We start from the raw sequence: 65,628 nt of genomic DNA, 5'->3' as shown, positions 1-65,628 counted from the left end.
TTCTTATATATATATATATATATATGCTTAATACATTACAATGGGTCATAAACAATTTATTATGTGTTTATATAATTCTTATAAATGATAATTAAAAGTAAATCGATTGTACAAAATAAATTGTTATGTTACATTCTTGATTACAAAAATGTATTAAACATTGCTAAGTTTTTAGCAGGAGGTCATGTGTATAAATGTCTGAATGGCCAGGCGACACGCCATTTACAAGTGTTTAAGTGTACTATAGACCAGCGTAGGTTTAATACTCAGCGTACTTTCATCGAAATGGTGTCAGTTAAGTCATAAATATGGTTCTTTTGTGTCTAAATCCTTTCAATATTTACAAAAACTCCACCTGTTTATGAAGGCCAGGAGATATGAATGAACTCTCCGGATAAAATCTAAGAGGACCTTGAGTTAGAAATTTGAGCTGAACCTTTAAGATCAGTATGTCGTCATGAATTTTAAACACATTTATAAACCCACCTGTTAAAGATTTGTAAATGTGTGTAATCATAAATCAATAAATGTGGTTTCAGCTATACTATACTGTGAAATCAATCATTCACTTACTGTTAATATGCCCATTATGGATGCATAACAAGAGCAGTTATAAATGGTGATAAATACATTAATCAACATCTAAAAATGTACTTATATATGCTCACAACTATATTATAGTGTGTTATAAATTACGTATTACATACGTAATACGTGCTCATAATGCTGAATCGTGGAAGTAACACGTTATCTTCTTTCCAATCTGGAGTAAAATGTGTCACGTTTTTTTTATGAGAATAAAATGCTGAAATTATTTCTTACATAATAAAATCTGACATTGGTCTGAAAAGCATACGTGCTTTCAGTTTTTTTGGGTGGTTTTCTCATGTGACTTTTGACATCTGAATCTGTGGATATCCTGAATGCGATTGTTTAAAAAAATAAAAATAAATGAATTATCTGCTTGCGCAAAGTGGCCACCTCTTATATGTCACACAGCAAACAGTAGTTTTGTATTTGAAGAGAAAGTGCCAGTACATCGCTGCAGGTCAACGATCCGGAGTTCAGCTAGACCTCAAAAGCACTAAACCTCATGTAGGTGAACTTGTTAACCATACACTTAAATTATACTGGGTGCTCATAAAATTATTTTTCTTCCACCAGGCAAACACCATAACATTCCCAGTGGCTCCTGTGCATGATTCTGAGATGGTCTGTTCAATGATTAAATACTGACAAAACCCTTCTTACAGTAATCCAATCAGAAACGAAAATGATTAAACCTGCAGAAACTACTTTTAACACTGTCAGGTATGATGATAGATTTAGATCCATTGATCTTATAGTAAGTCAATGCTGTGAGGATCTTTAACAACCTGATTAACTCAATAGAAACTACTCCCATGATCAAAAAAGGATTAGCAGCAACTTTTTTTACACACTCCTGCAATGCCCACAGATGATTATTTTGCATCAAACGCAGCTCAATTGGAGCATGCTGTTTCACATGTGTGTACAGAGGTCATCCATTACAACATATTTCCACGTTCGATCGGCGCTGCTCTTCTGCAATGGCCATATTTGCTCAAGAAGTGTGCTGATTATTTCAAGGCAATAAGCGAGGTAGAGGGGTGGTGTGGAGGGGGTGGTGAAGATGAGACAATCAGAGAGGAGCTATGAATGAGTCACTCAGAGCAAATCTTATCTTCTCTGTCATTAAAGTGCTTTTTATCGTTGCTCCCATCTTAAATTTCTGTGAACTCCTCAAGGAACAGTCATATACAGGACTATAAAGTATAATCTGCACGGTAACAGCTTTCTTAATCATGAACTGACAAACTGTTCTGCTGTGCTAGATAGGGCAGCTTAGCCTTAAATTCTCCCATGACTTATGTGTATTTTGAGGCGGGGGCTTGTCTTAACGTACTGTACCTACATTCCCACAGTACACAGGCTGGATTGGCTATAAAACACAAAGCCCTATGAACAGATTTAAAGTTATTGCAGCAGGTCTTTATGGTGACAAATTCTAATGTAGTCCACATATTCATGAGTTCTGCTGAAGATGAAACTTTCAGCTTCTGCTGTCATCTGTAAAACAAATTGTAAAATTAACTATATATTTTTAAGTATATCTGAAAGGCATAGCTTGACATTTTGGGAAATACTTTATTCCCTTTCTTGCAGAACGTTATCCTCCTTAAAACCACAATGTGATGTTTTTACTTTGTTTTTGTTTTTGAAACATACAAGCAATAACATGTTAATTAGTGAGCTTTTGAGGTGCTGGTATTTAGTTACATTTGGATGTTTCTCCCTGTTTGCAGTCTTTATGCTAAGCTAAGCTAACTGGTTACTGATTGTAGCATCATACATAATCAGACATAATGTGCAAGTATCACTTTATGTCTGTGGTAATAGCAAAGGTATGTCTTTGTCATACTTAATAATCACAATTGTGGCCAAATCAGTGTTTGCATGATGCCCCCCGGTCACCTTGCACCTTCATGGTTGATTGTTTGTAATTTACATGTCATTTAGACACTGGATAGACCCTTTAGCCAACTAGAAACTTCACTATCAGCAAGTCTGAGGTAAAATTGCTTACATATGCTTACATTGCTAGCTAGCTGGCTGGCAAGTGCATATTTTACCTCTGACTTTCTGTTAATGAAGTTCCAGCAGTCTGAGGAATAAATTATAGGAAAATTAATAACATAAGACAATCCAAGTTTACTTTTACAATATAGGTCTATATTCCCCCTGCTTTTAACCAGCTACTTGTAGTTTATTTTATCTGTAATTTGCACTTATTAAAGTGATTTCCCACCATAGGGGGGCATCTTACCCAATGGAAAATGCCTTTTCCCTAAAAAATACATTTGCTTAAATACAAATTAATTTGTCAACTGTAGATATTTATTTTACTTTATAATATGTTACCCATAGCATAGCCTTCTCATCTCTTCTTCTAGACATTGAGCTTAGGGGGGCATCTTACCCCAGTAACTTTTCAGTGCCTTTCTCCTAAAACTTACATTTGATTAAATTAAAATTAATTTAACTCTATGACTTTATAACTTTATTTTACTTTAAATTATGTTACCCTATGCATGGCCATCTTCAAGATAAAAAAAATATAAAATATTATTTTATATGTCAGCAAATAGACATTGAGATTAGGGGGTCGTCTTACCCCAAGCAACCCTACATGCATAGGCAATAACAGAAGCCTGTTGTTGCCGATGGATTATGTATTTGGTAGGCCTATGTCTAATGTCCTTGTTTATATTTGGAATACAGACTGTAGCCTACAATTAACATGACTTACTACTGAGTTATATTTAAAATAAAGACATGATCTCTTTTGCAATTATCCTTATGACTCAGTTTTAATCACCCGCTGCCCAGAAGATCATTGGTACCCATCTCCCGAGCAACAGTGATATTGGTGAGGTGAGATGCCTACGCAGAACCCAAAGGATACTAAAGGACAGTCCCACCCAGCCACAGCCAGTTCACCCTGCTGCCTTCTGGGAAGAGATATAGAAGTTTCAGCTTCCACACCACCACACTGCAGATTTTTCCCCAAAGCTACCAGGCTCTTAAACTCAAACTCATCCTCAGCACTGCTCCACTGATCATTGAATCGTGTTTATTTCTGTTTACCATTTTTATAACTGCTTCTGTATTAACGTATATTGTCTGCTATGTAGCAGAAGGGAGTCACAATGCTCAATTTCATTATATAACCTGTTTTGTTGTGACAATAAATGTACCTACCTACCTACCAATCCAGTCCTTTTTACCTGCTGAAATACCTTTGAATGTCCAATACAACCAATAACATGCAGTATTTCACTTGCCAGAAAGTGATTACAGCCTCTACTTATTGACTAAAAGGTAGATTCTGCCTCAAAATGACTTGATTTATTTGAAAATACCTTTAAATGGCCAAAACAACACTTGAAATGCATTCTTTTACTTGCCAGACAGAAAGTGATTACAGAATGACTTGATTTCATTCAGAAGAGTTATATCTGACCGAAATTGTCCCCCTTTTTATTTCATATATAATAACATTATATTTTTTAATGACCACCAAACCAAAAATATCCCTGGTTTTCATTTCAGAAATCTGGTCACCTTAAGCTGATGATACACGGAGAAACTTTTAGAGCAACGGTGCTGGGCAATGTTGCCGTCAGTGGTAATGAGTTAAGATTACTACATTAATTCCCTTCTTCCACCCGCCCCGTCCCGCCGCTATCCGTTGAAAACATGGTCAGGCTTGGCACCAGCAAAGTTGCCCCGTGTATCATCAGCTTTAGACTATGTGCCAATATTGAACATGGGTCTATTCTATTGGTCCATTGGGTGCACCATTATATTACGTTCATTTAGCTAACATTTTTATCCAAAGCGACTCACAGTTGCTATATATGTCAGAGGTTGCACGCCGCTGGAGCGACTAGGGGTTAAGTGTCTTGCACAGGGACACAATAGTGGACATGTTACAGTGGGGAGTTGAACCCAGGTGTCTCGCACCAAAGGCATGTAAATGTAAATGTTCTGTATTTGTATAGCACCTTTCTAGTCTTTTCGACCACTCAAAGCGCTTTTACACTACATCTGCATTCACCATTCACTCACATTCATTCACTGAGCCTAAGTGCTCAAACAGAAACTAACATTCACACTTATTCATACACTGGCGGAACAGCCCTGACTATACTCTAGCACTAACATGAGTTTGACAATTGTTTTTTTGAGTGAAATATCTTGACAACTATTGGCTGGATTGACATGCAAATTGGTACAGCCATTCACGTTCCCCTCAGAATAAATTGCACTAACAATCAAGTGATTAACAATCATCAGGTCAAAATTTTTAATTTGTCCAATACTTTGGTTTATGACCAAATACCTCATCAGTCTCAGAGGTACTTTGTTTCGTGCTAATTAGCTAATTTTAGCATGATAGCACACTTAACTAAGATGGTGAACAGTAAACAACATACCTGCTAAACAGCAGCATGTTAACATTGTCAGTGCAATCACGTTAGCATACTGACGTTAGCAAAGTGCCACTTTGTACAGCCTCACTGAGCTGCTAGCATGATTGTTGACATTTCATGTAATAATTACCATGATCTTTCTGCAACAACAGGCCCATTTACAGAGTTTTCAAAATAAGATGACGTTATATTCTTTTATTATGATTAAAGAGCCTATTTGAGTATATTACATTTTAAATCATTAAAACAGTTAAACACTGCTAAAATTAGATTTTTTTTTTAAATTTAGAACAACGGGAAATGGAAATAGGAGAGATGGGTGAATGTAGCCTACTTTTAGGGATAATGTACCATATAATAAGTAATACCTGCAATAATTGAAAAGCAACTTTCTTAATTAATGTAGAAGAGGTAGTATTCTGCTGTTATGTAATTTGGGGTGGCCAAGATGGAAATAAATTCTATTAACTTGTTTTTATCTTGTGTCTTGCTTAAGTTTTAAAACATTGTGTTGTTTAGTTTTCTTCTCTTGTGTGTGTTTTTCATTGTTTTTTTTTGGTGAATATTTGTGTTTAATGTTTGTGTTGTTGATGGCAGAATAAAAATCATCAGTCAAATCATATTTTCATTATTTTTGTCCTATTGTTATGTTTGTGAGCACCAAATAAACTGGTGATGAGCAGTTATTTACGCTGAAACTACACTTTATTAACACTTATAATAATAATAATAATAATAATAATAATAATAATGACTCGGTACTGGCAGTAGCTGACCAAAACTATTTGACATTTAGATGTTAAAATAAATGCGAAGTACAGTGAGAGGCTGCCATGTTGAAATGTGATGGACCACAGGGTGCTGTCTTATAATCAGTCACCCAAACTCCTGCCCCGGGGCTAAAAGTCAAAGGATCGCTTAGACCTGATGTAACACTTGTGATTCTCCCCTTTGAAACTTCAAACTCCAGTTTGTGAACAAAGTCCTGTCTATCTTCTGAATAGGAATCTCCGACCACTGACCAAACTCCATTTGCAACCACTGCCTATTTGTACCTTCTCCTCAATGACTACATTTCATTTCCCCAAGTCCGATCTCAAAGGCAGTGCAGCAGGGAAGCAACACAGTAAAATCAAAATACAGGAACCAGCAGCTGGATGGGAAAGGTGATTATGGTGGCCTGGAAGAGTTAACAAGACGTGGAATATACTGTCTGGGGACTTATTTTGTTTCTTTCTAAGAGAGCTACATCACAGAGGACATGTTAATGTTTGTAAAGCACATCCCGGAGCGTGTTGATAAGAGTGAAACATAAGGAGACAATGTGCTGGCTACAGCAGATTTGAGGGCAGCAGAAAAAAGGCTGCTGCTCTGCTCTCCTGCAGTAGATGGAGGAGATAGGTGAGTAGAGTGTCATGGCAAAGACCTTGTCAACAGATAACTATCTGCAAATAACACAGATTATGCAAGCCCCTGTGGCTGACCGCGGGAATATCATATTGTCTGTGCCACTGGAATATTGTCAGATACTTTATTGTCGTCATGAAATGTGTTAAGATCGAATTTGTTTTTTTCCCAATTATTTCCTATTGTTATGTTAGTGTGGTCAGTCTGTGTGATACCTTTCTCCTGCTTTTATAGTTGAAAATGCTTTTATACAGCTCAGCTAAATAATTCACTGCAAAAACTAAAAGCTTAGTAAGATTAATTATCTTAATTGAAGGCAAAATATACTTGTTTTTTGTCTGACAAGGTATTTCTTCTTACCAGGCGGCTTTCATGTTAGAGAATTTCATTTGTCTCAAGTTTTTTTGGCCTTAAGTAGCAAGTGAAATATTCTTGTTCTGTTGGCAGATAATTTTGCTTATTTTAAGTAATTAAAATCATTTTTTGCCATTTTGTCCTCACTAATAGCACCTTATACTTCCAGTGAAGCTAATTTGTCCTCAGAGGCCTACAAATCCTTTTAACAAAAGCCAGTCCATCCCCTGAAGTGGTGTTAGGTGCATGGTTTATAGGGTTTTATGCTAAAATTACATGCATGTAATAGGTTGCCAAAAGGATCCATGTAGAAGCCTTTCATTTGTAATTAAAAAGTTAAAAAAAATGTACTGTAAAATGTTTTTCTTTTTTGTGTCGCTTTATCCAAATAACTTGACTTTAACAGAGAGGTTTAAGTGTGTTTTATGAAGATAACTCCAATAAATTGAATATGCCAAGAAATCAGATATTTTTCTGAAACAACAGAAGAGTTGTCACTCCGTCCTTACCCACGATAACTATTTAGTCTCAGGGTAATGATAAATCGCAAGTGGCTATTTAGTTGTTCAGTAGGCCTATCTCATAGTATGAAGGGTGTAAAAATCAGGGAGGTACGCAGTTAGAGGACCATATAATACTGTTTTTTTGTGTTTCTTTTGAAATTGTTTAGAGATTGTGCACTTTCTGTCTAAAATGCTCTTAGGTTAAAAATGACTTACAGTTAATTTTTTTACAGGAACCTTTTAACCCAAAAATTTGTAGTTCTCATGCAGATAATCTTTAATCTACAACAACAAGTTTCATCTTGTTACACATCCAGTCAGACTGAAAAACTCAAGTAGCCTCTGTGCACCAAATAAGTAAACAATTGCATCAATAAACACGAAGACCCATGGAAGACGTAAATCAATCACAGTGCGTGATAAGGCTCTGTAATCATTAACTCTGTTTTGCTGAGAATTAATTTTGACTGCTGGCCCAATCACCTCTGTCAGCAACTCTGCTCTGAGTACTTTCATCTCTCTGATTCTCTGTAGGTCCTTCAGTAATCAGCCAATCAATAGACATTTAACCTCCACAGCTTGAATAACAAGGACTACGTGTATTTAGGAATTCAACATTATCCTGTCAGCACAGCATCAAAGAGGACTTCATCCAAGTTTATACTGTAAATGTTGTTTACAGATGTTGTAAATATTTGCAGTTCTTTAATAAATTCAAGAAGGCAAACATAATAATTAATCTGACGCACCACCTGCGCCAGTAACACTGATGCTTCTTTAAATTTTGGTTGGACAGTTCAAACACTTCATCGACTAACTTTCCTCAATGTTCATTCGCTGTTCTACCTACTGAGGTCATATGCTGCTCTCTTCTGATCTTGTTAAGTCTGAACAAACCAACTCTGTCATCTGATCACGCTATCATTTTTGATTTCAGTGTCACAGGACAAATTTTTTTTACAGCACTGCCTCAGGTGGTGCAAGAAGTATTTATATCTTTTTTCTTAAATAAAAGAAGCAGCAGCACAGTGAAAAAATACTTATCATCAGGAAAAGTTCTACATTCATGTGGATGGGCTTTCAAATTGCAGCTTTAGATCAGGACAGTGGTGAAAGTATTCTGATCCTTTACTTAAGTAAAACTAGCAATACTGCAATATGAAAATACTGCATTACAAGTAAAAACCCTGCATTGAAAATGTTACTTAGGAAAAGTGCATAAGTATCGTTAGCAAAATCTACTTAAAGTGTCAAATGTACTCATTATGCAGAAAATAATGCCCCTGTCACTTTTATGATATTATATATTATATTTTTGTTGTTGTATGTTAACTTAATGTTACATTAACAAGTAAGTAGCATTTTAATGTTTTTAATGTAGCTGGCCAAGTTAATTTTAACTACATTATAAACAGCTTGGTACCTTGATCTCTAATAATGCATCATGTTTTGCATGTGACATGAAAATAAATCAGAATTAATGCTGTCTGCTACTGCTGATAAATGCAGTAAGTGGACTAAAAAGTACAATGTTTCTCTCTGAAATGTACTGCAGTGAAAGTATCATGCAAAATTCTATTAGTCAAGTTAATTAAGTTCATGAATACATGTACTTTTTTCTATTCCACCACTAAGTAAACTTCCTCAAAACTGTACTTTGGTATACAGTATGTCTGTGTGTTACCTTCCACTACTACAGACAATATGAAATCGCTACTTAATACTGCCATCATGTGGAAACATAGCAAGTCCACACTCAACTCAGTGTTGAGTTAAACAGGCTAACGCTATATATTTTATCTACAATCTGTTGAATCACTGAATTATTCTGGGTCCAAAATATTTATCACAGAGTGTCAAGATATTGTATCGATGAATTTGTTGTCTGTTTGTGCCACTAAATTCTCTCAATGAAGCAGCTCTTCTAAACAGTCAAAATTTAAAGCTTTCCTCACTCAAACCAGTTCTATAACACAATTACTTTTGAAGATTCAAGCAGAAGTAAACCAGAAACATATTCATTTTCACCTCAGCACTGCGTTCGTTCTGATAGCTTCCAGCAGGTTTATTTTCCAAAGCTCTGTGGATTTAACGCACAAACAGCAGCTTGTTGTTCGCCCTAGATCCAGGAATAATCTACACACTCAACAACTAATTCTCAAAGTTCTCTCTGTTTCCTTTACCGTTACCTGGGTCGGTGAAGTGCTGCGTCCCATCTTGGCCATACATCCCTCTGAAGGCCGAGCCCTGATAGTGAGCCGGCCAGCTGAGCAAAGGCCCATGAGCCTCAGCGGCTCTCTCAGGCCCGGCCAGGCTGAGGCAAGCTGGGAGGAGAAGCAGGGCCACTGTTACTGGATAGTGCTGTTTGCCGGGGCCACCGGGCCGACTGTTAGGGCCCACAGCGCCCAGAGATAATCTCCTAATGCCTGTCACAATGAGATTTGATTGGAGACTTGAACACCCGGATTAATAGTGTCAAGTGAATAGTGTGTAATACCTACCCTCCAAACAGGCTAATTGGGCTTTCTGCCTCTGTTAAACACCAGATATTTTATTGCAGTACGGATTAAATTTCACTTCATTAGCTGAGTGATTTGTTCACCAGGACTCTATACTGTGACTCTTCTAGTACACAAGATTAATATTTTCCATACGGCCAAAGTTATTTATATTTTTTTTATCTTATTTTAAGTTGAAAACAAACCAGTATCTGTTTCAGAGTTTACAATCACCATCAGTTCATCCAGATGACAAATGTCAGTATATTGTATATACCGTATACCAATTCCACCTACCTCATGTACATAACACCTGCACATAATACCTGTTTATTCCAGCATTCTTTGCACTCATCACACTGTGTACATGTATGCTTGTATGTGTATGTGCACCTGTATATCACATCCACCTCCGACATGTACATAATAATAACTATAATGGTAATAATAATTTACTCCTGCATCCTTTGCACTCTGGTCATTGCACTTCTGCACTATTGTCTCAATCTGTCTGTTTTTGTTTATAGTGTGTATGTATGTGTTCTCTATACTGTAGCCTGTGTTTGATTTTATTACTGTATTGTTGTGTTATTGTATAAGTAAGCACATAGTGAGCATTGTCCTATCCAGAGTCACGTAAGTTACATATGGCTCGTTATAATGGTTAAATGATTTGATCCAATCATTTAAACGCATAATTTGGCCCTGAAGTTAAGAGGGTTAGAAGTCTTTGGTTTTAAACAGTTTTTTAAGTGGGTAGAAATGTGTGTGAAAGTAGCCAATTAAATTGCTTGTTGAGGGAAAATTGTTAAAGCAAGAGAAAAATAAACAACAAATGCAAGGTAAAGATGGCATGCATACAATCAAACCTCATTATAACATGAAGTTTACTTGTGTACCCAAGTCCTGTGTAGTGAGGGCCCATGGTCATAATTATCCGTCTATGCTTGCTGACGGTGTAGCTGCTCTACAGATGTAACCTGTTAAAACGACTAATAATTGAACTAATGCTGTTCTGATCTACTTTTCCATTACAAATGGGCAACTCCCATCTATTAAGGATGATCATGGGATGTGAAAGCTCCAGAACAGCCATGAAGGTACTTTGTCTTAAGATTGTTTTGTCAACAGTTTATAAACTAGTAAAAATTAGCTCCAATTTAGCTCCAATACAAACACAAGCCGGAAGGCTCTATGGTCATATCACCAGCTAAAACATTAAAATGCTGCTCACAAATTTATGGATCAAACTAAGCAAACACTGAGGAAACATTCTGCCACCTAATAGGTACTTCTACCATGCAGGACTTTGACTTATAATGGGAATATTATGAAGTAAAAGATTGCAGTACATTAGTGCCTTTAGTTCAAATGACATTCAAGCTTTTCAATTCAAAGTTTTCACATAAGCATTTAAACTCTGAAGAGATACATTGCATCCATTTATAACACATTGTACGTACTATATGGGTTTTATGACAACTCTTAATTGTGATCCACGCAGCAGCTACCTTGTAACAAATATACCACAAACATTATTTATCATCATTGCCTTAATAATCTGGCTGTATTATGGTCTTTTAACAAGAAGATGTTGTCTTTGTTAGTCTAGTTGAGTTCATTTAATCCTTTCACTTTGTCTCTGTCACTCAGGCGGTGTGTTTTAAGGAGCCAGGCCTGCCTCTCGGTGCCCCGCTGTCAAGTCATTCAGCTTTGTAGATTAAACAGATATCCGCTGAGGAGCTGCTGAACGGCTGCTGTCATGTTTACATTCACCAAGTGATTCTGCCAACAGTAGGTTGTGACCGTTGGGCAATTAATCCCATGTGTCTGACACAAATTTATGTGTGCTGTGTGAGCTATACTGTAAGCTAAAATCAAGGTTTATCAACTTGCCTCAGTAGTTGAGTCTAGAGGAATCAAAAGGCTGCAACCTGGTGAATTGTAGGTCAGATTTTGTAGAAAATTACGCAAAACTTAACACTCTTGCCATTACGCATCATGTTAAAACTGGCAGCTGTAATCTGCTGGTGAATACAACAAATTTCTAATGCTAGCTAGAGACACAACGTCAGCACATTTCCTTTCAGTTTGTTTGGACAAAGAAGCATAGTATAACCCGATCTAGGCCAAAAAGAAGCTTAGTGTAGGCAGTTGCCAAAGAATGCAAACTTAAATGTCCTAGTTTTGGAAGATTTGGTGAGCCTATACTGTAGGGGGTAAACAAATCCTTTCAGAATATGTTGCTGTTCAAAAACAGAGCAACTCAATCATTTGTGATACTATTTTCTGGTCATGGATCAAAGAGGTGGCTACACAGTGACCAATGCAATCATCACTGTTTTTTAAAATCAGGGGAATATGACAACGAAAATGTAACATTTTTTGACCCATACAATGAATACAGTCAAAATAACATAGTGTAGAAACTGGATCCTCTATCATGTCGTTTAAAGCATTAATCTCATAAAGACAAAAACAACAAAATGTTGGTCCTCCTGTAAGTACTTTCTGACTAAATCTTTGAAAACACGTCATGAATATATACTTTGACCTTTAAAAAAGGCTCAATAATTTCCTAAAACATCTGAAGTTTTGTAAGCTAACATGAGTAAATAGGATGTTTCTAGGGGATTTTTTTTTAGTGGCAGACTATAGTATTTACAACAGCAGGATGATGTATGTGGGATTGAGTCAGAATAAACTACAGTGTCTATGTTCAGCATTATAAAGGACATTCAACAGATTGTTTTTGGGCAAAAATTGAGCTCCACAATTCCATTAGAATAATAATAAGGAGGAAAATATAGACAGGCTTTAGGTAAAAGACAATGCTTGTTAGTAGAGTCAGTTCATTGTTGGTTTTAGGTTTTAATGGGATTTGTTGAAAAAAAGAAAAAATATCACCAGACATGTCCTCTAAAAGCAAGATTGGTGCTAATCATTAACTGTCGCTTCGCCTCTTTGCATAATTGTGGAGATTGTGCCTCTGATGGTACTGTATATAAAAATCTGTATATAAACATTCAGTAGCTGTCATATGTGACTAGTGGGACTAATGCCAAAATCAGCAGATCTGTGTGTGGTGGCTCATGTCTTGTTGAAGGGCAAGAAATTTCAACTTTGACACGCCTATTTGCACCATTGACCAATAGGAAACTGTCTTGACAATGCTGACCTTTATTTAACCTCCTCTGTTGCAGTATGAACTATCCCACAGAAGAATTAAAGAATTGGCACTATATAAATAAAATTTAAATTAACTGAAAAGAGAAATGGCTTTTCTTACTTTTAAGAGGCAGGACTTGAATGTACAAATACATCTTTGCGCCACAGAAGAATGAAAGAATTGAAGAATGAAAGAATTGGCGCTATATAAATAAAATTGAATTGAATTGAAAAGAGAAATGTTTTTTCTGACAGTTAAGAGACAGGACTCGATGGTACAAATACATCTTTTGTATGAACTGTGTGGACGCATTATCCTGTCAGCGACCAAGCTAGCAAGTGTTAGCAAGCTTGTTAGCCTGGAGAGCTTTAATCCCCCTTTAAAGAATCGTTACTGCGTGGAATAATGTACACTTCTGAGTATAAAATGTTAGGAGAGAGTAAACAACACAGTACAGATTGCACCAGCTACAGTAGATTACCAAGTAGCCAAGTGCGTAGTCTAGAGCCAACTATTTGTGCTGCAGTTATTTATGTTCTTGGTTTATGTTATAATTTTTCCAAGATCAAGTTCACATTACACATCACTCTCATTGTCAGATTGTAGATGAACAAGAAAACAGTATCACAAACTGGCTAAAGGGAAAACAAAAGCACCTCACTATTGGCAAAGTAAAAGATGTAAAGATGTAATTTGCTGTCCCACTTTCAGCAGTTGATGCAGTAGAAGAAGAGAAATTGGGAGAGCATTATATGATAAATCTATTGTAAAAGTGCCATTCAGCCATTTAACAGGGGGTTACTCAAAAACCTGTCACTCTCGGGGCTTCCAGAAAATATGTAGCCCTACACAAAAACATGGATCACACAGAAACATCTGTTTAATGACAAACCAACTGTTTAGCCACATTCATCACTTTTTTTTTCTCATGATGGCCAGCTAAAACATTAATTTGCATCTCTACATCCCACTGTGACATGCAAATTATTCAGTGAATGACCATGGGTGTAAAAACAAAACCCCACATCAACTGCTGTATCTGAAAGCTGGTGTGAGAAGTTGAACAGTGAGGCCTCTGCTTTCATTGAAAGAGTTCAGAACAGACGTCACAAAGGAACAGATGTAGCCCGTAGCAGCAGTGTGAAGATAGTGACTGAAGGGGATTTCTGTGGTCTTACAGACTTCACTGTGTTTGTGTTTGTGTTTGTATAGCATCATATCCTGTTGCCATATCTACAGATAAGCTTTGTGAGTTATTATCTTAGCTTTCATATTATGTCCGTTTCACAGTTACTTTACAGAAATAATGTTTTCAGCAACACAGGCCGAGAATAAACAGTTGTTTAAAATGCTAATTACAGTACAATTTGACATACTTCTACTCTTAATAGATATTGTACTTTGTACTTAAATTGATTTATTTGACACTTACAGTTAACGTTATTTTACTTATTTAAAAAAACAATGATTAATGATATGATGCAGTACTACTACTAATCTACCCAGTAGCAGTAGTATCAAAAATAGGCTCCATGTTGACAAACTACAGAGCAGAGCCATTAACTACTACTAAGTACTTTTAATGATGAGAGTTAAAGTATTACTATCATTAGATTGTGTATTTCTACTTACTTAAGTAAAGGATCTGAGTTCTTTTCCCCCCACTGAGAATACAAATACAGAGTCTTCTGCTCAAAAACTCTTACTTGTATCAGCAGCACCAAAAACATCATGTTCACATCACCTTGTAAACCTCTGCACCATCATCACCATCAGGCCCAACTCCCATGGCCTTTTTAACAACCTCCATATCTCTGACACACCTCCTGGATTACAGTCGTGTGGAAAAGGCAGACACAAATGGCGATGATATTTCCCCTCTGAATCTGTTGTGATCCAGCAGAGCTCAGGAGCCAAACGGCTGCTGCACAAACCACCGAAATGAAAGAAAAAGGCAAGCAGCTGCCACACTCGACCTTTTTTTCACTGAAGCCAAAACTGATAAAAACAAAAATGTTTGTACTCACCAAATGGAAGTTCCATACTTGAACTGACTTGTGTGTTTACATTGACCATGTCGTCCTCTGCTTCCTCGAGCATGTGTTTTAAATCCACGTTTTCCTCCCTCACCATAAGGTGTAAAATGTGGAAGTTTGGCGCAGCTTGCTGCAGTGTGAGAAGGGTGTTGTTGGTGCAAGGTAAGGCCGGTGTTGCCGCTGTTATCTTATTGATTTTCCTAATCTGGGCAAATGTGGGTGGGGAGGTTAAACAGTAACCAGGCTCGTATGGACACCAATCTATATAGCAGCTGTAACTACGGCAACATGATGATAGAAACTCAAATAGACATAAAGTTATCATGTGCTTTTCCCTCTTTCTCATCACCAAACAGCCGTTTCTCAAGATACAGATTAGGAGTGAACAAGAGTGTTGAGACTTAAAGGAGAGAGAAAGCTAGAGGGTGGGGAGAAATATGAAAGACAGAGAGGAGTGGAGAATGTACAGAGGGTGGCAGCGAACAAACTGTGTATGATGAGTAACGTAATCAGTTTTGTTTTGACTGAAGGGAAAAAGTAACTGACTGCTTAGCTGCCAGTTATAGAACTGGGCCTGAAACACCTGTGGATAGCAAGACGCCCACTGAAATCTAATTTTAAAATGTCATTTCCACAGTCTCCTGGCAGAAATGGAAATCTCACGCCTGTTTCACTTCATAAAGGCGATTTTGTGCCATCTGATTGCAGCATCTGGCAGGCTTTTAAAATTCCACAGGCAAGTTTAGATATTTTCTTATGTCATTCACAAAAAATATGATGGTCTTTAACATGATTTATAAACCAGTCACAAGACATATTCAGGATTTATCACATACTGTACACACTAGTTGTTTTATGGTCTTTATGGGATTTACAGTCTCAATGAATAGTTTGACATTTTGGAAAATCCTTTTAGATGAGTCAGATGAGAATATCTTTACCACTTTTATGACTGTACAGTGAATACAGAGCTACAATCGTTTAACTTAGCTTACTAGCATAGATACTGGAAATGGGGAAATGGCTAGTCTGGCTCTGTCCAAAAGTAACAAAATCCTACTTCCAGCACCTCTTAAACTCACTAACTCACTAACGTGTTACTAATCGTTTGTTGTATTAATCTGTACAAAAACAGAAAAACCGACTATTTCTTGGCCGGCAACCTCTTTGTGATGGCAATTTGTTGTTTTTACAGTTCAGTTTTTAAACAGATTAGATATATTATGCGAATTAGTGAGATTAGCTGTTTCCAGTCTTTATTCTAAACTATGCTAAGCTAACCGTCTCATGGTTGTAGCTGCCGTACAGACGTGAAAGTGATGTAGCTCTTGTGTTTGTGGAGGCATTGACTGGTGATGACAACTTGAAGACTGTCAATTATTCTATCAAGTGTTCAAAACAGCAGCAGATGTAATGATTTGTAATATTCATAACTATACAAACATGAAGCTCACACAGAGAATAAATTCCAGCTACTCTCCAATTCTGGATGAAGAGCTTCCAGATGAAAGGTTATCATTGTCACCGAAGTGCTGAGCTGCTCTGTACGTTTGTTTGTGAGGGTAAAAATGTTTTCCATTTCAAATATGTTACATGTTTGCTGTTGGTGGCCATGGTGTGTGTGTGTGTGTGTGTGTGTGTGTGTGTGTGTGAGAGAGAGAGAGAATTGGTTTGGAGGCACAGCTGATTCACTTGTATTTTAGACCATAAAAACTGCATTACTCTCCTGTTTTATGGCAGAGAAAGTCTCTGAGGGGTGAACAGTAGAGATGTAATGAGGTGAAATGCAGGACAGAAAATTCCCTGCAGCAGCAGTGAATAAACACAAGTTGTGAACTGCATATTATTTATAGGGACGTACACCGTCATCAGTTATTTATAACTTAATTAATCTTCAGTGAGGCAAACAGACAACCAATGAATTTAACGCATTTGTGTTTACTGCAGGAATGATTTGACAGTTTTTCACACTGAACAAAGAAAAATGTTCAGTCAGGTTAGAAAGAGACTCATAAAACACATCCAAGGCTACAGTAAATATAATCTGAACAATAAAAGTGCTTAGTTTTTGGTCAATGCCTCTCAAAAGTCATTCAAACCAACACATTGATTAATAACAGTGCAAAAACTCTCTGTAGACGTCTTAAACAAGTATAAAAACAGGACAATGTTACTTATTTTTTCAATATTATTTTGTTAGTAACGTGTGGGATAAAGATTTACTTTGAACATAGTGGTAGTTGGAGAGCTGTATCATTTTCTACTTGTCAGAAATGTTTTCATGTGCAGCCTTGCTGTTGGTTAAAACTGTAAGACTTTACATGGATTATTACTTTCTATTTTTTTAATCTATTTTCAGTTAAAACACATATAAAACTCTGTGTTGTGTTAATATCTTGTAAGTCTTTTGGGTTTTGGGTTTGGTGAGCACTGGTTTCTCCAGCAGGAGCCGCCATAGCTGGATGGACAGACAGAGCAAGGCTTCCCGCTCTTATAGGGAACCTCTCCAACCCAATTTCCTCTGAAACACAAATTAACATAAAGTTATAAGGCATTGTTATGCATTTATTTTTTAACAGAACCAAAATCTATCAAAGGATAAGACTCGCATTACTGTATATTTCTGTTATTGTCACAACAATGTGTTTTCGGAATAAAACTTCTCTACCCTGAGTGTGGCAAATCTGTATATACTCTTAGCTCAGAAATGCTGGGCACTGTAGTTTTCAGCAAATGTTAGTCAAACATGAGTAAATAGTATAGCATTTGTTGGGGACTAATTTCAGCGGCGTAGTGAGTATTTGGGGCAGCAGGACGGTGTACGTGGGATTGAGTCAAAACTAAACTAATGTGTTTTCATGGTAATGAAGGAACATGTCAGCCAGTACAACAGTGCGGCTCATTGATCTGTTTTTAATACTTTTTAAATAAAGAATTTCACCAGACGTATCCTTTAAAAACACAAATAATATGTGTTACATTTCCTGATGATAATTTCTCGGTGGTGTTTTGTCTTATCAGAATAACAAACAAGCACGTTTATACTATCATAAACTATACACAATCCATCCTCACCAAAAAAACAGCCGTATAGGTAAATTATTATGTAGCGGCAGAAGAAGTCAGGTGACCATGTATAAGGAGCAACAAAGTCCGTGTAATGAGAGCGGTGAGATGGTTGGATGCGTCAAGTAGACCGAGGTTCATGTCCCATGAAAAAAGAAAGAAAATCAAGGTTTACTAACTTTTTGTATACGACTTGCATCACGTGAATTACATTACTTACGTCACATGACTTGTACCTATTTTAATCCAAACCACGATCTTCCTAAACCTAACCAAGTGGTTGTGTTGCCTAAACCTAACCAAACTACCACCATTTCATCTTTGTTACTTGTTAAATGTTATGTGTAATGTAATGAAGGTCCGCTACGCCAGTCACTGGTACTTGCCAATGCTCGTACATATTGTCATACATATTGTTTTGGGGAATGGTTTTATATGTCATTGTATCGGACATAGACGTTGTTTTGCATTAACATTCAAACTATTTTGTCATTTAGTCATTTACGTGCTGACTGTACACTACAGTATATACACGGCTGGATTATCTACTGGGGAAAGCGCCAGGGCCCCAGATCCAGAGAGGACCCAGTAGACCTGGGTTCACTTGGTATTGGCAAACGTTTGTAAGTTAGGATATTTACACCACCATTGCAAAGTAACCTATCAACTAAGGCAGGTCCAGGCATTTTTAGTTAATATCCTCATCATGTAGAAAGGCTTTTTGTAGTTTATAAGGTCCTCACATGGTGCACATTCTTAAATAAAGTTATATTTAATTAAATTACTGCAAACTAAAACACAGTATGTATAATCCAAGCATAGGAGTACTGCTTGTACTGGTTTTAATGAGAACTTGGAGGCAATTAGGCACACATTATTAAGCTACAGCCAGCAGTTGGCTAGTTTTAGCGTAATACCGAGTTTTGTTACCTTCGAGACAGGTTAGCTGGTTTCCACCGGTTTCCAGTATTTCGTTCCTCTCACCTAACTCTCAGCAAGAGTGTATTCCCCAAAAAGTCAAACTATTTTGTTTAATTCTCCTTACTTTATAGAGTAGTTGCAGACCAGCAGTGTCGCCTCCCTCCAGGTGCTCCCAAACACGTATAGGTTAGAGCACTTCCTGACAGCACACCCCACTCTGTTGGTGTTCGCCCACACCATCTGAGAGGGAACACAAAACATATTATGCATTAAATGCTGTGCAAGCAGATTTGCCAGGAGAGATCATTTGTAAAGTGACTGTACGTATATATATATATATTTACTAAATACTAGGGCTGTCCCCAACTAAGGATTTACATAGTCGAATCAGAATAGTCAAGTCCTGCCTATCATGTGTGTTAATCCCTTTTCTGTCTCTCTCTCGCCGGCCATTCACCGGTCTTGTGCGGAGTTTTGCATGCATTCCGTGTTGCCGACAACTGCATGCAACTTGCGGTTCCTTGCAGGTCTATTTCAAGAAGCCGGCTAAAAACGATAAATTATTCTTTGTGGTTCATCAACGGTGATAAACTATCCGAAAGTCCTGCGGGGTGCAGACAACTCGGCACAACACCGGTGAAGCTGGGGCTCTGTCTCTTCTGCCACTACACACATGCTCACTGACGACCCAGGATTATAGGATTACAATTTAGGATTTATTTGCACACTTTTGAATTGAACGTTAATTGAACGTTTTAATATTTTTACATTTGTTTACAGCATTAATCATTTAAATGTGTTTTGTAATAGGCTGTATATTAACTTATGGGGAGAAAACTAGTTCTATGTAAAATTGGACATTGAGCACCCCCATATCGCCCAAATGGCATGATCCTTATTTCGCTGCGAAGCTTCGACTGTGAGATTAACAGTCGAATCAGGCTCCGCCCATCAAAGCATCGAATCTTCGACTATTCGGGGTCAGCCCTACTGAATATGTACATTTCACCTACTTTTGTTCTTTAAAAAGCCCAGTAAATTCCTGAAACAGCTGGACAGTGTAGTTTTCAGCAAGTGTTACTTAAACAGGAGTAAATAATGCATTTGTTGGGGACCATTTTCAGCTAGTTACAGCAGTGAATTTGCACAGCAGTGACAACAAGGAATCTCTATAAGCTCTCTTTAAATGCACAAAATCAGAAAACCCATTCCACCCCTTCCTCAGTCCAAAACAGACCCCACTGTACCTGTGTGTAGTGAGAGCACACAGACCCACTGCATCTGTTCGGGTAGGAGAAGTGGTGCCTCTCATCGTACCAGGACTTGACCAGATCAGTGATGGACTGGTACCTGTCACATCAAACACATATTCACTCATTCATCCATATAGTACAGTTGTATTATTAGTAGTAGTTTAACATGTATTCAGTGACTGTTACGACCATAGTGCATAGCTGGCTGTTTGCGCGGAGCTCTGCATTACCTTCCTGAAGTGATTGACAGGTTTTGTCCCATGTATTTCATGGCGTGTGTCGGACCGTGATCCCAAATGCATTGTGAAGCCCAAGAGTCAGCTGACTTAGCAAGTCCCTCATCCCAGAGCTTTAGAACCATGAAAGGGGGAGAAGGAGAAAGAGACAGGCGCATTTGATTTCAATCAGTTCAGCAAGAAAACAACAAAAAAATCCACTTTGCTCTTTGCTTAAAATGGAGTGAACCCACACATCTGCTTCCTGCTGACTTTTAAGTTTGTTGTACCATGAAATAAGTTGTTGTGGCTGTTACTTGCAAGATCTCTATCAGTTTGTTCTTTTTTAACTTTCACTTGTCTATGAAGATTCTCAGTCATCCAGGTCATAGTTATCCAACGAAGGTTAAAATCAAGGGCAACTGGACTTGGTTGAAGATACTGGAAGACATTTCGTCCCTCATCCAAAGGACTTCTTCAGTTCTGACTGACTGGCAGGGAAACTCAGCTATTTAACCTCAGTGGGGTCGTTATCCCGGGTCATCGATACCGCTGGTTCGTTAGTGTTCGTTGTTGCTGTGACGACAGTCGTTACGGTCGTTAAGACTACCTGTGGCCAAGACTGAACGACCATCGTTGGTATCTTCACCTTCACTCAACAAACGTAACCTATTGGCCTCAGGTGAAGATACCAACGATGGTCGTTCAGTCTTGGCCACAGGTAGTCTTAACGACCGTAACGACTGTCGTCACAGCAACCAGGAACACTAACGAACCAGCGGTATCGATGACCCGGGATAACGACCCCACTGAGGTTAACTGGGTTTGCACATTTGATGGAGGTCACAAAATATGGAAATACTACTATACTATAGTACTATAAAGCGTTGATATTACACCAAATAAGAAAATATTTCATGTTCTATTATAAGAGCATGATATATGCATGATGAAATATATATTCCTTTTGTTCTCAAGTCATTCACAAATAAAAACATTTGCAGTATGTTATCTTGTGATGTTATTAATGCTGTATCAATGCAGTTAGAACCTTTTTATACAAACTATTATAAAACTCTAAATAAGTACTGTCAGCAGCAATCACAGACACAGAGCAAATGAAAATACTGTACCCCAAACGTAAGTACAGTAATGCCTCCTTTTCTGTAGCCGACTTCTGAAACATGTTAGTTTAATTAAAAGTAATTCTCAGCAATTCTCAGAAAATTCAGAGAAGTGATGATGGTAATAAAACAGTGTTAGATATGTTTTCTCCAGGACCCCAAACAGAACATTAATTTAACATCTTATGTTGAGCTTTTTCTTTTGAGATGCACTGAAAATAAACTAACCTAAAAAAACAGAAACCCTAACTATGTGTCCCTGGTCTGATTCACTGCCAAGTGTTTCCTCACCATGAACTCCATATTAGCTGCAGGGGGGAGGACCTGAGAGCGGACTCGGTTGTGGTAATCCAGCAGGGCATTGATCTCTCTGGAGGAAATGGCTCGCTTACGTCTGCTGCGAGGTGCAGCCACATCTCCAGTGAGCACCCTGAAGTCAGCCTGTGTCTCAGCTCCAGCCTTGGTCGTGTTGAGCAGCTCAGTTGAGCTCGACAGCACAGCAGCAGCAGCTCCCATGTGAGGCTCCATCCACAGGGTGGCAGCCAACAGGAGCTGAACACAAGCAGCACCCATCTGAGCCCAGTGGAGGGGGAGGCTACAGCTGCACCACATCGCTGCACAACTCTGAGGAGGAGACAAGTTTACTTTATCATGATCAGAATGACAATGAAGATCATTGGAAGAATCTCAAAGGTGGTGTGTGTGTGGTGGGGGAGGGAGGGAGGGGGTTTGGTATTGCATTCAATCAGCTTATTTTAGATGCAAATATCAAAACCGGTTGTTCGTTATGAGAGAATGAAAAATCAAGAATGTGTGCATCGAAAAGCGCATTACATCTTCATCATGGAGCATGATATTGTCCCAATAAGTAGATGAACTGCTTTGGGGCAACAAAATGAAAAATCATTTTTAAACATGGACATAAGTCGAATATTCAGCCTCCTTTAACTGTGTTTTTGGTCTCTACCAACTTCTGAGGCTGTATAGCTGTTAAATGCTGTTCACCAGCTAGTCGTTAACTGCATCTATCTGGCTTCTGGTGCTAACCAGGTAGTGTACATTGAGTTTTTGGTGCTTTTTTAGCTGCCTGCTGCTGCTACTGGAAACAACACCGATGAGAGTGAACTAAAACAGCAGTCTCTGAGGGTACATCACTATGTGCAAATCATTTTCACATTATTCTATCAGTGTATCTATTATTATTATACAACTACGAATTAGGCCACTTTAAGAAATACATGAATACATACAAAATACAATAATTCTTTAAAGCACATGCTTGTGAGATTAATGCATAACAGTATTTGTTTTACAACTATAGTAGTTATCTTGGTTTAAAATGTGAAATAATCAAATGTGTGTAACACATATATGTGTTTCCCACACCAAACTGCAACTTTATGCCCACTTCAAAATTAATATTTAAATGTTTAAAATATTTATAAAAGTGAGGATAAAAGGGTTAAAATGTGTTAAATGTTAATTAGATTGAAGGAAAAATAACATGCAAACTTGTTTTCCTGTTATGTTATTTCATTAAGTGTTTACACTTTATTAAATGACCACAGCTTTCATTACAAATAATAAATATTTCTAAGGTAATATTCGTTTAAGTAATGCTGCAAAACTTTCCTAATTAAATGAATAAAAAATATATGAGGAGAACTTTCAGTGACAATCTACTAAACTAATCAATCTAGCAATAATAATCTGTTAAATTATTCCGCTTACCATCCTCTACTGTCACCAGTGAATACATTTGTTGCATTAAAGGAGGAAAAAGCTGAGTCCCATACCTTCATCAGTGGATCCTTTCACAGAGCAGAGAAGCAGAGGAGACCCTCACTTCACCACAAGCTTTTGCAAACAAGCCCATTTGTCATGTGTGGCAGAGCGTTTTAACTGGGCCGAAAGGGTTTCCTGACGCACAAAACCCTCCTGTACGCTTCTTCTTCTTCTTCTTCCTTCCTAAACTTACAGTCTTTCTCCTCCTTTTTCTCTGTTGAGTTGACTGTAGAGAAAATCACAACCACAGGAAATTGCCTTTCAGCACAGAAATCGCAATCATAACATATTTTGGTCATTGTTTATAGGTTCAGCATCATGTCTGATGGTTGGTAACACCTAACTTTAAAGTTTCCTTAGTTATCATTTATAAGCAACAGTTCATAGGAAAGGCGAGTTTATTTGTATAGTAAGTTTCATCAACAAGGCAATTCAAAGTACTTTGCATGAAACACAAAATGCATCAAGATATGTTAAAGCAATATGAGGCAATATCAAAAGACATTTTAATGCAACTGGAAAGAGTTAAATTGAATGTGAAAATAAAAGTTTACACTGCAGTGTAAGATATCAGCCAAAGCCTCAAACAGAAAAGTCTGCTGTCTTGATTTAAAAAACTGAGAGCTGCAGAAGACCTGCAGTTTCAGGTTTATCTGAATTATTCTCTTATACACAAGTATAAAATATTTATACACTATAGAGGACATTTTAATATAGTTCATTAACATACAGTATTTTCAACATTTCTTATGAGGAATATAATGTAACACAATTAATTATTATTATTTATCTGTTTATATACCAGCATCCAGTTATGGAGGCTGGTATATAAACTGAACTGCTTATAACTACATTATAATGTATTATAAACCATTTATGACATGTTTACACAATGCTTATGAATGCTGAACAGGAGGGTGAAAATATGAGTTACCCAATTTCTGCATTTTCAGTTTAGGACACTCTGATGTTTTATCCCTTTATGTTAGATTGAGGCTGCCTTAAAAGAACACATGCTTTGGCTGCCCCCTGACCTCTCTGAGTTGTTTCAACAAAACACAATAAAATGTTTAAATAAGCACGCCCCGGGGAAGGACTGAGCAGTGTGGTGAAGACCGCATATTAAAGGCAAGGGAAGAAAAAGTGGCTGCAGAGTCAGCTCCAGCTGTTGTTGGTTCCAGGAAAGGCCACAGATCCTCTGCCATGTGTAATATACTGTAACAAGAGACAGAGGACACTGCCAAGGTACACTGCACCACCTGGCTCTGCAGATATACTGGGGTCAAAGAGATCACTGGGACCAGAGCTCAGACTCAGGGGAATAAGTGGAACATGAAATGGAAGCTAAACATCTGGTGCCACTATGAAATTTTATGAGATCACCACCAGTGATTGGCACCTTTTGGAAACCCACTTCAATCACTTACCCTCAATTAGATGTTCCTTACCAACCAATGCCCACCCAAACTTCTGCAATGTGAAGATAATTGAAAATGTTGTGGAAAAGCTCTGTGTGCACAGAATGAAATGAACTCCTTAACTTTTCCAGTGAGTTCCAGTGATCCATGTTTGTTCTACGTGGTTACGAAGTTGTACTTGAAATGTCCAATGCAAGAGACCCAGCATTATCCCTAACAAGACAATTATGAACATCAGTTTATACAGTAGCAATATTGTATGATTCAGACACGGACATGAACTGTGCTTCCAGGTGGTAACAGATCATAAAATTGGTTCAGAAAAAAATTGAGATGAGGGCCTGAATGAAATGTATTGTGGTCCTTAGTTTCATATGTTATTCCAATTTAAATCTGAGAAACCTTTATTTCTGCAAAACGTAGTGACGTATTGTATTTATCATGCTGTATGTTTAACTATAAAGATCCGTTACACATGCCAACATGTGAATGGGGAGTAATGCTGGCACCAGTTTTCTTCCACTTCAATCAGTGTTCTCCAATTAGGAAACAAGGTGGGATCAACCTGAATTAACAAAGTATCGCTCTAAAGCTGATGATACACAGGGCAACTTTTTGAGCAATGTTGCTGGGCAATCTTGCTGGAGGCAAGTCCGACTATGTTTTGAACGGATAGCAGCGGTGCGGGTCGGGTGGTGGAGTGGTGGGGGAAAGGGGATTACGGTAGTAATCTTTACTCATTACCACTGACGGCAACGTTACCCTGCACGATTGCTCTAAAAGTTTTTCCGTGTATCATCAGCTTAAGGGCTTTTGTGTATTACCTGGTTGCTCAAGTAAGCTTTCTGAAGTTGACCCTTCAAAGGCCTGCAGCCTGCTTCCTCAAAGGCTCAGCAGAATGCTGTCAGACTTTGTGACTTTGTGTCTAAAATGCACAGAGGGTCCATCAAAGAGGCTGTGAGGGCCTTCTGCATACAGGTCACAAACCTGGGGTCGCATCATGTTGTTGGTCTTTGAACTTGACCGGTTTGCTTTTCCATTCGCCTGAAGGACTACCTCACTGTCTACAACCGACCATCAACATAAAGTGCTTCTTTATTTTATCTTTGTTTATATGTCTGTGTCATTTGGATTATCAAGAGTTGTATGCATTATTTTGTCATTATAATTATAGGTTTTTAACAGCTTTCACTACCTTGATTTAATCAACTGACTGGATGAGTTTGAGCATCACTCTCCTTGCTGAAAGTGAACCCTTGTACATGTAGGATCAGACTTTTAAATTTAGCCATGGCCACATGCGTGTCAGTTCTGCCACATAGTTAATATTTCTATCATCGCACATCAAAGAAACTGTTAAGCAGCAATATAAAACAGTTCCATCAAACTGGTGAAGGTATGCATACAGAATGACAGTATGTTTGACTGAGGAGTACTGCCCTTGAGGATTAACATTTTTGAAAATTCCTGCTGGATAATATGAAAATCTGAAGGAAAGGAAAAGGTCAAGCGGTGCAGCCAGAAAGTAAATTTACTCAGTGATTTAGCTGCTTCCCACAGCCTAAGAAAGAAGGTGGAAATGTGACTGTTCCATACAGAATTTACCAGGTTAAAAGGACAAAAAACTCTGCTTGGGGCATAAACTTTAACTAAATTCAGTTGAGAATGATGGAAAGCCATTAGTTTTGCAGGTATAAAAGCATAAGACAAAAAATATTTTATACTGATAATGGTACTAGACAAAAGTCAAGGGATCACCGAACATAATATAATTTATCCTGAGGGGAACATGAATATTTGAACCAAATTTTATGGCAATTCATCCAATAATTGTTGAGACATTTCACTGAAATCCAGAAATGTCAGCCTAATAGTGGCATGGCAGGAAAAAGTCAGTGAATCAGCAAAAATCATGTGGATATATCATCTGGGAACCATGAAAGTCTGTACAGTCTGTGTTAGCGAATGTAGGTGAGTGAAACAGTTTGAGTTTCCTTCAGAAGTATTTCATTTCCTATTCGTCTGTATAGAAAATATTAAAACACAAAGCAGTTTCCAGGTGGTGGCAGTGGACATTTCTGCAGGAATGAGTCAGGAAATCTGAGCAAAGGGTCAGATCTGGGTGAGGATGATTCTCCAGCCAGACCAGACCAAACCAGACCAGACGGTTTTCCCAGAGACGCTCCCTCACCCCCTGCAGCATGACATCATCTGTCTGGTTCGAGACGCTGCAGGGCGCTCGCCTACAAAAGCTCACTGTGACCTTGTCGTGTCTGAAAGGTGAAGAGGAGAACTCAGTGGCCTCCTGTATTTACCCCAGAACATAAAACAAACCCTGTACCAACTGTATTTGAGGACCCTGAGCCACAGCTTTTCAGGTGTCAGCTGGGCTTTTCAGCTCTGCCTGAGTAAAAGCACAGCAGCTGGTGCCTCTCACAAGGTAAGAGTACCATACAACACCTGAATTACAGCCCTTTGAATCAGTGTTTACCAGTGTTTAAACTGTGTGGAACTAAATGCCTTTCTCAAGATGAACGTCTATCACAGACATATGAAGAAGAGACATGCTTTAATCAATATTTTTATATTATTAACAAGTCAATAAACAACGCACAGATTATAATCGCCTGACTCTGTGCCTCCTCTTGGCTTTACAACACATTTTAGCATCTTTGCGCTCATTGTTTTGGTTTTACAGGGACTTTACGGTTTTGATTCACTGTCACTGCTCTTGTCGAGGCACAGCAGCCAGCTGGTGAACATAGTGAAGCATTTATCAGTTAAATAGCTAGATATTTCCCTCAAGAGATGGTGGAGACCAAAAACAGAGGTAATGAGAGGTAATGAGAGGTAATGTTGAACGCTAATTCAGCACTGTGTCTGCTGGATGTGTTTACAGTTCAATAACTTTGTATGGCAATTTGGCAATGTTGTGTTTAAATGCAGAGACTGTATATCACAAGTTTAAATGTTGTTGCACTGCCCCTAAGTGGCAGAAACAATTAATTAATGCAGATTTAAAATGTGGATTTATGCATTTCTACAAAATCTGTCAAATTGAATTAATTAAATTGTGTTATCTAATTATTTCCCAGAAAACATTTTTTGAGTAGAACATATTTGTTTTACAGCAGAAAGAATTAGATGTACTAACCAGTCAGTCTCTGCAGTGTTAGCAGGAAGGTGAAGAGTAGAACAGCAAGGTCGACAGGCAACTTCTCCTCCTGAGTGTTGGAATAATCTCAGAACTATGTCTGAAGAGTTTGTTTAATAATTTACAGCAACATTTTCCACTCTGCAAAGCAAAGCTTCTGCCTTTTGATCAACCAGCCAAGATGTCTGCAGGAGCGTTTTACCCCGTTTCTCATATTTGCTTGAGAGTTTCATTCTCAAAGATGTTCCCTTCAGTGTTTGCATTTGGCATGTTCACATCGCGAAATCTGCAGTCTAGCAGCAATAGAGGCAAATTGTGAACTGTTTTCAATATTTTAGTTTATACATCAAATGTTTTGTAATACTTTTTTATCCAACCATAAAACTCAGAAATCATTTTAAATCAGCTATTTGGGTGAGATGCATGAACTGTAATATGCAGCCATTGAGTTTAGATGAACTTTTTACGTCCTGCCAGAGTTTGCAGTCTGAAAATGGTGCTTGAAGTACAATCAGCGAACACCAGGAGTTCCAGGAAAATTGGATTTCTAGGAGAGGCTTGTTTGCCAAGACAAAGTACATCAAGGAAATATTTTGTTCTGTATTCAGATGCTATGAAGGGAGATTTACTTTCCTCCAGTACAATCGTAATGACTCAGCAAGAGTCAAACTGCCTGTTGTCCCAAGTCATCATCACTGTCAATAATGGAATACCTTACACAGCTAGTGAATATTTATGCATCTTATTTATTTTTTATGTTTTATTTAATCATTCATTATTAAACAGCTGAGATCAAGTTGTCTTTTTCAAGAGAGAAATGTGCACAAGATAGAACATGTACAGTATAAGCATAAACAAATACATAAAAAACTCACAATTTATATACTCAGTAAACAATAGTTTTACATGAAAAGAAAATAATTACTTAAGTAGCATGATATTGCCTGAATACAATGTTTAAAATCCGTAAATTTAATTTTTTTATATATAAGGCACAGTGTTTTCATGTTTACAAATAAAACATTTATGTAATTTTAATGACTATATTGAGAGGTGATCCAAGAGCAGAGGTAGTTAGGTATTTGGTTCAGTAGAGGGTAATGGATAAATAATGTACAGTGCATCTTCCTTCTGCATAAGATACCAATGGTGAGTTAAGGATTTATAAAGCAAACAAGAGGTTAAAAGGTATATATAGGCATGCATATTTACAATATCAGCATAAACAAGCACATGATGCACAGAGATTGAACAATAATCTTCTAACCAGCAGAAGAGAAACATGAATTATTTTGATTTCTGACTCTCAGTTTGCTTGACAACATGGGTCCTTAAATCGAATCTGTTATGCAGCCAGATCTCCAGTTATTTGCTAGATTCAACAATTTCAGTTTGCCCACATTGTGTCCATGATTGTGGTTGCATTTGACCTCTTGGATTGAGGTCGGCATGGACCATAAAACCTGACAACCCCTGACTTATATCCACATGGCACACTACAGAGCTCAGTCTGAGCAAACATGAACCAGAGAAAGAAAGGAGTGTGTGAGTGAGTTTGTCTGTTTAGTTCTAGTCTCTCATCCTTTAAAAGTATTTCAATGATCCAGAAAGACACTGTATTCTCTTTTATTTCATACATTTGACAGTATGAAACGTTATAAATTCTAGCTATTATAGCCCATATGGAGAAGTGAATATATTTTGCAGGAATTGGAATTGATTTGACTCAGTTCTCTTTAACTTCTGAAAATCTGATTTTGTGATTATGGATACAATTATCACTCCACATGCTGTGATAATCATGTTTAATTAAGACTGATTGGTGACTCTAATAACCTCAAAAATAACAAAAAGGACATACAGTACAAACTACAGTTTAGTCAGCTTGGTTACTGTAGGAAAGAGATACATGATGAAAATGCATGACATGTTGCAATAGCAGTAAATATATCATGGACAGGGGAAGATTTTGTGGGAAGGTGTGAAAATTTTACAATGATTATTTTTCCTTACACAAATGGAAGTGAAATGTGAATTCATTATTTAAAACATAAACAATTCTAACTTGATATTGATTGCTGTATCTATGTGCTGGAATATTGTCTTCTTTCCTGTACCCACTTTTTCTTTTTGAGGTAACAGTGTTTGGGTTTTTTTTTCAGTGGTGGACAAAGTGATAGATCATCTACTTTAATAAAAGTAAAAAATATCCCATCCTTAAAATCCTCATATTTTACGGCTGCAGTTGGTTGAGGTGGAGCTAATTTTAACTGTTACTAAAGCTGTTTTTAAGTAAAAAGTAATCAATAAATAAAAAGCACAAGTACAAATGGAAATTTGTTAGTACAGTACTTGAGTAGTTACATTCGACCACTGATTTTATTCACCTGCCTGATTGAGGGCAAATCTCATATAGGAAATAAATGTGTTAGAGGCTCGTGTTTTCTTTATTTGTTTATGAATCTATCAAAATATCTAATAAAATAGGCTATAATAGGCTGTAATATAATAGGCTATAATATTATATAATATAAACATTTCTTCCCGCGACCCTGTACGCAGGATAAGCGGTTGACGATGGATGGATGGATAAACATTTCTTGATTTGGTATACGGTATAGCGAGTGCATTATTTTGTACTGTAGGTGGCGGTATGCATCAAGTTGCTGACTTGCAGTTCGCAGCTAAAAAGTGAGGGGAGAACAAAAGTCAGCCGCCGTTAAAACCGAAAAAGAAGAAGAAACGCACGAACACCTGGCCGAGAAACTTCATTGGTTAAGCCGCAGTGACGTCAGAGTCGCTCAACGCTCCTGGTCAGTTGCGTCAACATGGCAGCGCTAAATGTCGCTGTGGAGAACTTGGTGGTATTCTGGAGGAGAAATATCGTACAGCACACCTGCTGCTGTAAAAACGAATCGCGGGTGGAAAAATCCAAAAGACGACTTCTGTTTCTTTTCCTGTCAATGAGGTGAGCTGCTGATGACAGACAGGTATGAAGGAAGTTAGCAATGCTCAGGTAATGTAGGTCAAAGGTAAACTATAGCTTTAAATTGGGGTTCGGGTTGGCTTTATATTATTATACTATTCATAGTAGCCTATGTTATTTCTTATTTTTTATTTAATTTTATAGTTTATTTTAGTGTTACTATTAGTGTAACTATTTTTAGTTACTAGTAACTGCACAGTTTTCCCACTGAAATCTATGGTGCTCTGCAGTTCAGATGTTACATGTTCATTAGTTACTGTAGTATTCTAGTAACTGTTTTCTAATCACTATTATTTAGATACTAGCGCCTATATGGCAAGCCGTTTTAACATTTATTCTTTAAAACTTACTAGTCACTATTTAAAAGAGCTAGTAGGCCTACTTATTTATTAGTATCTGTGACTATTCCATTAGTTACTAACAACATTTTTTAAGTTACTACATTAGGAACAAAATGTAATAAAACTTTAAAATTGGTCAAATAATACAACATTTGTATCATGTAGTAGCCTATACTATCAGAATGATCCGAAATCCCTTGTTTTGCTATCCAGGCTCAAGTAATCCATCTTATCTTTGCGTCGTTTTTTCAAAGCAACATTGAGTCGGATCCAGATAAAGACTTTTCACAAAATCCGATTACCAGTGCTCTGGATGACACTATATCACAAAGTAGGATATGTAGTATGGGTAACTTTTATTTGAAGAGACAGAAAACATCACAATACATACATTTCCTTAGTCATACTCCTCATCTGACCCACAACAAATAGTAAAGAAATAAAATAAATAACAGCTGCATTTATTTTGGGGAGCCACACAGTTTTTCAACCATGTGTGTCAGTGATGGTTTTGATACTGTGGACTGTGGACTGTTGGTTGGACAAAACAAGACATGTTGGGAATTTCATGCTTTTTATAAACAAAACAAATATATCAATAAAAAACATGCAGATTAATGATAATAATCAGTACTGGCAGCCCTCTGTGGAAGTAAATGTCTTCCAGTGTGCATTAGAGCAGAAACACTATATCTTTTCAGATTTGTCTTTGTTATAGTTATAGTTTTATAGTTTATAGTTTTTTTTCTCCCTGCAGACAGCCAAGCTCTCTGCTCTGCCCAGGATGGTCCTCAACCTGCCTTGAATCTGATAGTGACCATTTGGGTGTGGATGTTTGCCTGCACCTCTGTTTACTTCCATGACCCACTTCACAAGTATCTGACTTATCGGGTTTGGTATAAAATACCTTTGTCACCAGGACTCCCCCCTCTGCCCCCCCCAAAAGAAGAGAAACCACACGACTAAGCTGCTGTCACATTTTCCGGTACAACACTGTTTCTAATGTTGCAGCCATCATCCCAACAACACACTACAGTCGAAGTTTTCTGTCTCCAGGTCCAAGCTGGCCGTGCTATTTTAAGCTTTTTTAAGTTATTCCTTCCTCACAGAAAGGTCGTTTTGTACAGGATGACTGCCATGTAGTTCCTCCACGGTGTTTGGCAGCTGGTGTTCCTTAAATGACTCTTGTTAATAGAGATAAATGCAAGACGCTGCCCTGCTGCCCCCCCTTCAGCCTCTCACCTTCAGCCTTGCATGCTACACTGTTGTTTCCCAGTTTGTTGCCTTATAGTGCTTTACTCACAGTTTTTAGATTTCTGAATGGGAACACTTGATATTGTTTACAGCTCCAGTTGTGTAGCACTGATGACGTGTATTTCTGCAGTATCTATTCATTGATTTTATAGGAAACTATCTACTCTGCACTATTTACTCCTGCTTGAGTAATGTTTGCTGAAAACTACAGTGCCCAGCCTTTTTACTTCTATTTTAAAAAACATTTTATATTTATGACCTGTTATTAAAGATTTACATCCTCAGTAGGAACCAATGGGATGAAGACTGAGTGCCACAGACAGGTAGGAGAGTTGTGAAGTAAAAGATGGATTCAAAAATAGTTGGTTTTGTAATTTTCATGGGATCTGTTGACAACAAGGATAATATAGAATAATGCTATATCCTATATAAACTTTGGTACGTGTAATTGATTGCAGTATTTTTATGAATATTAAAAAGAACTGTTTTCTAACATATATGCGTGCATTTTCATGATGTGTCAAATATATAAATACAGTGCAACATAGTAGGTTTTGGTCAAATAAAAACCATGATCTGTGTATTTGGTCATTGATGCAAATGAACAAATTAAGGCTTATGAACAAACATCATAAATAGCACCACAACTAAATGCATATATATAAATATTTAAGAAAAGAACAAAAAAATACTATAGTGAATCATAATGGCCACAAATCACAAGTGGCATGCTATTGCTTAAATATGATGTTTGATCCCTCAATTTTGATTTAATCTTTTAACAAGGCATTTAATTTTTAGGGAGCACAGTATAATCATGTTTATAATTAATCATTTATATTATTATAATGACTATATTGAGAGGCGATCAGTGAGCAGAGGTAGTTAGGCAGTAGAGTTTTGTAGATATGCACAACCTAGATCTCCCTCTTTTTCTTTTTGAAGTCACAGTATGTGTTCTTTTAATTTTTAGTAGATACTTTACTTTAGTAAAAGTAAAAAATACCACACTTAAAATACTCCATTACAAAGTATTTTACTGCTGCAGTTGGTTGAAGAGGAGCTAATTTTAACTAAATGTAGCCTAACTAAACCAGTATTGAAGTAAAAAGTAGGCCTACTATATTTATCTGAATTGTAGTGGAGTAGAGGTAAAAGTAGTAAGAAATGAAATAGCCTACTCAAGCAAAGCACAAATAGACTACAAGTGCAAATTTGTAAGTACAGAGTAGTTTAATTCAATCACTGGTTTATTCAACTGCCTCTGATTGAGGACGAATCTCATTTTGGAAAAAAGTGTGTTCTGCATGCTTTATTTATTTGTTTATATATATCAAAATGTATAATATAATGTGATAAAAATACAATCCATAAGTACTAAATTCAGGTATAAGTACACTGTTTTGTACAGTGGGTGGCGGTATGCGTTTAACACCCAAAAAGAAGAAGCGCACCAACGCAGCTGAGAAACCTCACTGGTTGAGTCCGGCGTCAGAGTCACTCCGCGGGGAGCGTAGAGAGAGTGAAGCAGGAAAGGAAAGTGATGCAGGAGGATTTGTGACTAGGAAAAGGAAGATAAGAACGGATGGGATCTTCAAGGACTCGCACGAGGTTGGAAAGTTTGTTGGAGAAAAACCTGGAGATGTTCGGTCAATCAAAATAACAAGGAGCAGGATGGTTATCATTGACTGTGTGTCAAGGCGGCAGAGAGATCAAGCTTTGAGGATTAAAATGTAAAGACATAGAGTTTAAAGCAGTTTGAAATGGTTCCCACTCGGGTCAGAAAGCAAAATTAAAGGAGTAATAAGTGGCGTTCGTACCGCAGTCAGTGCGAGACGAGGAATTTCGGTGTATTGAAGGTGTTTGTGAGGCGAGAAGACTGAAAAGATTCCGTCAAGGAGAAAGGGAGCAAAATAACTCTGTGTGTTTGACTTTTGAGGGAGATTTGCCAGAGAGAGCATATATAGGTTACAGGGTGGGGCCTTATGAAAGAGCTCCATTAAGGTGCTTCAGTTGTCAGGAGGATGGACATGTGGCTGCAGTATGTGGAGGAGGCAGAAGATGAGGGAAGAACAACTGTGAAAGTGAGGAGCGTGAAGGGGAGCAGGAACAACAACTGTGAAAGTGGGTCAATGTCTAGAAAAAATAAAACAAATAAAAGTGAATAACATCAGAGCAGAAGAGGGTTTGTCAAATGCCGAAGCTATCAAAAGAGTGTAAAGGAAGGATGAACGAACAGCAATGCAAAAGGAACAGGAGCCAAAAAGGAATGGAGCTGAGCAGAATATGATATGCATGGACAAGAAGCGATTTCTGGCATTTATTGCTATGGTGGTTAATTGTGTTGTGGAAATTAAGAGCAAGTCAGAGAGGATCAAAATGGTGTTGGATGCAGCAAGGAGATACTTGGACATTGCAGACATATCAGGAGAAGAAATAGTCGCTACGCTGAGGGAAGGATTTACACCATCTCAGTCCACTGAGTCTGAGTCATAGAACAGACAAGGCATTGAGTGGCTCGGTAAATTTATTGCACTGGGAAAACTAAATCATCCAGTAGGTGGCGGTAATGCAACATTTTGGATGCCAACCGCCATAAAACCACAAAGAAGAAGCGCACGAACCCGGTCGAGAAACCTCATTGGTTGAGCCCGTCGTCAGTCTCCTCCCTCCTCCCTCCTCCCTCCTACTCGTCTGGCCAGTTGTGTCAACATGGCAGCGCTGAATGTCATTGTGGAGAAGTTGGTGGTATTCTGGAGGGGAAATATCGTCCGAAATCACTTCCAATGGATATTTGTATTATTTTCAGTCGTGGGGTCGTTTCTGAAAGAGATGGATCTCGTCCCGCAGACATATTTCAGCAGCAGCAGAAATGCCCTGAATGTGTAAGTAACGTTCCTGCTTGTATGCTGCTGGCTAGCTGACGTTAGCTAACACTGAATGAACTGTAAGTTAGGTCATGAGCTCACCTGTCGATGACAGTAAGGTGAACTGCTGATGACAAAGACAATTGTTCAGATTTTCCCGGACTGCGTTATAATGAAGTTTAGCAACGCTGAAGAAATGTAGGTCAAAGGTAAACTGCAGCTTTGTAGCTGTTTGCTGTACTGATACAATCCCCATTTGTTTTATAAAGTTCAAGTGGAACAGATAAAAACAAGACTAAAACAATAACAAAAAGAAAACAAATGCTGTCATTATGAAATTCCTGTGTAATTTTCAATCAACAGAAGTTTGCCCATTAAAGTAAGAAATATTGCCCTTCACAAACAAGAAGTAGATTAGATCATTTATTACTTTGCACTGAGATTATGTAACTTTTTACAGAATAAATAGCAAATTCTCCCTTTAACAAATACGTTTAATTCATAAGCAAATAAAAGTGTGTGTACTGCTTGACCTCCAGCAGCCTCTGTAGGCTGATGTTAGTTATCTTAAATATTGAGTAAAACACTCATTACTGTGTCATTCACTGACTCTGCTCCAGTTTTAGCTCCATTTTAGCTAAATACAAAGCATTATCCCATTGCTGTAACCTTGTAGCCTCAGTGGCTGCTGTTCAGAGAAGTAACATAGTCTGCTTTAACATTAAATATGTACTAGTATGTGCAAAATCTCTACCCAATAACATCTGCCTCAAAATCCAAATATTTCTCCTTCATGAATACTGATAAATATCAGCTGGTGTGTAATTGTACCTTTATACTATTTACATGATAGTAAATGGAGTATCTTTGGGTGTTGTGCTGTTGGTTGGACAAAACAAGACATGTGAAAAAGTCTACTTGGGCTGAAATACACTGCTCAAAATAATAAAGGGAACACTTAAACAACACAATGTAACTCCAAGTCAGTCACACTCCTGTGAAATCAAACTGTCCACTTGGGAAGCAACACTGATTGACAATCAGTTTCACATGCTGTTGTCCAAATAGAATAGACAACAGGTGGAAATTATAAGCATTTGGCAAGACACCCCCAATAAAGGAGTGGTTCTGCAGGTGGTGACCACAGACCACTTCTCAGTTCCTATGCTTCCTGGCTGATGTTTTGGTCACTTTTGAATGCTGACGGTGCTTTCACTCTAGTGGTAGCATGAGACGGAGTCTACAACCCACACAAGTGGCTCAGGTAGTGCAGCTCATCCAGGATGGCACATCAGTGCGAGCTGTGGCAAGAAGATTTGCTGTGTCTGTCAGTGTAGTGTCCAGAGCATGGAGGCGCTACCAGGAGACAGGCCAGTACATCAGGAGACGTGGAGGAGGCCGTAGGAGGGCAACAACCCAGCAGCAGGACCGCTACCTCCGCCTTTGTGTAAGGAGGAGCAGGAGGAGCACTGCCAGAGCCCTGAGGGTGGTATGAGGGCCCGACGTCCACAGGTGGGGGTTGTGCTTACAGCCCAACACCGTGAAGGATGTTTGGCATTTGCCAGAGAACACCAAGACTGGCAAATTCGCCACTGGCGCCCTGTGCTCTTCACAGATGAAAGCAGGTTCACACTGAGCACATGTGACAGACGTGACAGAGTCTGGAGACGCCGTGGAGAAAGTTCTGCTGCCTGCAACATCCTCCAGCATGACCGGTTTGGTGGTGGGTCAGTAATGGTGTGGGGTGGCATTTCTTCAAGGGGCTGCACAGCCCTCCATGTGCTCGCCAGAGGTAGCCTGACTGCCATTAGGTACCGCGACGAGATCCTCAGACCCCTTTTGAGACCATATGCTGGTGTGGTAGGTCCTGGGTTCCTCCTAATGCAAGACAATGCTAGACCTCATGTGGCTGGAGTGTGTCAGCAGTTCCTGCAAGAGGAAGGCATTGATGCTATGGACCGGCCCGCCCGAGCCCCAGACCTGAATCCAGTTGAGCACATATGGGACGTCATGTCTCGCTCCATCCACCAACGCCACGTTGCACCACAGACTGTCCAGGAGCTTTAGTCCAGGTCTGGGAGGAGATCCCCCAGGAGACCATCCGCCACCTCATCAGGAGCATGCCCAGGCGTTGTAGGGAGGTCATACAGGCACGTGGAGGCCACACACACTACTGAGCCTCATTTTGACTTATTTTAAGGACATTACATCAAAGTTGGATCGGCCTGTAGTGTGGTTTTCCACTTTGATTTTGAGTGTGACTCCAAATCCAGACCTCCATGGGTTGATAAATTTGATTTCCATTGATGATTTTTGTGTGATTTTGTTGTCAGCACATTCAACTATGTAAAGAAAGGAGTATTTAATGAGATTATTTCATTCATTCAGATCTAGGATGTGTTGTTTTAGTGTTCCCTTTATTTTTTTGATCTGTGTATATCAATAAATAACCTGCAGCATACCCTAACATACTGTAGAACTAATTGTCTTCCAATTAGCTCAAGAATAATGGTCATCTTTTCAGATGTGTATTAAAGATGGAGTATTCAAATTTTTCTTCATATATGTAAATACTTAGTTTAAGATAGATAAATAACTTAATTAATACAAAGAGGGAATGTAGTTTGGTTGCCAGTGCACAATGACAAATAATAAAACATCTTCAATACAGAGTTGCTTCAGATCTGATTTTATATTAGAGTGCCTATAAGCTGATTAACTCTAGTCATAAATAAGCTCTAATAAAGAACACTGTTATCTGAGTGCTAATGTGAATGCCCTGTTCCTGTTGCAGGTATTTTGTCAAAGTTTCGTGGGGGTGGACGTTGCTGCTGCTGACACCCTTCCTCCTCATCTCCAACTCCTCCTTCAACAGGAGTGTGACCTTCCTCGGCCGGCGACTGCTGTCTCTGGTGGTGGCAACAGCCGTCTGGTACATCTGCACCGAAACCTTCTTATACATTGAGGACATGACCAGCTCGTGTTTTGAAACTCACGCCATGGATGTTGTCAAGAAGGAGTTCACATCCAAAATCAGCTGCAGGCGGGCCGGCTTCCACTGGCTCGGCCATGACATCTCGGGACACTCCTTCATCCTGGCCTATTCTGCTCTCTTAATCAAGGAAGAAACTTCACCTATGGACTCCCTGCAGACAGCCAAGCTCTCTGCTCTGCCCAGGATGGTCCTCAACCTGCTGTATGTGGCCTTGAATCTGATAGTGACCATTTGGGTGTGGATGTTTGCCTGCACCTCTGTTTACTTCCATGACCCACTTCACAAGTTTGAAGGGACCGCATGCGGCCTGTTGGGGTGGTATCTGACTTATCGGGTTTGGTATAAAATACCTTTGTCACCAGGACTCCCCCCTCTGCCCCCCCCAAAAGAAGAGAAACAACACGACTAAGCTGCTGTCACATTTTCCGGTACAACACTGTTGCTAATGTTGCAGCCATCCTCCCAACAACACTCTACAGTCGATGTTTTCTGTCTCCGGGTCCAAGTTGGCCGTGCTATTTTAAGCTTTTTTAAGTTTTTAAGTTATTCCTTCCTCACAGAAAGGTCATTTTTGTACAGGATGACTGGCTTGCAGTTCCTCCACAGTGTTTGGCAGCTGCTCTTCCCAAAATGGCTCTTGGTAATCTGAGATAAAAGCAAGACACTGCTCTGCTGCCCCCCTTCAGCCTCTCACCTTCAGCCTCTCACCTTCAGCCTCTATGGCTCGTATGCTACGCTGTTTCCCAGTCTGTTGCCTTATTGTGCTTTACTCAGAGCAATCAGTTTTTAGATGTCTGAGTGGGAACACTTGATATTGTTTACAGTTCAAGTTATATAGCACTGATGATGTGTATTTTTGCAGACCAATGTACAGTAGCAGATAGTAGTAGTAGATTGTTTTTATAGGAAACTACCTGCAGAACATGAGACTAAGTGAGATCAGACACATTAACTACACGGGTCCCACATTTCATCCTACAAGGATTTCAATGAGGGCAACCCCATTTTTTTAATCACGCGGTTTGTGGTTAGTATAACTTTGTGTCAACACTATATGTAAACTATTAAAAACACCCATGTGATTAACAACAGGCACGGTAGTTTATTTTCAGTCCCACATTCACGGTCCTGCTGCCATCCTATGTAAAGAATACTCACCTAAACTGCATCTGGTGAGTATTCTTTACATGGGATTTGTTGACAATAAGGATCATATACAGTCACAGAAAAAATGATGTGAACTCTTTGGAATTACATGAATTTATGCATAAATTGGTCATAAAATGTGATCTGATCTTTATCTATGTCACAACAATAGAGAAATACAGTCCGCTTAAAGTAACACCACACAAACAATTATGTTTTCATGTTTTTATTTAACACATTGTGTAAACATTATTAACAGTGCAGGGTGGGAAAAGTTTGAGAACCCTTGGATTAAATAACTGGTTTACCATCCTTTGGCAGCAATAACCTCAATCAAACTTTTCCTGTAGTTGCAGATCAGGGCTGGTATTTATCAAGCTTCTCAAAGTGAGATTTTAGTCTTAAGTGCTGAGAATTCATGAAATTTACTCCTACTTTTAAACTTAAGAATAAAAGCAAGTTATCAAATTTCTCAAAGCTAAGAATCACTCTTACACTCCCAGTTATTTAAGACAGCTGGAGAGGTCTCTCAAGTGGTTAGGAGTTGCCAGTAGGGCTTGTGTTGGCGCTGTGGAGACAGAGACATGCGTCGGACCGCGCAGGCATAAACTTTGTCAGCGAGTTGGTGAGGGACGTCATCTCACCACTGACTTTACGCAGTAATGCGTTTTTAGTTAAACTGAAGGTGGAGATGACACTTTGTTTCTTTGCCACAGGACAAATGCAGCAATGCTGATGATTTTGGCCCGTCACAACCCTCAATAAGCCGAATAGTTATGGAAACAATTTTAGCACTTAGAGCTTCACACACTGTCACGCGTTTCATCGACTTCCCAACAACACCCCCTGTAATCCCACAGAAGCAAACACATTTCATGCAAATAGCTGGCAATACAGGAGTAATAGGCGCATTTCATATAACTTTAATTTATTAAAGTGTAGGCCTATATCATAATGTATTATCTTGAAAATTCTTTATTAAATGTGTGTTGAATATAAACTCCTCTTAGGAAATTATCTGAGAATATTCTTAAAGAAGGAAATCTATTTAGTAATTGGTCCTTGGCGACATCGTCATCCAAAATCCTGTTTGTGGCACAGCAAAGTGTTGTAAATCAGCACTAAGACTGACACTTAAGATTTAGTCCTACACTTCACTCAAATTAGGACTATGATGCTCGATAACTAACTTTTAAGCGCAGCTTTGAGCCAAGAATTTTTTTACTCTTAAGTCAGTTCTTATGAGTGATTCTGAGAAGCTTGATAAATACGGGCCCTGATCAGAACCCTTTTAGGCCCTGAGGCGGCGAAGTAGCCTAAAACCATGATTCCTGCTCCACCATACTTTACTGTTGGGATGAGGTTTTGATGTTGGTGTTTGCCACTCCATGGTGTCCTCCCTTAAACTCAATTCTTGTTTATTGTTTTTACGTATCATAGAGTCATCAACATAAATGTTAGCATGTTCCAGAGATTTCTCTAAGTCTTCAGCTGACACTCTTAAGACCCTTCTTAACTTCATTGAGCATTCTGCGCTGTGCTCGTGCAGTCATCTTTGCACGACGGCCACTCCTAGGGAGAGTAGCAACAGTGCTTTATATTTTGTCCTACCGTGGACAGATCATAAAGTCTTTTAGAGATACTTTTGTAACCCTTTCCAGCTTCCTGCAAGTCAGCCATTCTTTATCTTAGGTCTTCTGAGAGCTCTTATATTCGAGACATGGTTCACATCGGGCAGTGCTTCTTGAGAAGAGCAAAATTAAAATTGGTGTGTGTTTTTTATAGGGTGGGACAGCTCTAACCAACACTTCCAATCTCATCTGACTCCAGTTTGGCTGACTTCTGACTCAAATTAGATTTTTGGAGAAGTCATTAGCCTAGGTGTTCATTTACTTTTTCCACCCTGCACTTGAATGTTTACACAGTGTGTTCAATAAAGAAACATCTAAAAAAACAAATTGTGTATAATCAGTGTAAGCAGACAGTGTTTGTCTATTGTTGTGACTTAGATGAAGATTAGATCACAATTTGGGACCAATGTATGCAGAAATCCAGGTAATTCCAAAGGGTTCACATACTTTTTCAAGTGAGAATAATGCCAGCATCATCCTATAGTGGGTATTTTCAGGAAACTTTGGTATGTGTAAATAGCATAGCAGTATTTTGAAGAATATTAATGTCACAAGCATATAGCTAATAGTTTTCTAGCATTAATGCATGCATTTTTTATGACGTCCAAAATATACAAATACAAGCTCTACAGTGCGGGGAACATAGTAGGTTTTGGTCAAATAAAAAAACACAATCTGTGTATTCCATTTTCATTATTTATTTGTCTTTGATGGCAACTGAATAAATTAAGGCTTATGAACAAACATCATAAAAAGCACCATAAATAAATGCATATATAGAAATATAAAAAATAAAAAGTAAAAAATAAAAAAATACTATAGTGAAATATAATGGCCACAAATCACAACTAGGATTTCCTCGACTTGAACTGTGTGTTCCAAGAAGTACAGATCCAACCCGTCAGGTAGCATGATTTCAGTCAGAAGAAGCAGCAGAGCAGTAGCAGGTGTGCCCGCAGTAATCAAAACGCACCAAGCCTACACAATGATTGGCTGGTCATGAAGTTTCTTGACATTTTCTCCACCGCATTGTCATCTGCTGTTTGTCAATTAACACAATAAGTGAATGTTTAAGCACTGAAAAATCAACATGAATAACAATTAAGTAAGTTTTATAAATAAATTGCAACAGGAGATGGTACTTTACACCTTTGTGTCCTCTTGCTTGCTTCGAAACTTGGACAAGTTCATATATATTTTTGAATCTTCTGTGCCACTTACATCACCGCGGCTCATGCAAGAACAGTTTGAAACAAATAACCTCCCTGTTTCCCCTTAATGCATATCTCAAATTTCTTTCCAGGAATTAAATGATTGATTCCAAACAGTTATATCTATATAGCTAAACCGCGCTGTCAATATCAAACATGAAACTGGAATTAATGAACTACAGCTTCTACACTTCTGCTTTCTGGATGAAAGTCAGATTTATTATCAGATGTGACACAGCAAGGAGATGCTGCTATTAAAGGAGCATTGATTATTGTCTTTGGTTCAGCATTTTCTGCCACGGTTGCACCGTGCAGCCAATCACCACCTGCAGAGACGAGTTCCTGTAGCAGAAGAAAACAGGGAGCATCCTAACTGGAAAAACTCACATACGTTTTCTTCATTATCCAAGGCTTGACAGTTATCCTGTACTGTGATCTTTACTGCAAGAATGTCCGTATAACCAGCCGTAAAACCAAAAGCAGCTCACCACTCCAGTATCTCACATAATGAGTTAAAACTTAAAAGCACACGGTTCAGGAGCAGAATTATAACGTTAAACCCTGGAGGTCTGACAAAGAAAAAGCAGAAAGGCTCCCATGAAGGGCGAGTGCGGAGCGAGAAAAGTACACTGCATCAACAAACGAGACAGCTGGCAAGGCTCGCCGGGAGGGAAAGGCTTTTTCTTTTTGCTTGTCATATTCCTATAAGCCTTCAGATGAGCCAGCTTCTCCTCCCCTGTTCCCATTATTTAACCTTTAGGCTCATTGAAAATTCAGCACGGTAAAATAAATGAGACGATGTATAATTAAAAATATCTATCTGTAAAAACAATCTTGCATCTGTCAGGAGGAGTTGGCGACAAACAAGCCGCTGTAAAAATCCAGTGATTTTTCTTGCTCAGTATTGCTGAGGGACCATCTCCAACACACTGTACAGTGCAGGTGCTTCAAAGGTTACAATTAGCAACAGAACATTTAGAAAAATGTGGTGTTTGATGTTTTGTAGTGATTATAAATTCTGCTTCTGGGCGACACGCAACCCTCAGTGTCAGTATCGTCACAAAATGCTTACACAATAAGAAAGTACCCATGCAATGAAATGTACATTCTAAAACCTAACGCAACACTATTGTGTCATAGATGCAGAATTTACAATTTTACCACGAGTTCAGCCAAGTGTAATTTTTCAAACACCCAAGATTTGTAACGTCTGAGCTCCTGCCCAGCGACAAAAGAGAGTGACAGTGGACCAGTGTGTGTGTTGTGTGATCTGTGGTGCTCTAAATAAACTCACTCTGAGTGCACGTGTGTCTCTGTGTTTTGTTGTGTGTAGGGTGTACAGTTAGTTAAAGGAATAGTTTGACATTTTGGGAAATGCACATGTTCACATTCTTTCGGAGTGTCAAATGAGAAGATTGATACCTCTCATATCTTATTTGTTAAATATTATTCTACTGTAGCTTGTTAGTTTAGCTTAGCATAAAGACTAGTAAGGGGGCAACAGCTAGCCCCAATTTGTGTCTGTCATGTATCACCATTACAGCATTAGCATTACAGCGCTAAGCATCTGCTTTTCCTGAAAAACAAAGATGGAAACATTTATCAATATTTCCATAATCCTCAAAGACTCTTCTAACCATCTGGGTAAAGAAGATTTTATGTTTGCTGCATTAAAAATTTAACATTTTGCACCTCTGTTTCTTCATCCAAACAAAGATCGAATCTCCTTGCGCAATTTGTACAATATGAACCTTTTCTTTTTAAAAATATCAGTTACATCGTTAAATGTAACTGATATATTTGATATTTTAATACAAAATAGCCTAATGCATTTATATCATTCAAACAGAGCATGTACATATGTAAAATCTGCCTCTCTGGATTAAAAAATACAGTTACAACTTGTGAAATGGGTTTAAAGAAATGCTCATGCAACAGATGTTTTTATCCAGATGGTTGAAAGAGTCTTTAAGCATAATTGAATACTGGGGCTTGCTTCCCCTTGTTTTCCATCTTCATGCTAAGCTAACTGAATGCTAGCAGTAAGGATAAGGGTTTGTGTTCTGACGTAGATTTTGTTACCTTTGGACAGAGCTATCTAGCTGTTTCCCCAAGCTTCCAGTCTTTAAGCTAAGCTAAGCTAACTGTCTGCTGGTTGTAGCTTAACTTTTAACATACAGACATGAGAGTGGTCTTGGCAAGGACGTGAATAAGCGTATTTCCCAAAAGGCCTTAACTATTCCATTACAGTTTGCCTCCATCCTTTCATCATTTCATGTGGCAGTTTCTGGCAGCACAGCAATTATCAGAAAGTATTTGTCATGTACATTTTCCTGTGGGTTTACCGTTTAAACCTCAGGCTGATGGAGGAGTAAAGAGCAGGTATGAGTAATGAATATAATTGTGGCATGCGAAGGTCAGTTAACCCCTGTTGGTGTTACTGTGTTGAACATTTTATCTGGGTTTCTACTTTAGGTTTTCAGTACAAGTGGACCCGATGCATGGCTCCAACAAAAGATAAACAAGGACTTACCAGCACAAGAGCTGCAAGTTGCCAGAAATTAAACTCAATGAAGGCCTTGATTACCAGAAAATGTGCTGTCAAGATTTCTTATTATGGAATGTTTTAATATTCTTTGTTCACCCAGGTAAGTAATAGTGTTCTCTATATAGATTCATTATGTTTTCCTGCAGTCATAAAACATTACAGAAAAGTTGAAACATCACACAAATACACAGACATTTAACACAACAAGAGGGCATTCACTACATATATTTCTTTTTTAAATACCAGTAGGCAAAGTAGCCCATCCCTCCAAGTGAGCCCATGAGAAAAGAGGCCCCGAAGAAGGACGGTGGCTTCTTTTTTACCATCCGGAAAGCGTTGGGTAGGACGGCAGACAGAAGGGTCGTGTGGATGTCGCCCAAGACCTTGCGGAAAGCGTAGCGTTTTTGGACACGCACAAAAAAGGACTGCAGGTTGGGTCGGCTGCCGTCCTCCCAGTATTTCTTAGAAAGTCCCAAGAACTTGAGCCTGTGCAACAAGGCTCCGAGGCAGACATCAGCTAGTGTAAATTCAGGTCCACATAGCCACAACTCACACTTTTGACCTGCAAGGGAATGAAAATGTTCATGAAAACATTGTTGAAAATATTTGGAACATGTTTCGGTGCTATTATGACAGAAGATGACAAGCGTCTGGACATACCTTGATACTCTAGTTTTCTTTTCTCCAGTTCAGCCTCCACTTGATCCAGAACCATGGCTAACTCCCCCAGAATTTTCTTCAGGTAATTCACATTATCGTGGTCCAAGATTTTTGCCTAACAGTCATTTTACAAAAGGCAAAAATACTTTAATTCCAAGAGGCAAACCAGTATGCATAGTTGGATATTCTTAGTATCATAAAGTAAAATGAAGATGTTATATATACAGACTTCATTTTACTCCAGCTGCTTTAAGAAAAGTGACTTGTGGTTGTTAGTAGTTAAAATGTTAATAAACAAAAAATATGTATGTACCACATGTTAGATTATATTATTATATATTATGCTAACATAAGCATGCTAACATGCTGCAGCAGGTATAATGTTTAAATGGGCCCAGCTCCAATATCCCCTCTAATCATCTATATAGTTTAGTGAATAAGATGTTGCTCTTTTTAAAAAACTGTTTGACCAAATCAACATACTTGGAAGACAAACAACTATACATACACTACACAATATATGTTTTTTTTATTCAAACGAAATATCACCTGCCAACTTTCCACTGTCATTGTTATTTTATCTTCACAACGATATGTATCGTGGATTTTGACTTACGCAGAGTGTGCAGAAAAGGCTCAGTGATATAGCCCAGTGGCCTCACCCACTTTACAGGAACACACTCTGGGCCACAGTTACCATCTAAACCAACTAGTTAACTTTCCTAGTTAACTAAGTAGCATGCTCACATTTTCTAATTAGCACTAAATGCAAAATTAGATTTTTATGATTCATTAACCTGTTTACATTTCTGTCATTGTGTACATTTGTTTTTACACTTTATTGATAATCTTTATTGTCTTTATTTAGTTTTTATTTGCACTCTTCTGTACTTTGTACAGCAACTGCTGCACAACACTTTTCATCGGGATAAATTGAAAAGTTCTATCTTATCTTAAAGTACAGCTCAGGCTGACTATTGGAGGAAGTAAATTAGTGCCAGTCGAGCACCAGTATTGGATGGCACTAAATGAAAAGCTAAGGGATCACCTACAAGTCACTCATAACCATAAATATCAACCTCATGGTGGCCCTAGAGGTAAACTCAAGAGAACACAAATATCATTATGATTCATCCTCTGTGGACTATAAATGTCTGCAAAATGTTGTTCTAATCCATCTAGTTGCTGAGATAATTCAGTCTGGACCAAAGTGACCGACCAACCAATCAACACACTGCCATTCGTAGAGCCAGAGCCACATTGTTAGTGTAGATTTTTTTTTTTTTAAACATTCTGGCATGACACACACTCACACAGTTGAAACAGCTGTTATTGTCTACTTAGTTTTCAGCTTATCATCATGTACAACACGTTTTACACTCTCTATTATTAGCAGAATGTAAAATGGTAAAAAAAAATGTCTTTGTAACAGATGCAAAAAATCATTACACCTGGATATTTTCTCCAGGTCAATGTGAATTGTATTTAGGTCAAACCGACATTATGCTACTGTGCAGCATGCGAATAGGATCTGCATGCTGCACAGTAGCATAATTAGAGGAAATTACTGAAGGTTGTTCATGATGAAATTTCCCTCAGCTGCAGACTTGGAAATTCAATTATCTGGTCCAATACAGTTTGGGAAATTAAATATCTGTCAGAGTGTTAAACTCTAATAAAGACATGTTTGACTTGCAGTGAGTTTGTCTATCACAAAATCCATTATATTTCTGTGCTCATACTTACAGTTATTGGGTCTGAAATATGTATATATATCAGGTGCAAACTTAATGATATTTAAAGGGTTTAAGCTCAGGTTTAAAATGTAAATGAATGGTCTTTTAATTATTAAAAGGGGTTTTAATGGGTTTTCTGTATAGATAAAAGGGTTTTAAGGGGAAACCCCATAGAATTCATTAGCTTGCACTTAAATTAAAATATAAACACCCTTAAGGTATAAATTAAGTGACGGTGTCTTTATTATTTAGTCAATTATAAGCATCCATTAATTTATTCATTCATATTTCCCTTAAATCTCATTAGAACAGCTTTATCCCATCATTAGTAATGTGTCAAAAAGCACGACAAAATTTCAATGTAGATATATTTTGTTTTTAGTTTGTTTTTTCTCTTTCTTTTAAAAAACGTTTCGTAGAGGTTGCCTCTCCCTTATTCACATAATTACCATATAATGAGGACAAGTGATAAATTAATTCTTTTTAATCAAATGAATGCACACATAAACTCACCATGAGCTTCTTCTGTTTGGACAGGTACGGTTCTGTCAGCTGAGGCTCCTCATGGTCCAACTTCATCAGCTCCGTCGCAGCGTTGGCCAGGTGTCCTGAGACACACACACACACAAAGGACACATAAATAGTGTCTTGATCTACCATTTGGTGGAAAAAAGATTGATTTCAACAGAATTGCTATTTGAACAAATCTAAATAATGTCGTTTGTCTGCTGTCCTGTTGTTGAACATGTTGCTTGAGAGATCATCTATATGTGCATATAGTCCTTAGTCTTTGTAGGTATTACTGGATATTGAACAACATTTTCCAATCAACCACAGTGCATATTTTAAAGATGAGTGTGTTTAATCCTCCAAGGAGTTGATTTTGACTCAATCCCACTTAGTATACAGCGTCCTGCTGCCAGAAATACTCACTAGAGATACAAATGTGGATTAAGCCCCAGCTGAAAATGGTTCCCGCCAAACAAATGCACTATTTTCTCCTATTTAAGTAAAGTTTGCTGAAAAAAGCTGTTTTAAATTAAAGTATATATTTGTGACCTGTTTTCAGTAGGAACCAATCGGCTTGAGGCTGATGGCCGCAAACAGGGTACGTCATAAAGTATTGAGAGACGGACTAACACGTTGTTACTTTAGGTCTTTTCATGGGTTTTGTTACAAAAATAACAAATAACAAAATACAAAATATAGTCAGTGTCATGCTTTTAATGACAACAATCCACCCTTATAGATATTTTAAATGTTTTCAGTTCGTGATTCTCAGTATTTACTGTTGCTGCACTGGAAGTATGTGATTAAGCGAGTTTTTTTTGTTATACCTTCAGTGTGCAACATATTTGACCGTTTTAATACTAGAGTGAAAAATGATTTTAGATAATACAAAGTGGTTAATTAAATACAAACATCGCTGATGCTTTCCATTTAATACTCCATCAGATTGATTTTACAGATGCAATACAGGGTGACCGGAGTTTAACTTGATAATTGATTTTGCTGCAGATTTTCGTTTCATCCAGGTCATTGCTTTGATTTACATACTGAGGTCATTACTTGATGGAAAGAGCACTACAGTTCAGACTGAGAGGCCTGATATCAGCTGTTGGGATATATAAACCTGGCATCACTACAATCTGCTGCTTAAGGGTTTTTTGGTATTGAGTAGCGTCAAATTACACAGAATGCTAATCACGTCGGGCACATAAAAGCAGGGATTTGTTTGCAGATGATGCGGAAAATGCTGCAAGGAAGGTGAATAGCTTTGCATTTCTAATGCCTGTCTGTTGTTTTTGCTTGGGAGACTTGTTCCCAAAGTTAAAGCTCATTCAACCTCGAGAGCTTGTAAATGCTCAGATTAATGAGTTCAAACACTGAAAACTATTAATATTATGCTGCAGAAATAGAAATTTTAAAAAACAATTTTATTCAAATTTTATTTATATAAAACCAATTAATAACAAAGGTTATCTCATTGCACTTTTCATATATAGAGCAGGACTAGACTGTACTGTGCAATATTATATATCTATTATACATAGTATAAACACATACATAGTATGTGTGTGTAAATACATCCAGAAAGTTGGACAAAAACAACAATATCATCTACTTTTTATCTTGCCAACCTTCACATTTTACAAATACATTTTATACTTTACATACTTATCATTATCTATTGCCAATAAACCGCACACACCTGTAGACACACATGCATCTACTCTAGAATAAACATGTGTGAACATGCAGCAGAACACACTGTCACATTAAATAATGCTGCGTTGATGCACAATACGAGTGCCTGTGTGCCTCTGTGTGTTATACACACTTGAGTGGATTCAGTTTCCAGAATTTGTAGTCCAGTCTGTTTCTGGTAATTCATGGTTCTGGCTCTGGTCTCCACTGAGAGGCCATTTGGTCTTTATACTGTGGGTCTTTTTAGGAACAATGGTTTGAGCAGGATGAACTCTCACGGGCAAAGCAGGACTCCATACTGTCGAAGAGTTCCTTACAGTTGAGAGACGCCCAGTCCCAGTAAAGCTAATTTGGAAAGCCTAAAAGCTGTTTTTATTTGGCATCACTGTTAGCACCTTAAGGAAAATATTTCAGATTTGTATTCAAAGCTGACTATACTTTGAAGTTCTTTGTGGCCTCGCTGTACCTAGTTCGAGATTGTTGGGCAGAGGTCTTTTATCAGTTACAGATTCCCAACTTCAAACCAGGTTAATTTTAGCAGTCAGTTCCCCCAGGGCTCCCGAACGACCTGCACAAAGTATCGGATTTTGAGAAATACGCTTATTCACTTTCTTGCCAAGAGTTAGATAAGGAGATTGATACCACTTTTACTGGAATTGGCTTGATCTATTTAATTACAAAATCAGATCCATTAGTTTCTCATATTTAATGCAGAATTATAAACAGTTGTGAGCTGGCTTCACTTACTACGTATTTCTGCGGTGGCGTACTTTGGGATCATAGAGTCAGTCGTAAGCTCTGGATGAAGGATGCAGCCGTGTGTGTAAGCGTCCATGGGCAGACCATCCAGTAGCTGACGGTACTGCTGCACACGCTCATGGAGAGGCGACTCTGCATCAGGAATCAGCTGCGCCACCGTGTCTGCGGGCGAGACACCGATATGAAAATAGCAATGGAGAGAAAACATTTGAATGTAGCTCGAACCTTGTCATGCCTCTCTGAAGATAAGCAGGAACAGAAAAACATTCATCATTCAAGGAACTACATAATGTGGAAACAACACAATTAAAATAACTCTAGAACAAAGTTGCACAGTAGTTTTCTTGGTATATTTTCATAAACTTCCCAAAACATCTGAGGTTTCCAAGCAACTGTCATTAAGCTTGCTGTTATACGTCCCTAAAATAACACAATTCTCAGTGCTTCAGCTGTCAGATACACAGCATGGTAACCTGGTAACAGATGACACCCCTCGCTGTGTGTTACACACCACTGGTCACATTTTACAAAGCCTGACATTTAAACAATACTAAAGCAATCTAAAACAAAATCCTAGAGACTAACAAGTAAGCTGTTGCTCAGGTTAAAGGAATAGTTTGAGATTTTGGTATTTTATTTTTACATGAGAATATGAATACTACTCTCATTCAGTAGCTCAGGGGTGTTGCTAGACATAAAGCTCTACTGGGGCACAAAAGCCCTCATTCCCCATGAAAATGTTCATATATTTTTGATTAAAGTGTATGAAATGTGTCAGTGTGTGCCTCACCAGCTTCCTTCACTTAACCGATTAATATTGGCACCGTCATGTCAGAAAGGGCTTTGACCAGAGGCATTTCACCTGGGTCTGTGTGACCTGCTAAAGACGTCTGGAATGGGTATGCGCTAGTACTGGATTTGAATCAGCTGTCCTTGTACTGGCTTATGATCCAGAATCTACTCTACTGACAAACTTCAGCATAGCCCCTGTAAATCATAAATATCTTGCAAGATATTATTGTTGGGTTCTGTGCCCCAGTAGAGCTTTATGTCTAAGAACGCCTCTGGGGTATTCACTGCTTTTGTATTACACTTCCATAAAGTTGTGAGACAGATTTGTGAAACAGAAAATGATCAAACTGAAGCTAAGAAAGACCTACTTTTAGTCTCTATGGGTCAGTCTCCTAACACTGGATGCTACATTTCCTATAATTCAACTCAATACTTTGTCAGAGTAATCTTCAACATCATAAAGTCCGCACGTAGTCTGCCACACAGGCTTTCTGTTAAAAATCTGTAGTCTCCAAGTCCGAGCTCAGGGCCTCATTTAAATGGTCCCTTTAAATACAAGGCTGCAGAATGTTATTAAACAGAGTCAGGTTAGCGGTTTCACCATGTTTCTTTATGCTAAGTCTAAGCTAACTGGCTATTAGCTGTAGCTTCACATTTCTGTATAGATATGAGAGTGGTATTGATCTTCTCATCTAACTCTTTGCAAAATGTTGAACCAGCTTATATGTTTTGCTGTCTTAATTCTTATGTTAGCACTCAACTTAGGGATGGTGTTCAACTGAATGACCTGCTGCTGAGATTCAGTACTAAGGATGAAACATATTTATCTCTGTGCAGGGTCACAGCCAGCATGGGGACGGCATCGCTGACAAGACAGAGATAGGCAGTGGGCCACTTGAGGATGTTTGGGCCAATGGAGAAGCTTGCGGAGGGTGGAGCTGCACCTGGCAGGGCTCCAGATAGCTGAGTAATCAGTCCCAGGATCGGCATGCCGACCTGGGCATCCCGTGCAGCGTTCCTCTAGGTGGTCCAATGCAGCAGAGCCAAACCTATCTGAAGAACAAGCCAGTGCTCGAACTGTCTTGGCGACAGCGATGCACATTACAAAATATAAGAGCAATAGAGGCATTGATTGTTTGATTGTTGTCGATAAATAGTTTTCACACAGTAAGAGCCCTTTTGCTGCATCTCAACAGCACTGTAAAGCAGTTTGAGTTGGCACTACGCAGCTCTGTACTGGTGTGAGTCTTTTTTCTGAGACATCTGCACTTTCCAGGCCAGCTGCAGTCAACATTGCCAGCATTCATTAGGGATTTACACACAGAGAAAAGCCATATCTGTAAGTCTTATCCAGCAGATTGACTACTGGCTAAAAGCATGTCCAGCTTGAGGTCTGGTTTTAAAACATGTGGTGGATTCAAAGCAAATACACTGTCACCTGACTGTTGGAAAATACTGAATGATGTTATGGTTGCAGATTCTAGTACAACTTCAAACTAACTTGTTCCAAAAGAAATAAATTAAATTACCTGCATGCTGCAATCTATCAAATAGCTTAAAATGAATGGGTCTGAATGGGAACAAGACATCAAACACCAGGGTCTGTTACTGCCTTCTAGCCTTTTATTACTGTGCACGCAGTGAACCAGATCTTCTGCAAAGCCTTCAAGCATCGCTGCTCTGGACAAGTGACCACAAACTAAACTACGACAAGGGAGTTCTCCAGTTATTGGCTGACATTCCTCAGGCCTTTACTGGTTTGATGCTCCCAGAATATTACACAACGTCTAAGCTGACGGATCTATGGGACACGCCACCCACAGATACTATAACACAACACACAGAGATAACAGGATTAGGTGTATGCATCTTAACATTTGCTTTCTCTTGGAACTGCAAAGGCAGCAGATGAAATGTGCCTCACAACACACATTTTACATAATAACACATCTTAACTATTTGTTGGATTTGTTGAAAAATGTTGCTATCGTGTTTGTATCTGTGTCTTGTTTGCGGCTGCCACAAATTTCCCCCCAGAGATCACTCCAGTTTCATCTAATCTAATCAAAGGAGTTCATCTTGGTGACATTGGTTCAAAGTCATTGTTGCAATGACTTACAGATTTTCACAGTACAGTACACACTGACACACATTGTACAAGGACGACAGATGGCCTCGAATGGCTTCCAGTCGTCTTTGCTATCCCAGCTTCACAAACTGGGAGAATGCAGCCGGATATTTTCTGTAGCTCTTGAGTAACACTGGATTTGCAAAAACCTTTGATTAAATTTGTGTCAATTGGTTTGTAGTAAAATAATTAATATAATGTTTGTTTCACAAATGCGCCAATAGAACCATGATCTGTTGCTCCTTGATTTTAGACAGAAGCTTAGACAAGCAGGCTTCTCATTTATAGCAACCATCAATTTTACTGCCTGAAATGACAACAACTGTTGCTAGTGGATTTGATCAGCTGCAGACAGAATATTAGTTATTCAAGCTAATAATAAAAACACTGTCTCCTGCGGACTTTTTAATTTTTCCAGCTGTTTTAAAATGAAAATCTTGTGAAAGGGGTCCTAAACATGCATTTGATTGCTACATACATGATATTGTACTGAAAGACTGAAGCTAAACCACATTATCCATGTAGAAAACATGGAAATAAAAAAATTCCTAGTATTAATAATATTAGAATGGAAGACTTAAGATCAGACTGTTATTTCGTTCTAATATAATCTTGTTTGGCTGCTTAGCTAATATACTTTTTTAATTATTATAATTTTTAGACAGAATGTGTCACAATCACTCTCTTGTTAACAGCAATGCCTTGTGGGATTGCCAGCAGAAAGTTGCCAAAATCTTTACTTTTTTGTACCAATTTTTGAGGGCACTATGTTGTGGAAACATATACATAAGCTCAGAATTCCATCACTAAAATAAAATGACTGACAGTAAATGTAGTGCAATATATTATAAAAAAAAGGGAGTGATTTCGGACGCGGCCTAATTGATGCCGAATGTAACGGTATCTCGGATAACGAGTTTGACTGGGTTAGTTGGAGTGCAAACAACCCAAAGTCCACTAAAGAGCAGGACAATGTTAAGCATTACTCTGATAGCTTCGAGGACAGGCTGCCACAGTAGATGTGTTAGTCATGAACAGGGCTTTTTTTAACATCACCTATAGCCCACAAACTTATGGAGTTAGCTAATATACATATGATATGCTCCTTAGCCGCAATATCTTTCTCCCACCAGATTTTCGATAACTCAACTCACTGAATGCTAAAAATTACTCTCATGTTGGACCAGATGAACACACTGTTTAAACATCCAAGGTGGGTTCAAATCAAGGGGAGTGGACTCAACCAAGTCCAGTTGTCCTTTATTTTGACCTACCTTGGTTAAGTATGACTTGGATGACTAAGAATATTCACAAGCACTATTTAATCCATTCCTTATACTTTTTCTCTTGTGCGTTTGTTTTGGAAAGACTTAAAAAAAACAACTTTTTAAAAGCTGAGTATTGCTATTGCTAAAGCCCCATGCACACCACTTCAGCATGCAGAGAAACCCAAAGCTTGACAGACCTGCCATGACTAGTTACGGTTGCTAATCTTTGTTTGGACACCCGCTGACCCGAGAAGGGGTTTAGCAAACTGTTAATTGTGGTCCAACAACTTATTTTTATCTGCCTACGCTTTAAGTCGTGCTTTTAAAATAAAAGTTTAAAGTGAAGAGCTGATAGACAAACAGACTCATTAAACAGGAACCACATTTATTACTGTACCATACCTCCCACAAAGTTTTTCTCCAGGTAATCTATAATCTGGTTGTAGTCGCTGATGATGGTGTCCCCATGGAGGAAGACGGGGACCTCCTCCCCCAGGTTCAGCCTCATGAACCAGGGCTCCTTGTGCTCCTGCAGCGGCATGCTCACATCCCTTTCCTCACAGACCAGACCCTTCTCATTAATGACTAGACGTACCTGCAATCATAGGCACACGCAACATGACATGGTGTTAAAAGATTAACATTAGACAGCCGTGTGCACACTCTAAACACACTACACGTTTTCATTTCTAATAAATATATATATATGTTAATATACAGATGGTTGAACTAGGGAACATTTTGTTGCTTTAATAAGTATTAATTATTTTATTTAAAAAAACTGAAAACAGAAAAGAAAGAGTAAGACTCCATTTTATCTTAAGTAAAACAAAAACATTGCACTACAAATCTGGTTTTACGCTGTTGAAAATAGTTACTGCAATATTACCAAAGCTTAGCAGACTATAGCTAATAGCTTCAGCTCTTAGTTTATGACACACAAAAGCCATGTTTGTGTTGTGTAGAATAAAAAGGCGGAGCTGAATTGTTTGTGTGATCGGGCAAACTAATGAGATGCTTTACAGCGTGCTAAGGTTTGAGTTAAAACCTTCCAGGACAGTCAGGTTCCATTGCTAGCGGGATGAAGGATAAGCCAAGGTCCATGGAGAGCTATTAGTGGGAATAAGATTAATGAACAGAGATGACACTTGGGGCATAAAGTCCTACATTTGGCCGCTTAGGAGGAACAGCAAAATGGGAGTTTTGCTGAACATGGCCAGACATGATGTAATGAAATAAAACAGAATGATTTAGTAACACAGTCATTACCACTGGCTTTGACAGCAGGAACAAACCTATGAATGCAGCAGCAAAATCAAAGTGAAAAAGCATTTTAGATCACTGTTACACACTAAATCAAGGGCTTCTATATAAAACTGTAAAACATTTCAGGTCCCAGTCTGACGGTGCTGAGCGGCCCCTCGGTGATGCCCACAATAACACAGTCACTGCTGCTACAAGAGTTTGTTATATAATGATATTAGTCACTACTTAGTGATGATGCCAAGTTCAGCTGAGAGGCACAAAATAAACTCCTTTACTTAACAATTTATGTTACTACTACTTTTGCTGTTAACAGTGGTGGAAAGTAATAAGTACATTTAGTACTGTACTGAAGCATGAATTTGAGATAGAGTTTTTCTATTTCATTGTACTTTATACTTCTATTTCATTACATTTCAGAGGGAAATATAAATTTCACAGTGATTATGACTTGTAACTTGCTACTACATTTATCTGCTAATAGTAAACGGGCTTTTAGAGTCCGATTTTAAATTTTTTTTACAAACCTTATTAAACCTTATAACCTTAACCTTATAAAATAAAACACTCCTTATTGAAAAGGCTGTGCTAATGTTATCTTTCAGTTGTTAGAAGTTCCACCAACTTCTCACATGGTTTGATTTAACAGTCTGAGGGCAAAAGAGTTAAAAGTTTCCAATAAAAATAAAATTAGAGAAAGAGAGAGAGAGAGAGAAATAAACAGAAGAATAAGTTTTTTTCTTCTTTCCTGCCCCATTAATTATCTCAGGACCACCCAGATTTATAATATGACCCTTTGGGGGCAGGGAAGTTTGAAACAAGTGGGGCACAATTGGTAAATGAGTAAAACAGATTCTTGGATGCATATTATTAATTTATTCTGTGTAACAAATTACAGTGCCAATTAAACAACTTTAAATATCCTAATATGAAATAATAGCTGTTATTAGTAACTCCAAATACCCTACAGCTATGGACAGATTATGAGAAAATGGGTCTCTGGACATGGACATGTAAAAGGCACCCAACAATGCAGCAAGACACCGGACTGAAAGAGATACTGGACCAGGGTTGGTTTACATTACATGTAACAGCGTTACATAATCAGGATACAAAAATCAAGTAACTGTATTCCATTACAGTACAAGGAAATAATCAGATTACAGGTACATTTTGTAAAAACAGGGAATTACATATAGGGATTACTTTAAGCACAAAGTTCCCATGAAACGTAAAGCAGAGTGCTATTTGCTATTTATGTGTTTCCAGTAAAAACACAAAGCTTGTGATGGATAACTACGTCACAGATATTGATTAATTATTAATCTGTGTAATCTGTGATCAGATTCTGTGACCAAAACCCAAAGAGGATGTTTTTCTAACCATAACCAAGTATTTTTAGTACGTAAACCCAACCAAGTACTTTTGGTACCTAAACCCAACCAAACTGCAGCCGCTTCACATTGTCAACAAAGCCTCTGGCGCTTAACTTCCCATTGGGGTCACAGAATCAATAGGTCACACATTTTGGTGTCACACCTGTTTGGCTCTTGTCACTCCCCGCAATCATTCCCCGCCAGGTCCCCCTGCCCCTGACCTGTAAACCTCCAGTGTTTAAACACTCCGGTGCTCTGAGCTCCCAGTACGGGCAGAGTAAGCTAATTTGACCAGTAACTGCAGGCTAACTGAGCTAATTAGCTTAGCTGACTTAGCCTACTACAGCAACAAGTAAAGTTACCTGTCCATCAGGGAACTCCGTAAATCACAGGGTTGAGGCAGAGCAGCAGGGGAACATCAGAGGGAAAAACAAATAATATTTTCTATCAAATATGATCCAGTTTCAGTAAAATCAGGGAATAAAGTTTTGCTTTTGTACAGTAATCAGTGGTGCCCGGTCCCAGAAACACTATTTTTCAGCAGCGTCATAAAAATTAAGAAAGCTTTTCAATGGTCACTAAATTAATACAGGTCCCCAGTGCAGGATGACAAAACAACATTTTTTGTCATTGATGGGTCAGATGACGCCCAGTGCAAGGCATATGATATAAAAACATTTTAACATTGATTTTGATTTCATGGGAATGGGATATTCAGCAGTGAAGTAATCCAAAAGTAACTAAAAGTAATCAGGCTACATTACTTTTATTTTGTGGTACTTGGGTTACGTCACTGATTACATTTTTTAACAAGTAATTAGTAATCGTTCCGGATTACATTTTTTAAGTAATCCTCCCAACCCTGTACAGGATAGTGTCTCTTTGTGGTAGTTTTTTTGTCTCTTTGTAGCGTTATTAACTTTCCAACAACCAGTCACTTCATACAGAGGCTCTGGTCCAGGGGCCCCAGTTCAGTAATCTAGCCATGAAACTAAAGCAAACTACCTGCAGTATCACCTTTAGACTCCGGTTTAGGACGCTCAGGCCAACCCTCTGGCCCATCCTGTGTTTTAAGGGGGTCAATCTCTAATGTAAATTGAGAACCGCTGTACTAAAGTAAGTAACTGTTAAAACTAACGCCACCTCAAGCAGCTACAACAGTAAAATGAATAAGAGATATATATAATATATATATATAATATAGAAGCATAAAAGAGCAATATTTTGAGATTAATACTGGATTTCAAAGAAATTGAAGATAACAATAAATTAAGAATAATCCTAGGAGAAGGACATTCGGCAACCCTTGCCACCAAGTATGTGGCCCTGTGTCACAACCTGAGGGACAGGGAGTGACTCAGCCAACTCTTGCACTTAACATTCGCTGCATGGCAGGTTAAAACTTGTTCACTTTTATTTGTAGGTTATGTTCTATCTGTATTTGTTATTTTTGTTTTTGCAATGTATAAATGATGAATTGAATGGTCTCGATTGGATTAATCATGTAAACTTTTTTGACTATGTTGTTTTGGCAACATTGTTTAAATGAAACATTCATGCCTATAAAGCAAACTGAACTGGACTGAACTGAACTTCTGCTGCTGCTGCTTTCACATTGCTGTTTTGGTAATTTAGCACAAGATCTGAATACTTCTTCCACCACTGGTTGGTAATGCATAATTATATTGGAAATTACATGAAGTCAATTCTAAAATGAGTGACCAGATACTTGCTGACATAACGACACACCTGCCCTCTACCCAGACAGAAAACAGCAGAGGGCTGCAGCCTCACAGAAGGCGTATTGAAAGTGGAAATCTCTAGCCATGGCTTAAGGCTGCCGGTGCTGTATTGATCTGTGAAGCTGGCCTCTAAATGTGCTACTCCAGGGTATCAAGCTCCATCTGTCTAGAGCTGTCTTTATCATATCTGTTGTGTTCACAGTACATCACTCATTTGAGTTAGATGACTGTATGGCCTACTTCAGGCTATGGGAGCACAGTTACAGTGGCAGTTAGTTGTGAAGCATTATAAACACAGAGGAAGGAAAGAAGTGCTGTGCAGGAGAAATTCAAAAGCATAGCTTCCCTTTTTCCTCAGGAACTTGCGGAGGCGTACACAAACTTTTAAATAATCCCGCTGAACATCTAATGACAGTACTGTCTTCTCATTGATAAGTGACTCCCCTGCCATCATCACTTGATCAGTGTCTCGTTGTCAAGTGTCTCATTTTGTCTTTTTAGAGAAAGGAAAAGTGAAAAGATTGACTAAATATAACACTATCTTTCAAGGTGCTTTGGAGATACTTTTACCAATCATGTTGCAAGTATTTGTGTTGTATTAAGGCACAAAACATTCAGTTATATTCTGGTGGAGTGGACAACCTAGTGCTCGGCCTCTTAATCTCATAAAAGCCATCCCCAAAATGCCATTTAAAGCATGCATCAGCTTGCATAACAACAAATGGCATACACCATTCCACAAATAAATATTATCAGGATTTCTGTGCAAATTTAGAGCTGCAGTTTTACTGGAAACCATGTGCATTGTTCCAAAGATGCACACCCATTAGTCTGTTTGGTGACAGCACAGTCACATATACTGAGAGACGGCAGGGGCGTAGGACTTGGGGGACAAGGTGGGAGAGAGTATGCAGGGCCCTCATTTGAGGAGGGCCCACAGAGATACTAGAATGTTGTAGCCGTGGATGCGGGGAGCGGTCCATAGGAAATGCCTAAAGGCTTGTGCAAAATACACGACTTTCAGCGCTGGCAGATTGCCGTGCTGTTCGGACTACACAATTTGCCGTCTTGTGACGGGAGTCTTGAAGTCGTTGTGGCGTTCACACTACCTGACTGGTCGTTGACAGGGGGTCACACACTACACGAGCTGACAATGACTCTGTCACGCTGGTCTCCAAACCACGTTTTGTCAAGAAAACACATGGGAAATGTGAAACGGGCAATGACACGAACCTACATACGAAACAGCTGTTGTTTGTTATTATAAAGATAGCAATTGTAAAGACTAAGAATATGGGTGAAAGAATGGATTAGCAGAGGCAGGTAGCAGGGATTGTCTGAGCTCGAGAGAGAGCTGGAGGTAAGTAAAAAGTGTTTTGCAGTGAAAAAGTAGCTGCCTGCTCTGCCAGCTGCCTGCTCTCATTGGCTGGGTGTAGATGTCGAGTCGGCTGACTCCTCCAGATATTTGGCATGTTAGATATCTGGCTGGCGTCTGCGATGTGGCAGTGATGTGTCGAGGAGCCGTTTTAATGCGTCGTTGAGTAGTTCACACATAACGACTGGTGAGCTTTGCTGAGCTCACCAACCGGCAAATAGGTCTTAAAATCGTGTAGTGTGACTCGGCTTAAGATCTAGAGTTTTGTGCTACGTCTGAGACTATAGCTGAGTACATGCTGGGCAATATGCAGCGATGATACAGGCATTGACCAACTTCTAATATTAAGAATTTTTAACCAATACTACAGTATGGTGTGTAACAATCGGAGTGAATCTCAGTCGGGATATTTTTTGTTGTGTTTAATCTGCCAATTATTTGTTTGAGGAATCGATTAATCATTTTGTCTATAAAAAGTCAAAATATAAAGTGAAAAATGACAATTTTCTAAAACTGAAGTTGACTTCATCAAAGTGCTTGTTTTGTCTGATCAGTCCAAAACTCAGACAATATTCTGTTTATTCTCACATAAGACTAAAACTTAAAAACTCAAAATTAAACATGACTGCACTAACCATTAATTCATTAATCCACTAATTGTTGCAGCTCTACTAAATAATCTCAGGACAGAGAAGACAGAATGCTGTAGACGTTTCAGACAGCAGAGATTAAAGAGGAAAATTACTTTAGAAGCAAGTGATAATTCATTTTATGAAATGACATCTACTGAGTAAGTAAATGTTGTTTATTTCACAAAGTAAACACTGGTTAACTGTGTTAAAATCACTAAGGTTTCAGTTTATATTAGAGAGTACGGTAGTGGATGCCAGCTTGTGAGTAAACCCCCAAAACATTCTTAACTTTTTTCAGTCAAAGAATGCGAGATTGCACTGAGTTACAGAAGCTAGTTGAACAGATGTTTAGCTTGGATGCAAACTTCAGGACTTCAGCTCTCTATACGATCCTCTCTGCCTTATAAACACCATGTCTTGAAGTTTCAAAGCCCAAGTTGATACCGACCTGATGACATCACTATGACATCACAAGGGTTAGTTTCTCTCAGACTTGTCAAACCTCCTCCAGAGCCACAGAAGACATTATACATTATATGTTTTCACCAGCTGAGTGGTACTCACAGCTGACTATAACTGATCTCTGGGTGTGAAATTGGTGGAGTGCCCCTTTAATATAAAGTAAAGCCCTGTGGTTATACAAAGCCTTCTTGTAGCTTCACACATGGTTCTTATTGTGAATTAATTACATCTGCTTTCAGAGTTTTAAACAGCTTGGTAGATAAATAAACTACAGCTTTACACATTCAACAAGAAAAATACAGGTGACTGTCTGTCAAGGTAAGCAAAGGTAGAAGCCATTAAAATAACAAAATGTGATTCAGCTGCAGAAGGGGGAAGATGGCCTTTGGTTTGTTTTGCACATCATTTTAATCAATTATTTAGATTGTCATGTGTCAGAGCACATAGGTTGTAACCAAATTTACCAGCCACAAGGAGACATAATAGGTCCAACGGTGTTAATAAAGTGTGGAGGCTGATGAGATATAAAGTGTGATTTATGCAGTGGTAAATGAAACACAAGATAATATTGAACACCAATCCTGCTATATGTCTAGGAAACGAACCCCATGGTGCAGCGCTTTCCCAAACGTCTCAAGAGGGAGATCTGCCCAGCTGCAGGATAATATTCATATTCCGGAGGTATGTGCAGGAATAAAACATGCACCAAAAAAAAAACATGCTTTGATCATAACAAACAAACACAGGGAGCTCCACGCTGTAGCATCATGTCATGTCAAAGAGACATACATGGAGCCACCTCCATTTTCAAGCTCCTTTTTTTTTTTTACCTTTTGGGAGGTGAAAGACTGCGTCCAGTGGTACAAAACGAGCCTGTCTTTATTGAAGGGTTTGAGCTCTGCCGTCGGTTCCTCGCACTCCTCCCCGTCTGTGATTTTACCGTCTTCATCCATGGCTGAGATGGGCCACCAGCTACAGTTGGTGGGGGTAACATGGTTGGAAGACGCCATGACAGAGCGTTTTGTGCGTGTGGAGGAGAGGAGCGAGGAGGGAGAGAAGAGGAGAGAGAAAGAGAGAGTGAGAGAGAAAGAGAGAGAGAGGATTTCAGCAGCTCTAGCTCAGCATCATCGGTTCACGAGGCAGCAGCATCCGTCAGTTTCGGGCAGCTCCGGCGCTGGAATCAGCTTCACCTCCGAATAAAACCGAGATTAAAAAAAATGTAAAATACACGCACAGCCTAATCCATATGCAAATGGCCACTTACTCGAGCATGCTGCTACACTTACAATTAAATCAATGTGTAACCGTTACATCACATGATGAGCGACGCACAAACATGCGCGGTGGAAACCCGCGGAGGGGGCGTTTCAGTGGAAGGTCAAGCGGGCACAGTCTAAGGACATGGAGGATGTTGACTACAGGGCCGGAGGCAGGGTTAAAGTTTGTAGATTGTGCATGTCTATCGTCTAGCTGGCCTAAGAAACACACAAAAAAGTAGGCCTAAAAGTAAATGTCAACAGATCAATATGTTTGGACCTATCATTTGTGAAAGTAAGTAGGTCCTATAATGCCACTTTTGCTGCTTTATACTTCAACTTCATTACATTTCAGAAGGAAATTATAAAGGCCTACTTTAACTACTCTATAGGCCTATGCATATCTGACAGCTTAATTAGCGGTAACTTTTCAGATTTTCATTTTAAAATAAAATATAAATGTACATGTTTAGCTAAGAAAATACAAGGCATTTTAAAGACTGAACCAGTAGTTTCAAATCAATTTTCACTCTGACCCTTTGCAAAAAAAAAAGCAGTAGCCTATCTAACTGTGGTCCCTTGTCACATTTCCAACAAAGAGAGATTTCCCTTTTAAACCTCTAGCTCAAGTTTCCATTTAAATAACTGTTGAAGACATAAAAATGTATGCTCATTATAAAAAAGCAAAGTCAAAAAATGAATTAGCCTAATTCACGTTTCTTATATTCTTGTATTGTAGCCTACTGCACAATGACATCATCTGATGAGAGGCCTTGGCCTACATTACCCACAATCATCAGGTGTGTTATGCTATTAGCGGCTAATGTAGCCTCGAGCTGCTTGGCTCAAGCAGAAAGGAGGAGCTACAGAGGTCTGGTAAGCTCACTTGTTGATAACTCCACCTCTGGCATTTAAAAAAAAATGACGGCGCTGACTCAAGTGACATCACTTGAGGCAATTTATCAAATTACAAGCGGCTACTGGAACCAAAAAGGCTGCTCCTCAAAACTGTAACCTGACTTTGATGTGCGCAGTAATCCTCTCATATTCATGCCCTCTGGATGGTCCGACCCAGGAACCACTAGATCAACTTAAATGTGGGCTTATATAAAGTAGTTAAAGCATCATGATCAACTATTTAATAATGAATATGAAAACACATCAGTCACAAGGGCCATTTTTTCTGCAGGAGTACTTTTACTTTTTGATACTTTGTAAGCCTTTGATAAGCTAATAGCTGATTGTACTTTTACTTAAGTGGGATTTTGAATGCAAGAGGATTTTTACTTGTAATTGAGTATTTTTACATTATTGTATTAGTGCTTAGATATACTTAAGTATAAAAGATGTGTACTTCTTCCATCGCTGCTCATTAGTATTGCAAAAAAGTTTAGCACAGTTTACAGAGGGAATAGACATATTTAAAAAGCAGGTACCGATATTCGCCAGCAGAGGGAGTGAAGAGAGTGAAGTAAACAGCAAAATGTTGTTATCCCACAATGAACAACATGAATTCCCACTGTTTTCCAAATTAAATTGTTTGCGATGTAAAATTAAAAAGTGATTAATGAGTGGATATAATAGTAGTAAATTGTATATTTTGTAGGCTCCAGTAATGATACAGCTAACTCTAACTACCATTTATGATCATTACAATATCCTATCGATTTATGATTTATTATACATCAAAACAATAAGTATATCCCAAAATATACCAAAGAGGATTAGCCTATAACAGATATGCATAGGCCTACACGTCGTACTGTCAGATAAAGTTATTAGAACATCAACCAAACACACAGGCTTTAATTTCCTATTAGAATATTGTAGAAATATTATCCTGATCCCATTTGACATAATGCCTTAAGATCTGTGAGACCATACAGGAACATCAATGGGAAATTACAGATATTGGTCTATTTTTTTGCGCTACTAAATCTGCTGCTAGTATGTATTGTCAGTTGTAGATCTGTAGTTGATGCTCTGTTGATGCTTGTATGTTGTTCCTCAAATGTAAGTCGCTTTGGATAAAAGCGTCTGCCAAATGAGTAAATGTAAATGTAAAATGTATTTTTAGATATCTCTTTCTTCACGCTTAATAGACTGTTGATTAGACTATGTTCAAACTGCTTTAAGTGGGCGTAGTCCTACTGTATGAACCTATAGTGTCCTGAATGGCATGTAGCTTAAGCCCCGAGGTGCCAAGACTCTGGCATAGCTCCTTGCAGGCAGCAGAGTAAGGATTGGGTTGTATTTTTGGAAGGGTGTGTGTGTGTGGATTGGTCGCCTTGTTAGGTCTGTTAAAAAATTTCCAACAGCAGCGACCGCCAGGAGATAGCTGGGTGGCAGGCACAGGGGGGAAAGGGGCTTTTCTCTGTGGCCACCTGGAAAAAGCCATGTAAGATCCCTGGCTTGTCAAAACATAAAATAGCCTACAGAAGTAATTAGATTTAATAACCGGTAATCCAAAATTTGAAAAACAGCTTAATTTATTCTGGAGGAAATCTGTGGATTTATAAGTGAAAACGACGAGTCCGAGAAGACGCTGACATAGAAGAGGACTTAAAAAAAATTAATAAAAGTTTAGGTAGCTAAAGTTTGAAGGTGCGCACCGGAACCTCATGGACACGCTGAGAAACTCCAAAAGAAGAACCCCCCACAAGTTCAGCACCAAGGATATCTCCAATCAGTTTTGATGTCAGGTGAAGGTGAAGTCAGACTGACGGAGGTTTTATCTTTAGCCAGGTAACATACTGAAACAGCTTTACTTTCCGAGAGGTGCGTTTTTGGGCTGCGGTGAGGCATGAGTGGAGGTCGCTTTGAGTTTGACGACGGCGGAGCTTATTGCGGAGGGTGGGAGGGAGGCAAAGCCCACGGCCATGGCATCTGCACCGGACCCAAAGGCCAGGGCGAGTTCTCCGGTTCCTGGAACTACGGCTTCGAGGTGGTGGGAGTCTACACCTGGCCCAGTGGAAACACCTACGAGGGGTACTGGTCGCAGGGAAAGCGTCACGGTTTGGGATTAGAGACCAAAGGACACTGGATTTACAAAGGGGAATGGACTCACGGCT

The 65,628-nt window shown here is 38.6% G+C and overlaps 4 protein-coding genes and 1 long non-coding RNA gene across 5 annotated transcripts in view; 3 read left to right on the top strand and 2 right to left on the bottom strand.

The window, feature by feature from the left end:
* The first annotated feature begins 5,930 nt into the window (after positions 1-5,930).
* LOC119905123 lies at positions 5,931-13,170 on the top strand. The gene is made up of 3 exons (XR_005444781.1): positions 5,931-6,419; positions 10,841-10,880; positions 11,434-13,170. It is a non-coding gene; the product is annotated as an uncharacterized LOC119905123 (long non-coding RNA).
* Positions 13,171-17,332: 4,162 nt separating this feature from the next.
* Positions 17,333-22,153, bottom strand: r3hdml (R3H domain containing-like). Its single transcript, XM_038721857.1, has 5 exons — positions 21,856-22,153; positions 20,456-20,574; positions 20,220-20,322; positions 19,097-19,212; positions 17,333-17,506 (listed from the first exon to the last, which is right to left on the bottom strand). Exons 1-5 carry the CDS (start codon positions 22,135-22,137, stop codon positions 17,374-17,376), a joined length of 753 nt encoding a protein of 250 aa, XP_038577785.1. The 5' UTR covers positions 22,138-22,153; the 3' UTR covers positions 17,333-17,373.
* Positions 22,154-35,175: 13,022 nt separating this feature from the next.
* Positions 35,176-39,455, top strand: fitm2 (fat storage inducing transmembrane protein 2). Its single transcript, XM_038723330.1, has 2 exons — positions 35,176-35,387; positions 38,164-39,455. The coding sequence occupies exons 1-2, from the start codon at positions 35,215-35,217 to the stop codon at positions 38,771-38,773; spliced, it is 783 nt and encodes a 260-aa protein (XP_038579258.1). The 5' UTR covers positions 35,176-35,214; the 3' UTR covers positions 38,774-39,455.
* A 2,382-nt stretch (positions 39,456-41,837) lies between these two features.
* On the bottom strand, positions 41,838-62,712 carry gdap1l1 (ganglioside induced differentiation associated protein 1-like 1). Its single transcript, XM_038723329.1, has 6 exons — positions 62,132-62,712; positions 54,854-55,046; positions 50,252-50,425; positions 47,810-47,904; positions 45,561-45,675; positions 41,838-45,462 (listed from the first exon to the last, which is right to left on the bottom strand). The coding sequence occupies exons 1-6, from the start codon at positions 62,309-62,311 to the stop codon at positions 45,119-45,121; spliced, it is 1,101 nt and encodes a 366-aa protein (XP_038579257.1). The 5' UTR covers positions 62,312-62,712; the 3' UTR covers positions 41,838-45,118.
* Positions 62,713-64,837: 2,125 nt separating this feature from the next.
* jph2 (junctophilin 2) overlaps positions 64,838-65,628 on the top strand; it is a 24,421-nt gene continuing 23,630 nt past the window's right edge. The window contains 1 exon segment of the mRNA XM_038721851.1: positions 64,838-65,628. This exon segment is cut by the window's right edge and continues 111 nt beyond it. Coding sequence (XP_038577779.1) covers positions 65,361-65,628 — 268 coding nt within the window. The 5' untranslated portion in view covers positions 64,838-65,360.

This window comes from Micropterus salmoides, unplaced genomic scaffold, assembly GCF_014851395.1.
Source record: "Micropterus salmoides isolate LMB-PRFRI ecotype aquatic unplaced genomic scaffold, ASM1485139v1 Ms_hic_scaffold_16, whole genome shotgun sequence".
Taxonomy (NCBI): Eukaryota; Metazoa; Chordata; class Actinopteri; order Centrarchiformes; family Centrarchidae; genus Micropterus; species Micropterus salmoides.
This window is presented reverse-complemented; position numbering and strand designations above follow the sequence as displayed.

What these genes read in the sequence shown, in the direction of transcription:
- r3hdml (XM_038721857.1), bottom strand. Translation starts at nt 22,137, where the DNA reads ATGGGTGCTGCTTGTGTTCAGCTCCTGTTGGCTGCCACCCTGTGGATG. An exon ending in CAGCTAATATGGAGTTCATG is followed by an intron (nt 20,575 to 21,855) that starts GTGAGGAAACAC and finishes ATGGTTCTAAAG; the next exon opens with CTCTGGGATGAGGGACTTGC. An exon ending in CTGTCAATCACTTCAGGAAG is followed by an intron (nt 20,323 to 20,455) that starts GTAATGCAGAGC and finishes TTGATGTGACAG; the next exon opens with GTACCAGTCCATCACTGATC.
- fitm2 (XM_038723330.1), top strand. Translation starts at nt 35,215, where the DNA reads ATGGCAGCGCTGAATGTCATTGTGGAGAAGTTGGTGGTATTCTGGAGG. An exon ending in AGCAGAAATGCCCTGAATGT is followed by an intron (nt 35,388 to 38,163) that starts GTAAGTAACGTT and finishes TTCCTGTTGCAG; the next exon opens with GTATTTTGTCAAAGTTTCGT.
- gdap1l1 (XM_038723329.1), bottom strand. Translation starts at nt 62,311, where the DNA reads ATGGCGTCTTCCAACCATGTTACCCCCACCAACTGTAGCTGGTGGCCC. An exon ending in GGAGAAAAACTTTGTGGGAG is followed by an intron (nt 50,426 to 54,853) that starts GTATGGTACAGT and finishes TCTCGCCCGCAG; the next exon opens with ACACGGTGGCGCAGCTGATT. An exon ending in AAGAAAACTAGAGTATCAAG is followed by an intron (nt 45,463 to 45,560) that starts GTATGTCCAGAC and finishes ATTCCCTTGCAG; the next exon opens with GTCAAAAGTGTGAGTTGTGG.